This window comes from Cnephaeus nilssonii, assembly GCF_951640355.1.
Source record: "Cnephaeus nilssonii genome assembly, chromosome: 7".
Lineage (NCBI taxonomy): Eukaryota > Metazoa > Chordata > Mammalia > Chiroptera > Vespertilionidae > Cnephaeus > Cnephaeus nilssonii.
The window spans coordinates 4466-76554 of NC_137078.1; positions in this window are offsets into that span (position 1 = coordinate 4466).

The following is a 72089-nucleotide window of genomic DNA, read 5'->3' on the forward strand; positions in this document are numbered from 1 at the left end:
CTTTCAACTGTTTTACAGTTGAATACTACTTTTCAGTGAATTCTGGTGGTTTCAAACACTAGTTTCATGTGAACTATCTCTATTTCAAGGATTTCTGCAGTGTACAACATCCTTTCTAGACTAGACACTGTCATTTTGATGTCTTTTAAAATTGTTCTCTCACTTTTCTGTGATATTCATTAGTATTTGCTCTGAATTAGTAATGGTTTCTTGCAGTGTCCTATAATGGGCCTTCTGGTATACTTGTGGGACTTCACCACATGTAGAAACAACTTTATACACTCTTCCCTGGACTTGTGAAGCTATATAAACTTGTCTTTCAACTGTTTCCAGTTGAATAGTACTTTTCAGTGAATTCTGGTGGTTTCAAACACTGGTTTCATGTGAACTAACTCTATTTCAAGGATTTGTGCAGTGTACAACATCCTTTCTAGATTAGAGACTTACATTTTCATGTCTTTTACACTTGTTCTCTCTCTATTATGTGATATTCATTAGTATTTGCTCTGAAAGACTACTGATTTCTAGCTGTTTCCTATAATGGGCCTTCTGCTCTACTTGTGGGACTTCTACACAAGTACAAACAACATTACAGACTCTTCTCTAAACTTGAGAAGCTATATACACTTGTCCTTCAACTGTTTTACAGTTGAATACTACTTTTCAGTGAATTCTGGAGGTTTCAAACACTGGTTTCATGTGAACTAGCTCTATTTCAAGGATTCTGCAGTGAACAACATCCTTCCTAGACTAGGCACTTACATTTTCATGGTTTTCCACTTGTTCTCAAACAATTCTATGATATTCATTAGTATTTGCTCTGAATTACTAGTGATTTCTAGCTGTGTCCTATAATGGGCTTTCTGCTCTCCTTGTAGTACGTCAACACATGTAAAAACAACTTCATACACGCTTCTCTGAACTGGAGAAGCTATATACACTTGTCTTTCAACTGTATTACAGTTGAGTGCTACTTTTCAGTGAATTCTGGAGGTTTCACACACTGGTTTCATGTGAAATAACTCTATTTCAAGTATTTATGCAGTGTACAACATCCTTTCTAGACTAGAGACTTACATTTTGATGTCTTTTACACTTGTTCTCTCACTATTCTGTGATATTCATTAGTATTTGCTCTGAATTACTACTGCTTTCTTACAGTGTCGTATAATGGGCCTTCTGGTGTACTTGTGGGAATTCACCACTTGTAGAAACATCTTTATACACTCTTCTCTGAACTTGCGAAGCTATATAAAATTGTGTTTCAACTGTTTTACAATTGAATACTACTTTTCAGTGAATTCTGATGGTTTCTAAAGCTGCTAAATGTGCTCCTTGTTCTATTCCAGGATTTCCCTCATTGTATGAAACATTTTCATTACTATATCCTAACATTGTGATGTATTTTCCCCGTATTCTCTAACTATTCTGATAAATTTACTGCCATTTTGCCCTTAGTTCCTAGTCTTTCTTACAATATCTTACAATTGGCTTTCTGTTGCAGTTACCGGACTTACCTGCATTGTATAAACAGCTTTCTACAATCTTCTCTGAAGTGTAGAAGCAATAAACACTTGTCATCTAAGTATGTTTTACAGTTTAATGATACTTTTCAGTGCATTCTAGTGATTTCAAACACTGGTTTAATGTTCACTTGCTCTATTTCAAGGATTTCTGCAGTGAACAACATCCTTCCTAGACTAGGCACTTACATTTTCATGGTTTTCCACTTGTTCTCACACAATTCTATGATATTCATTAGTATTTGCTCTGAATTACTACTGATTTCTAGCTGTGTCCTATAATGGGCTTTCTGCTCTCCTTGTAGTATGTCAACACATGTAAAAACAACTTCATACACGCTTCTCTGAACTGGAGAAGCTATATACACTTGTCTTTCAACTGTATTACAGTTGAGTGCTACTTTTCAGTGAATTCTGGAGGTTTCACACACTGGTTTCATGTGAAGTAACTCTATTTCAAGTATTTATGCAGTGTACAACATCATTTCCAGACTAGAGACTTACATTTTGATGTCTTTTACACTTGTTCTCTCACTATTCTGTGATATTCTTTAGTATTTGCTCTGAATTACTACTGCTTTCTTGCAGTGTCCTATAATGGGCCTTCTGGTCTACTTGTGGGACTTCACCACTTGTAGAAACATCTTTATACACTCTTCTCTGAACATGAGAAGCTATATAAACTTGTGTTTCAACTGTTTTACAATTGAATACTACTTTTCAGTGAATTCTATTGGTTTCTAAAGCCGCTTAAATGTGCTCCTTGTTCTATTCCAGGATTTCCCTCATTGTATGAAACACTTTCATTACTATATCCTAACATTGTGATGTATTTTCCCTGTATTCTCTAACTATTCTGTTCAATTTACTGCCATTTTGCCCTTAGTTCCTGGTCTTTCTTACAATGTCTTACGATTGGCTTTCTGTTGTAGTTACCGGACTTACCTGCATTGTACAAACAGCTTTCTACACTCTTCTTGAAGTGGAGAAGCAATAAACACTTGTCATCTAAGTATGTTTTACAGTTTAATGGTACTTTTCAGTGCATTCTAGTGATTTCAAACACTGGTTTAATGTTCACTTGCTCTATTTCAAGGATTTCTGCTGTGTACAACATCCTTTCTATGCTATACACTTACATTTTGATGTCTTTAACACTTTATCTCTCACAATTCTGTTGTATTCATTATTATTAGCTCTAGATTACTACTGGTTACTTGAAATGTGCTATAATTGGCCTTTTGGTCTAGTTATGGGGCTTTCCTACCTGTACAAACAACTTTGTACTGTCTTCTGTGAACTTGAGAAGCTATATACACTTGGTTCTCTACTTTTTATAGTTTAATGCTACTGTTCAGTGAATTCTAGTGGTTTCCAACACTGGTTTAATGTGCACTTGCTCTATTTCAAGGATTTCTGCTGTGTACAACATCTTTTCTATACTATACACTTACATTTTGATGTCTTTTCCACTTTTTCTCTCACAATTCTGTTGTATTCATTATTATTAGCTCTGGATTACTACTGGTTACTTGAAATGTGCTATAATTGGCCTTTTGGTCTAGTTATGAGGCTTCCCAACCTGTACAAACAACTTTGTACTGTCTTCTGTGAACTTGAGAAGCTATATACACTTGTCCTTTAACTGTTTTACAGTTGAATGCTACTTTTCTGTGGATTCTAGTGGTTTAAAACAGTGGTTTCATTTGAACTAACTCTATTTCCAGGATTTCTGCAGTGTACAACATCCTTTCTAGACTAGAGACTTACATTTTGATGTCTTTTACATTTGTTCTCTCATAATTCTGTGATATTCATTAGTATTTCCTCTGAATTACTACTGCTTTCTTGCAGTGTCCTATAATGGGCCTTCTGCTCTACTTGTGGGACTTCACAACATGTAGAAACATCTTTATACAGTCTTCTCTGAACTTGAGAAGCTATATACACTTGTCTTTAAACTGTTTTACAGTTGAATACTACTTTTCAGTGAATTCTGGAGGTTTCAAACACTGGTTTCATGTGAACTAACTCTATTTCAAGGATTTCTGCAGTGAACAACATCCTTCCTAGACTAGGCACTTACATTTTCATGGTTTTCCACTTGTTCTCACACAATTCTATGATATTCATTAGTATTTGCTCTGAATTACTACTGATTTCTAGTTGTGTCCTATATTGGGCTTTCTGCTCTACTTGTGGTACGTCAACACATGTAAAAACAACTTCATACACGTTTATCTGAACTGCAGAAGCTTTATACACTTGTCTTTCAACTGTTTGACAGTTGAATGCTACTTTTCAGTGGATTTTAGTGGTTTAAAACACTGGTTTCATGTGAACTAACTCTATTTCCAGGATTTCTGCAGTGTACAACATCCTTTCTAGACTAGAGACTTACATTTTGATGTCTTTTCCACTTTTTCTCTCACAATTCTGTTGTATTCATTATTATTAGCTCTGGATTACTACTGGTTACTTGAAATGTGCTATAATTGACCTTTTGGTCTAGTTATGGGGCTTCCCAACCTGTACAAACAACTTTGTACTGTCTTCTGTGAACTTGAGAAGCTATATACACTTGGTTCTCTACTGTTTTACAGTTTAATGCTACTTTTCAGTGAATTCTAGTGGTTTCCAACACTGGTTTAATGTGCACTTGCTCTATTTCAAGGGTTTCTGCTGTGTACAACATCCTTCCTAGACTAGGCACTTACATTTTGATGGTTTTCCCCTTGTTCTCACACAATTCTATAATATTCATTAGTATTTGCTCTGAATTACTACTGATTTCTAGCTGAGTCCTATAATGGGCCTTCTGCTCTACTTGTGGGACTTCTACACAAGTACAAACAACATTACAGACTCTTCTCTAAACTTGAGAAGCAATATACACTTGTCTTTCAACTGTTTTACAGTTGAATGCTACTTTTTAGTGGATTCTAGCGGTTTAAAACACTGGTTTCATGTGAACTAACTCTATTTCCAGGATTTCTGCAGTATAAAACATCCTTTCTAGACTAGAGACTTACATTTTGATGTCTTTTACACTTGTTCTCTCATAATTCTGTGATATTCATTAGTATTTGCTCTGAATTACTACTGCTTTCTTGCAGTGTCCTATAATGGGCCTTCTGCTCTACTTGTTGTACTTCACCACATGTAGAAACATCTTTATAAAGTCTTCTCTGAACTTGAGAAGCTATATACATTTGTCTTTCAACTGTTTTGCAGTTGAATACAACTTTTCTGTGAATTCTGGTGGTTTCAAACACTGGTTTCATGTGAACTAACTCTATTTCCAGGATTTCTGCAGTGAACATCATCCTTTCTAGACTAGAGACTTACATTTTGATGTCTTTTCCACTTTTTCTCTCACAATTCTGTTGTATTCATTATTATTAGCTCTGGATTACTACTGGTTACTTGAAATGTGCTATAATTGGCCTTTTGGTCTAGTTATGAGGCTTCCCAACCTGTACAAACAACTTTGTACTGTCTTCTGTGAACTTGAGAAGCTATATACACTTGGTTCTCTACTGCTTTACAGTTTAATGCTAATTTTTAGTGAATTCTAGTGGTTTCAAACACTGGTTTAATGTGAACTAACTCTATTTCAAGTATTTCTGCTGTGAACAACATCCTTCCTACACTACGCACTTACATTTTGATGTTTTTTCCCTTGTTCTCACGCAATTCTAGGATATTCATTAGTATTTGCTCTGAATTACTACTGATTTCTAGCTGAGTCCTATAATGGGCCTTGTGCTCTACTTGTGGTACTTCTCCACAAGTACAAACAACATTGTACACTCTTCTCTGAACTTGAGAAGGTATATACACTTGTCTTTCAACTGTTTTACAGTTGAATGCTACTTTTCAACTGTTTTACAGTTGAATGCTACTTTTCAGTGGATTCGAGTGGTTTAAAACACTGGTTTCATGTGAACTAACTCTATTTCCAGGATTTCTGCAGTGTACAACATCCTTACTAGACTAGAGACTTACATTTTGATGTCTTTTACGCTTGTTCTCTCATAATTCTGTGATATTCATTAGTAGTTGCTCTGAATTACTACTGCTTTCTTGCAGTGTCCTATAATGTGCCTTCTGATCTACTTGTGGGACTTCACCAATTGTAGAAACATCTTTACACACTCTTCTCTGAACTTGAGAAGCTATATAAACTTGTGTTTCAACTATTTTACAATTGAATACTACTTTTCAGTGAATTCTAGTGGTTTCTAATGCTGCTTTAATGTGCTCTTTGCTCTATTCCAGGATTTCTCTCATAGTATGAAACACTTTCATTACTATATTCTAACATTGTGATGTATTTTCCTTGTATTCTCTAACTATTCTGTTCAGTTTACTGCCATTTCAACCTTAGTTCCTAGGCTTTCTTACAATGTCTTACAATTGGCTTTCTGCTGCAGTTACCTGACTTACCTGCATTGTACAAACAGCTTTCTACACTCTTCTCTGAAGTGGAGAAGCAATAACCACTTGCTTCTAAGTATGTTTTACAGTTTAATGGTACTTTTCAGTGAATTGTAGTGATTTCAAACACTGGTTTAATGTTCACTTGCTCTATTTCAAGGATTTCTGCTGTGTACAACATCCTTTCTATAGTATACACTTACATTTTGATGTCTTTTCCACTTTATCCCTCACAATTCTGTTGTATTCATTATTATTAGCACTGGATTACTACTGTTTACTTGAAATGTGCTATAATTGGCCTTTTGGTCTAATTATGTGGCTTCCCAACCTGTACAAACAACTTTGTACTGTCTTCTGTGAACTTGAGAAGCTATATACACTTGTCCTTTAACTGTTTGACACTTGAGTGCTACTTTTCCGTGGATGCTAGTGGTTTAAAACACTGGTTTCATGTGAACTAACTCTATTTACAGGATTTCTGCAGTGTACAACGTCCTTTCTAGACTTACATTTTGATGTCTTTTCCACTTTTTCTTTCACAATTCTGTTGTATTCATTATTATTAGCTCTGGATTACTACTGGTTACTTGAAATGTGCTATAATTGGCCTTTTGGTCTAGTTATGTGGCTTCCCAACCTGTACAAACAACTTTGTACTGTCTTCTGTGAACTTGAGAAGCTATATATACTTGGTTCTCTACTGTTTTACAGTATAATGCTACTTTTCAGTGTATTCTAGACGTTTCAAACACTCGTTTAATGTGCACTTGCTCTATTTCAAGTATTTCTACTGTGTACAACATCTTTTCTATACTATAAACTTACATTTTGAAGTCTTTTACACATGTTGTCTCATAATTCTGTGATATTCATTAGTATTTGCTCTGAATTGCTACTGATTTCTAGCTGTGTCCTATAATGGGCCGTCTGCTCTACTTGTGGGACTTCTCCACAAGTACAAACAACATTATACACTCTTCTCTGAACTTGAAAAGCTATATACACTTGTCTTTCAACTGTTTTACAGTTGCATGCTACTTTTAAGTGGATTCTCGTGGTTTAAAACACTGGTTTCTTGTGAACTAACTCTATTTCCAGGATTTCTGCAGTGTACAACATCCTTTCTAGACTAGAGACTTACATTTTGATGTCTTTTACGCTTGTCTCTCATAATTCTGTGATATTCATTAGTAGTTGCTCTGAATTACTACTGCTTTCTTGCAGTGTCCTATAATGTGCCTTCTGATCTACTTGTGGGACTTCACCAATTGTAGAAACATCTTTATGCACTCTTCTCTGAACTTGAGAAGCTATATAAACTTGTGTTTCAACTGTTTTACAATTGAATACTACTTTTCAGTGAATTCTAGTGGTTTCTAAAGCTGCTTAAATGTGCTGTTTGCTCTATTCCAGGATTTCCCTCATTGTATGAAACACTTTTATTACTATATCCTAACATTGTGATGTATTTTCTCTGTATTCTCTAACTATTCTGTTCAATTTACTGCCATTTTGCCCTTAGTTCCTAGACTTTCTTACAATGTCTTACAATTGGCTTTCTGCTGCAGTTACCGGACTTACCTGCATTTTACAAACAGCTTTCTACACTCTTCTCGGAAGTGGAGAAGCAATAAACACTTGTCTTCTAAGTATGTTTTACAGTTTAATGGTACTTTTCAGTGAATTGTAGTGATTTCAAACACTGGTTTAATGTTCACTTGCTCTATTTCAAGGATTTCTGCTGTATACAACATCCTTTCTATACTATACACTTCCATTGTGATGTCTTTTCCACTTTATCTCTCACAATTCTGTTGTATTCATTATTATTAGGTCTGAATTACTACTGGTTACTTGACATGTGTTATAATTGGCCTTTTGCTCTAGTTATGGGGCTTCCCAACCTGTACAAACAGCTTTGTACTGTCTTCTGTGAACTTGAGAAGCCAAATACACTTGTCCTTTAACTGATTTACAGTTGAATGCTACTTTTCACTGGATTCTAGTGGTTTAAAACACTGGTTTCATGTAAACTAATTCTATTTCCAGAATTTCTGAAGTGTACAACATCCTTTCTAGACTAGAGACTTACATTTTGATGTCTTTTACGCTTGTTCTCTCATAATTCCGTGATATTCATTAGTATTTGCTCTGAATTACTACTGCTTTCTTGCAGTGTCCTATAATGGGCCTTCTGCTCTACTTGTGGGACTTCACCACAAGTAGAAACAACTTTAACACTCTTCACTGAACTTGAGAAGCTATACATACTTGTCTTTCAACAGTTTTACAGTTGAATGCTACTTTTCAGTGGATTCTAGTGGTTTAAAACACTGGTTTCATGTGAACTAACTCTATTTCCAGGATTTCTGCAGTGTACAACATCCTTTCTAGACTAGAGACTTACATTTTGATGTCTTTTCCACTTTTTCTCTCACAATTCTGTTGTATTCATTATTATTAGCTCTGGATTACTACTGGTTACTTGAAATGTGCTATAATTGACCTTTTGGTCTAGTTATGGGGCTTCCCAACCTGTACAAACAACTTTGTACTGTCTTCTGTGAACTTGAGAAGCTATATACACTTGGTTCTCTACTGTTTTACAGTTTAATGCTACTTTTCAGTGTATTCTAGACGTTTCAAACACTCGTTTAATGTGAACTTGCTCTATTTCAAGGATTTCTACTGTGTACAACAACTTTTCTATACTATAAACTTACATTTTGAAGTCTTTTACACTTGTTCTCTCATAATTCTGTGATATTCATTAGTATTTGCTCTGAATTGCTACTGATTTCTAGCTGTGTCCTATAATGGGCCATGTGCTCTACTTGTGGGACTTCTCCACAAGTACAAACAACATTATACACTCTTCTCTGAACTTGAAAAGCTATATACACTTGTCTTTCAACTGTTTTACAGTTGCATGCTACTTTTCAGTGGATTCTAGTGGTTTAAAACACTGGTTTCTTGTGAACTAACTCTATTTCCAGGATTTCTGCAGTGTACAACATCCTTTCTAGACTAGAGACTTACATTTTGATGTCTTTTACGCTTGTCTCTCATAATTCTGTGATATTCATTAGTAGTTGCTATGAATTACTACTGCTTTCTTGCAGTGTCCTATAATGTGCCTTCTGATCTACTTGTGGGACTTCACCAATTGTAGAAACATCTTTATGCACTCTTCTCTGAACTTGAGAAGCTATATAAACTTGTGTTTCAACTGTTTTACAATTGAATACTACTTTTCAGTGAATTCTAGTGGTTTCTAAAGCTGCTTAAATGTGCTGTTTGCTCTATTCCAGGATTTCCCTCATTGTATGAAACACTTTCATTACTATATCCTAACATTGTGATGTATTTTCCCTGTATTCTCTAACTATTCTGTTCAATTTACTGCCATTTTGCCCTTAGTTCCTAGACTTTCTTACAATGTCTTACAATTGGCTTTCTGCTGCAGTTACCGGACTTACCTGCATTTTACAAACAGCTTTCTACACTCTTCTCGGAAGTGGAGAAGCAATAAACACTTGTCTTCTAAGTATGTTTTACAGTTTAATGGTACTTTTCAGTGAATTGTAGTGATTTCAAACACTGGTTTAATGTTCACTTGCTTTATTTCAAGGATTTCTGCTATATACAACATCCTTTCTATACTATACACTTCCATTGTGATGTCTTTTCCACTTTATCTCTCACAATTCTGTTGTATTCATTATTATTAGGTCTGAATTACTACTGGTTACTTGACATGTGTTATAATTGGCCTTTTGCTCTAGTTATGGGGCTTCCCAACCTGTACAAACAGCTTTGTACTGTCTTCTGTGAACTTGAGAAGCCAAATACACTTGTCCTTTAACTGATTTACAGTTGAATGCTACTTTTCACTGGATTCTAGTGGTTTAAAACACTGGTTTCATGTAAACTAACTCTATTTCCAGAATTTCTGAAGTGTACAACATCCTTTCTAGACTAGAGACTTACATTTTGATGTCTTTTACGCTTGTTCTCTCATAATTCCGTGATATTCATTAGTATTTGCTCTGAATTACTACTGCTTTCTTGCAGTGTCCTATAATGGGCCTTCTGCTCTACTTGTGGGACTTCACCACAAGTAGAAACAACTTTAACACTCTTCACTGAACTTGAGAAGCTATACATACTTGTCTTTCAACAGTTTTACAGTTGAATGCTACTTTTCAGTGGATTCTAGTGGTTTAAAACACTGGTTTCATGTGAACTAACTCTATTTCCAGGATTTCTGCAGTGTACAACATCCTTTCTAGACTAGAGACTTACATTTTGATGTCTTTTCCACTTTTTCTCTCACAATTCTGTTGTATTCATTATTATTAGCTCTGGATTACTACTGGTTACTTGAAATGTGCTATAATTGACCTTTTGGTCTAGTTATGGGGCTTCCCAACCTGTACAAACAACTTTGTACTGTCTTCTGTGAACTTGAGAAGCTATATACACTTGGTTCTCTACTGTTTTACAGTTTAATGCTACTTTTCAGTGTATTCTAGACGTTTCAAACACTCGTTTAATGTGCACTTGCTCTATTTCAAGGATTTCTACTGTGTACAACAACTTTTCTATACTATAAACTTACATTTTGAAGTCTTCTACACTTGTTCTCTCATAATTCTGTGATATTCATTAGTATTTGCTCTGAATTGCTACTGATTTCTAGCTGTGTCCTATAATGGGCCTTCTGCTCTACTTGTGGGACTTCTCCACAAGTACAAACAACATTATACACTCTTCTCTGAACTTGAGAAGCTATATACACTTGTCTTTCAACTGTTTTACAGTTGCATGCTACTTTTCAGTGGATTCTAGTGGTTTAAAACACTGGTTTCTTGTGAACTAACTCTATTTCCAGGATTTCTGCAGTGTACAACATCCTTTCTAGACTAGAGACTTACATTTTTATGTCTTTTACACTTGTTCTCTCATAATTCTGTGATATTCATTAGTAGTTGCTCTGAATTACTACTGCTTTCTTGCAGTGTCCTATATTGGGCCTTCTGATCTACTTGTGGGACTTCACCAATTGTAGAAACATCTTTATACAGTCTTCTCTGAACTTGAGAAGCTATATGCACTTGTCTTTCAACAGGTTTACAGTTGAATGCTACTTTTCAGTGGATTCTAGTGGTTTAAAACACTGGTTTCATGTGAACTAACTCTATTTCCAGGATTTCTGCAGTGTACAACATCCTTTCTAGACTAGAGACTTACATTTTGATGTCTTTTCCACTTTTTCTCTCACAATTCTGTTGTATTCATTATTATTAGCTCTGGATTACTACTGGTTACTTGAAATGTGCTATAATTGACCTTTTGGTCTAGTTATGGGGCTTCCCAACCTGTACAAACAACTTTGTACTGTCTTCTGTGAACTTGAGAAGCTATATACACTTGGTTCTCTATTGTTTTAAAGTTTAATGCTACTTTTCAGTGTATTCTAGTGGTTTCCAACACTGGTTTAATGTGCACTTGCTCTATTTCAAGGATTTCTGCTGTGTACAACATCTTTTCTATACTATACACTTACATTTTGATGTCTTTTCCACTTTTTCTCTCACAATTCTGTTGTATTCATTATTATTAGCTCTGGATTACTACTGGTTACGTGAAATGTGCTATAATTGGCCTTTTGGTCTAGATATGTGGCTTCCCAACCTGTACAAACAACTTTGTACTGTCTTCTGTGAACTTGAGAAGCTATATACACTTGTCCTTTAACTGTGTATAACTTGTCCTTTAACTGTTTTACAATTGAATGCTACTTTTCACTGGATTCTAGTGGTTTAAAACACTGGTTTCATGTGAACTAACTCTATTTCCAGGATTTCTGCAGTGTACAACATCCTTTCTAGACTAGAGACTTACATTTTGTTGTCTTTTACACTTGTTCTCTCATAATTCTGTGATATTCATTAGTATTTGCTCTGAATTGCTACTGATTTCTAGCTGTGTCCTATAATGGGCCTTCTGCTCTACTTGTGGGACTTCTCCACAAGTACAAACAACATTATACACTCTTCTCTGAACTTGAGAAGCTATATACACTTGTCTTTCAACTGTTTTACAGTTGCATGCTACTTTTCAGTGGATTCTAGTGGTTTAAAACACTGGTTTCTTGTGAACTAACTCTATTTCCAGGATTTCTGCAGTGTACAACATCCTTTCTAGACTAGAGACTTACATTTTTATGTCTTTTACACTTGTTCTCTCATAATTCTGTGATATTCATTAGTAGTTGCTCTGAATTACTACTGCTTTCTTGCAGTGTCCTATATTGGGCCTTCTGATCTACTTGTGGGACTTCACCAATTGTAGAAACATCTTTATACAGTCTTCTCTGAACTTGAGAAGCTATATGCACTTGTCTTTCAACAGGTTTACAGTTGAATGCTACTTTTCAGTGGATTCTAGTGGTTTAAAACACTGGTTTCATGTGAACTAACTCTATTTCCAGGATTTCTGCAGTGTACAACATCCTTTCTAGACTAGAGACTTACATTTTGATGTCTTTTCCACTTTTTCTCTCACAATTCTGTTGTATTCATTATTATTAGCTCTGGATTACTACTGGTTACTTGAAATGTGCTATAATTGACCTTTTGGTCTAGTTATGGGGCTTCCCAACCTGTACAAACAACTTTGTACTGTCTTCTGTGAACTTGAGAAGCTATATACACTTGGTTCTCTATTGTTTTAAAGTTTAATGCTACTTTTCAGTGTATTCTAGTGGTTTCCAACACTGGTTTAATGTGCACTTGCTCTATTTCAAGGATTTCTGCTGTGTACAACATCTTTTCTATACTATACACTTACATTTTGATGTCTTTTCCACTTTTTCTCTCACAATTCTGTTGTATTCATTATTATTAGCTCTGGATTACTACTGGTTACGTGAAATGTGCTATAATTGGCCTTTTGGTCTAGATATGTGGCTTCCCAACCTGTACAAACAACTTTGTACTGTCTTCTGTGAACTTGAGAAGCTATATACACTTGTCCTTTAACTGTGTATAACTTGTCCTTTAACTGTTTTACAATTGAATGCTACTTTTCACTGGATTCTAGTGGTTTAAAACACTGGTTTCATGTGAACTAACTCTATTTCCAGGATTTCTGCAGTGTACAACATCCTTTCTAGACTAGAGACTTACATTTTGTTGTCTTTTACACTTGTTCTCTCATAATTCTGTGATATTCATTAGTATTTGCTCTGAATTGCTACTGATTTCTAGCTGTGTCCTATAATGGGCCTTCTGCTCTACTTGTGGGACTTCTCCACAAGTACAAACAACATTATACACTCTTCTCTGAACTTGAGAAGCTATATACACTTGTCTTTCAACTGTTTTACAGTTGAATACTACTTTTCAGTGGATTCTAGTGGTTTAAAACACTGGTTTCATGTGAACTAACTCTATTTCCAGGATTTCTGCAGTGTACAACATCCTTTCTAGACTAGAGACTTACATTTTGATGTCTTTTACGCTTGTTCTCTCATAATTCTGTGATATTCGTTAGTATTTGCTCTGAATTACTACTGCTTTCTTGCAGTGTCCTATAATGGGCCTTCTGATGTACTTGTGGGACTTCACCAATTGTAGAAACATCTTTATACACTCTTCTCTGAACTTGAGAAGCTATATAAACTTGTGTTTCAACTGTTTTACAATTGAATACCACTTTTCAGTGAATTCTAGTGGTTTCTAAAGCTGCTTAAATGTGCTCTTTGCTCTATTCCAGGATTTCCCTCATTGTATGAAACACTTTCATTACTATATCCTAACATTGTGATGTATTTTCCCTGTATTCTCTAACTATTCTGTTCAATTTACTGCCATTTTGCCCTTAGTTCCTAGACTTTCTTACAATGTCTTACAATTGGCTTTCTGCTGCAGGTACTGGACTTACCTGCATTGTACAAACAGCTTTACACACACTCTTCTCGGAAGTGGAGAAGCAATAAACACTTGTCTTCTAAGTATGTTTTACAGTTTAATGGTACTTTTCAGTGAATTCTAGAGATTTCAAACACTGGTTTAATGTTCACTTGCTCTATTTCAAGGATTTCTGCTGTGTACAACATCCTTTCCATACTATGCACTTCCATTGTGATGTCTTTTCCACTTTATCTCTCACAATTCTGTTGTATTCATTATTATTAGCTCTGAATTACTACTGGTTACTTGACATGTGCTATAATTGGCCTTTTGGTCTAGTTATGGGGCTTCCCAACATGTACAAACAACGTTGTACTGTCGTCTGTGAACTTTAGAAGCTATATACACTTGGTTCTCTCCTGTTTTACAGTTTAATGGTACTTTTCAGTGAATTCTAGTGGTTTCAAACACTGGTTTAATGTGCACTTGCTGTATTTCAAGGATTTCTGCTGTGTACAACAGCCTTTCTATACTATACACTTACGTTTTGATGTCTTTACCACTTTTTCTGTTACAACTCTATTAAATTCATTTTTTTTTCAATTTTTTTATTAAGGTATTATATGTGTACATATCTTACCATTGCCCTCCCCACACCCCACTCCCATATATGCCCCCACCCCCCAGAGTTTTGCATCCATTGGTTATGCTTATATGCATGCATACAAGTCCTTTGATTGATCTCTTATCTCCCCCACCTCTCCCTAACCTTCCCCTTGTAATTTGACAGTCTGTTTGATGCTTTACTGTCTCTGTATCTATCTTTTTGTTCAAGTTTATAATGTTCTTTATTATCCATAAATGAGTGAGATCATGTGGTATTTTTCTTTCATTGACTGACTTATTTCACTTAACATAATGTTCTCTAATTCCTCCCAGGTTGCTGCAAATGATGAGAATTCCTTCTTTTTTATGGCAGCATAGTATTCCATTGTGTAGATGTACCACAGTTTTCTGATCCAGTCATCTGCTGACGGGCACCTAGGCTGTTTCCAAATCTTAGCTATGGTGAATTGCGCTGCTATGAACATAGGGGTGCATATATCCTTTCTAATTGGTGTTTCTAGTTTCTTCGGATATATTCCTAGGAGTGGGATTACTGGGTCAAATGGGAGTTCCATTTTCAGTTTTTTTAGGAAACTCCATACTGTTCTCCACAGTGGCTGCACCAGTCTGCAATCCCACCAGCAGTGCACGAGGGTTCCTTTTTCTCCGCATCCTTGCCAACACTTGTCGTTTGTTGATTTGTTGATGATAGCCATTCTGACAGGTGTGAGATGGTACCGCATTGTTGTTTTGATTTGCATCTCTCGGATAATTAGTGACGTTGAGCATGTTTTCATGTGTCTCTTGGCCTTCCTTCTGTCTTCTTTTGAAAAGATTCTATTTAGGTCTGTTGCCCATTTTTTTATTGGATCATTTATCTTCCTTTTATTAAGTTGTATAAGCTGCCTGTAGATGTTGGAGATTAAACCTTTATCAGTGATGCCATTTGCAAATATGTTCTCCCATGCAGTGGGCCTTCTTGTTGTTTTGTTGATGGTTTCTTTTGCTGTGAAAAAGCTTTTTATTTTGATGTAGTCCCATTTGTTAATTTTCTCTTTAGCTTCCATTGCCCTAGGGGCAGTGTCAGTGAAGAATTTTTTTTGGCATATGTCTGACATTTTGCTGCCTGTGGATTGCTCTAGTATTTTTATGGTTTCCCGTCTTATGTTTAAGTCCTGTATCCATTTTGAGTTTATTTTTGTGTATGGCGTAAGTTGGTGATCAAGCTTCATTTTTTTGCATGTATCTGTCCAATTTTCCCAACACCATTTATTGAAGAGACTGTCTTTATTCCATTGTATGTTCATGCCTCCTTTGTCAAATATTAATTGAGCATAGTGGTTTGGGTCAATATCTGGATTCTCTATTCTGTTCCATTGATCTATATGTCTGTTCTTGTGCCAGTACCAGGCTGTTTTGAGAACAGTGGCTTTGTAATACAGCTTGAAATCTGGTATTGAGATCCCTCCTACTTTATTCTTCTTTCTCAGGATTGCTGTGGCTATTCGGGGTCTTTTTTTATTCCAGATGAATTTTTGGAGAGTTCTTTCAAGGTCTGTGAAATATGCCGTTGGTATTTTAATGGGGAGCGCATTGAATCTATAGATTGCTTTGGGTAGTATGGACATTTTAATGATGTTGATTCTACCAATCCATGAACATGGTATGTTCTTCCATCTGTTTACGTCTTCCTCTATCTCTTTTTTCAGTGTCCTGTAGTTTTCCGTGTATAAGTCTTTTACCTCCTTAGTTAAGTTTATTCCTAGGTATCTTAATTTTTTTGGTGCGATGGTAAATGGGATTGCCTTTTTAGTCTCTCTGTCTGTAAGTTCACTATTGGTGTATAGAAAGGCCATAGATTTCTTGGCGTTAATTTTGTATCCTGCTACATTGCCGAATTCATTTATTAAGTCCATTAGTTTTTTGACGGAGTCTTTCGGATTTTTTATGTACAATATCATGTCGTCTGCAAATAAAGACAGCTTTACTTGTTCTTTTCCAATCTGGATGCCTTTTATTTCTTCTTCTTGTCTAATTGCAATGGCTAATACTTCCAGTACTATGTCAAACAGGAGTGGTGAGAGTGGGCATCCCTGTCTTGTTCCTGTTCTTAGGGGAAATGACTTTAGTTTTTGTCCATTGAGTATGATGTTTGCTGTGGGTTTATCATATATAGCTTTTATTATGTTGAGGTATGAGCCATCTATTCCCACCTTGTTGAGAGCTTTTATCAAGAAAGGGTGTTGGATTTTGTCAAATGCTTTTTCTGCATCAATTGATATGACTATGTGATTTTTATCTTTCAATTTGTTTATGTGATGTATCACGTTTATTGATTTGCGGATATTGTACCATCCTTGCATTCCTGGGATAAATCCTACTTGGTCATGGTGTATGATCTTTCTGATGTACTGCTGGAGCCGATTTGCTAGAATTTTGTTGAGGATTTTGGCATCTATGTTCATGAGGGATATTGGTCTGTAATTCTCTTTCATTGTGTTGTCTTTATCTGGTTTTGGTATTAGGGTGATGCTGGCTTCATAGAAGGAGCTTGGAAGTGTTCCTTCCACTTGAATTTTTTGGAATAGTCTGAGGAGGATAGGTTTTAGTTCTTCCTTGAATGTTTGGTAAAACTCTCCTGTGAAGCCATCAGGCCCCGGGCTTTTGTTTGCCGGAAGCTTTTTGATGACTGCTTCAATTTCGTCCATAGTTATTGTCCTATTGAGCTGTTTAGATTCTTCTTGATTGATTTTTGGAAGGTTATATTTTTCTAGGAATATGTCCATTTCCTCCAGATTGTCCAGTTTGTTGGAATAGAGTTGTTCGTAGTATTTTGTAACAATCCTTTGTATCTCAGCAGGGTCTGTTGTTATTTCACCTCTTTCATTTCTGATTTTGTTTATTTGGGTCCTCTCTCTTTGCTTCTTGGTGAGCCTGGCTAGAGGTCCATCAATCTTGTTTATCCTTTCAAAGAACCAGCTCTTGGTTTTGTTGATCTTATGTATTGTTTCTTTGGTCTCTATGTCATTTATCTCCGCTCTAATCTTTGTTATTTCCTTCCTTCTGGTTACACTGGGCTTTTCTTGCTGCTCTTTTTCTAGCTCTTTGAGTTGTAGGGTTAAGTAATTTATTACCATTGTTTCTTGTTTTTTGCAATAGGCCTGTAGAGCTATGAACTTCCCTCTCAAAACTGCTTTCGCTGTGTCCCATAGATTTTGGATTGTTGTGTTTTCATTGTCATTTGTTGCCATGATGTTTTTTATTTCTTCCTTGATCTCTCTGGTGACCCAGTCCTTGTTTAATAGCATGCTGTTTAGTCTCCATGTGTTTGATTTCTTTGGATTGTATTTATTGTAGTTGATTTCCAGTTTTATGCCACTGTGATCTGAGAAGATGCTTGATATAATTTCTATCTTCTTGAATTTGAAGAGACTTTGCCTGTGACCCAGCATATGGTCTATCTTTGAAAATGACCCATGTGCACTTGAGAAGAATGTATATTCTGTGGCTTTGGGGTGAAATGTTCTGAAGATGTCAATTAATTCCATCTGGTCTAGTGAGTCATTTAGGATTGCTGTTTCTTTGCTGATTTTTTGTTTAGAGGATTTGTCCAGTGGTGATAGTGGGGTATTAAAGTCTCCTACTATGATTGTGTTGCTATTAATCTCTCCCTTGATATCCTCCAGGAGTTTTTTTATGTATTTGGGTGCTCCTATATTGGGAGCGTATATGTTTACCAGAATTATTTCTTCTTGTTGGATTTCTCCCTTTAGTATTATGAAGTGGCCTTCCTTATCTCTTGTTATGGCATTTACTTTGAGGTCTATTTTGTCAGATATAAGTATTGCTACCCCAGCTTTTTTTTCATTTCCATTTGCCTGAAAGATATTTTTCCATCCCTTCACTTTCAATCTGTGTGAGTCTCTTGTTCTGAGGTGGGTCTCTTGTAGACAGCATATATATGGGTCGTGTTTTTTTATCCATTCAGCTACTCGATGTCTTTTGATTGGAGCATTTAGTCCGTTTACATTTAAAGTTATTACTGAAAGGTATTTGTTTGCAGTCATATCTATTTTTGTGTCTGTATTCCTTCTTACCTGTTTATTTCTTCTTTTTACAGTATTCCCTTTAGCAATTCTTGCATTGCTGGTTTGGTGGTGATAAACTCCCTGAGGCTTTTTTTGTCTGCAAAGCTCCTGATTTCCCCTTCAATTTTGATTGATAGTCTTGCTGGATATAGTATTCTTGGATTCAGTCCTTTGCTTTGCAACACTTTGTATACCTCCTTCCATTCACTTCTAGCTTGTTGTGTTTCTGATGAGTAATCATTTGACAATCTGATGGGTGTTCCTTTGTAGGTAACTCTCTGTCTCTCTCTTGCCGCCTTTAGGATTCTCTCTTTATCATTTATATTTGCCATTGAAATTATGACATGTCTTGGTGTGGGTCTTTTGGGGTTGATCCTGCTTGGGACTCTCTTTACTTGCGTAACTTTTATCTTTCCCATATCCGGGAAGTTTTCTGTCATTATTTCTTCAAATAGATTTTCTAATCCCTGCTGCTCTTCTTGTCCTTCTGGCAGCCCTATTATACGCATGTTACTTCGTTTCATGTTGTCCCGAAGCTCCCTTAGGCTTTCCTCCTGCTTTTTAATTTTTTTCTCCAATTGCTGTTCAGCTTGAGCTTGTTTCTGTACCTGATCTTCTAACTCACTAATTCGGTCCTCTGCTTCTTGTAATCTACTGTTGAAACTTTCCATGGTGTTTTTGATTGTAGCTATATCACTTTTCATTTCTTCCTGATTCTTGCATAAGTTGTTGATTTTCTCATCCATCCGATGTATAAATTCCATGACCATTACTCTGAACTCCTTTTCGGTCATGTTGCAAGCTTCATTTTCACTAATTTCCTTTCTTGGCGACTCCACATTTTCTTTCCTCTGTGAGTTATTTCGTTTCCCCATTCTGGCTATTACCAGAAAGCTCAAGCTTCTGTTTGCGTGGACCTGGGCCGTGTGCTGTGGGGACTTCGCTCCACCCTAGTTTCACTGAAGTGCACTGACACTAGGACGTGTGGCTGTCTTTGGTTGGTGGGAACCAGACTTGCCCAGGATCAGTGTCCCCAGTGTTCCGTGTGGTCTCGTGTGCACATTTAGAATCAGAGGCCCTGTCTGCACCACACTGTTGGTATGTGCCAAGAATGAGATCCTTAGCATGTGCCAGGAGTCAGAGTTTCCCTGTGTCTGCACCAAGACTCGAGTGTCAAAGTCTCTGTTGCCTTGTGCGGTTTCTCGTTGAGAATCAGGGTCCCTGTGTGTGCACGCACCAACAATTGGGGTCGCTGGCTCTTAGTGTGCATGCGCTGAGTCAGGGATCCCAGGCAGCTGTGTCCGGCATGCCAAATTCCCTGAAGTGGGGCTGCGTCCTGTGTGTGCTCTCTCTACTGAGCCAAACCGGCTAGAGCGCACATTCTTAAAAACCTGAAGGTGAGCCGGCTCAGTGCACTCTCCCAAAGTCCCAGAAGGGGGGCGGAGTCCGTCCTGCGCGCCAAATTCCCCAAAGGGAAGCCTCTCTTAAGAATCTCCGAAGGGGGAGCTGTGACCCGCAAGCCAAATTCCCCCAAATTCCCCGAAGGGGAGCCCTCTGTGCACACTGACAGATTTCCCCAACGGGGAGCTGCTTCTGTCCTGTGCGCGAGCGCGCGCCAAATTCCCTAAGAGGGAGCGCGTCCCTGCGCAAAGCTCGGCAGCTTGGGCCAGGGGCGGGTCTATCAGTTACTATGGCGCTGTCTGTGCGCGCGCCAGTGAGCAGCTTGGGCGAGGGGCGTGTCTATCAGTTACTATGGCGCTTTCCGCACGCCTGTGGGCGCTCAGCAGCTTGGGGGAGGGGCGGGTCTATCAGTTACTATGGCACTATCAGCGCCTGCGAGGAGGGGGATAGGCTCTTTGACTCACGGAAATTTGCCGGGAAGTCTGGATTCTTGTTGTTTGTCTGAAGCTGTGATAGCAGTTCTCTGTCCCCAGTGGCTGCAGGGTCCTGGTTTGTGTTAGAAGCCAGGATCCGAGTCTCAGGCAGCTCTGTTTCCCAAGATGGCGTGGTCTCTGCGTCCGCACCAACCGCCGAGAAGTGTCCGCTTTGTGCGCGGGGCTCCGCCATCTAGGGCTGCCCTGTTCGGGAGCCCCTTGGAAGACCTGCAGAATCTAACTGACCCTATCTCATACACACACACACACACCACACACATCTACACTCTCCTCTATGGGTTCCTCACTCACACTCTCTCTCTCCCTACCTTCCTGCCGGTCGCCATCTTTTTCCACCGCTCTAAATTCATTATTATTTGCACTGAATTACTAGTGGTTCCTTGCAGTGTCTTAGAATGGGCTTTCTACTCTACTTATGGGACTTTTCCACAAGTATAAACAACGTTGGACACTCTTCTCTGAAGTAAAGAAGCTATATACAATTTTCTCTCAACTGTTTCACAGTTTAAAGCTACTTTGTATTGAATTCTAGTGGTTTCTAAAGCTGCTTAAATGTGCTCTTTGCTCCATTCCAGGATTTCCCTCATTGTATGAAACACTTTCATTACTATATCCTAACATTGTGATGTATTTTCCCTGTATTCTCTAACTATTCTGTTCAATTTACTGCCATTTTGTCCTTAGTTCCTAGGCTTTCTTACAATGTCTTACAATTGGCTTTCTGCTGCAGTTACCGGACTTACCTGCATTGTACAAACAGCTTTCTACACTCTTCTCTGAAGTGGAGAAGCAATAAACACTTGTCTTCTAAGTATATTTTACAGTTCAATGGTACTTTTCAGTGAATTCTAGTGGTTTCAAACACTGGTTTAATGTGCACTTGCTCTATTTCAAGGATTTCTGCTGTGTACTACATCCTTCCTATACTATACACTTACATTTTGATCTCTTTTCCACTTTTTCTCTCACAATTCTGTTGTATTCATTATTATTAGCTCTGGATTACTACTGGTTACTTGAAATGTGCTATAATTGGCGTTTTGGTCTAGTTATGGGGCTTCCCAACATGTACAAAGAACTTTGTACTGTCTTCTGTGAACTTGAGGAGCTATATGAACTTGGTTCTCTACTGTTTTACAGTTTGAAGGTACTTTTCAGTGGATTCTAGTGGTTTCAAACACTGGTTTAATGTGCACTTGCTCTATTTGAAGGATTTCTGCTGTGTACTACATCCTTCCTATACTATAAACTTACATTTTGATGTCTTTTCCACTTTTTCTCTCACAATTCTCTTGTATTCATTATTATTAGCTGTGGATTACTACTGGTTACTTGAAATGTGCTATAATTGGCCTTTTGGTCTAGTTATGGAGCTTCCCAACATGTACAAACAACGTTGTACTGTCGTCTGTGAACTTGAGAAGCTATATACACTTGGTTGTCTACTGTTTTACAGTTTAATGGTACTTTTCAGTGAATTCTAGTGGTTTCAAATACTGGTTTAATGTGCACTTGCTCTATTTCAAGGATTTCTGCTGTGTACAACATCCTTTTTATACTAAACACTTACATTTTGATGTCTTTACCACCTTTTCTCTTACAATTCTATTAAATTCATTATTATTTGCACTGAATTACTAGTGGTTCCTTGCAGTGTCCTAGAATGGGCTTTCTACTCTACTTGTGGGACTTCCCCACATGTATAAACAACTTTATACACTCTTCTCTGAAGTAGAGAAACTATATGCACTTGTCACTCAACTGTTTCACAGTTTAAAGCTACTTTGTAGTGAATTCTAGTGGTTTCTAAAGCTGCTTAAATGTGCTCTTTGCTCTATTGCAGGATTTCCATCATTGTATGAAACACTTTCATTGCTATATCCTAACACTGTGATGTATTTTCCCTGTATTCTCTAACTATTCTGTTCGATTTACTGCCATTTTTCCCTTATTTCCTAGTCTTTCATACAATGTCTTACAATTGGCTTTCTGCTGCAGTTACCGGACTTACCTGCATTGTACAAACAGCTTTCTACACTGTTCTCTGAAGTGGAGAAGCAATAAACACTTGTCTTCTAATTATGTTTTACAGTTTAATGGTACTTTTCAGTTAATTCTAGTGGTTTCAAACACTGGTTTAATGTGCACTTGCTCTATTTCAAGGATTTCTGCTGTGTACTACATCCTTCCTATACTATACACTTACATTGTGATGTCTTTTTCACTTTTTCTCTCACAATTCTGTTGTATTCATTATTATTAGCTCTGGATTACTACTGGTTACTTGAAATGTGCTATAATTGGCCTTTTGGTCTAGTTATGGGGCTTCCCAACATGTACAAACAACTTTGTACTGTCTTCTGTGAACTTGAGAAGCTATATACACTTGGTTCTCTACTCTTTTACAGTTTAATGATACTTTTCAGTGAATTCTAGTGGTTTCAAACACTTGTTTAATGTGCACTTGCTGTATTTCAAGGATTTATGCTGTGTACAACATCCTTTCTATACTATACATTTACACTTTGATGTCTTTTCCACTTTTTCTCTCACAGTTCTGTTGTATTCATTATTATTAGCTCTGGATTACTACTGGTTACTTGAAATGTGCTATAATTGGCCTTTTCATCTACTTATGGGGCTTATCCTCATGTCCAAACATCTTTGTACTGTCTTCTGTGAACTTGAGAAGCTATATATACTTGTTCTCTACTATTTTACAGTTTAATGCTACTTTTCAGTGAATTCTAGTGGTTTCAAACACTGGTTTAATGTGCACTTGCTCTATTTCAAGGATTTCTGCTGTGTACCACATGCTTTCTATACTATACACTTACATTTTGATGTCTCTACCACTTTTCCTCTCACAATTCTGTTAAATTCATTATTATTTGCACTGAATTACTAGTGGTTCCTTGCAGTGTCCTAGAATCCGCTTTCTACTCTACTTATGGGACTTCCCCACATGTATAAACAACGTTGGACACTCTTCTCTGAACTAGAGAAGCTATATACACTTGTCTCTCAACTGTTTCACAGTGTAAAGCTACTTTGTAGTGAATTCTAGTGGTTTCTAAAGCTGCTTAAATGTGCTCTTTGCTCCACTCCAGGATTTCCCTAATTGTATGAAACACTTTCATTACTATATCCTAACATTGTGATGTATTTTCCCTGTATTCTCTAACTATTGTGTTCTATTTACTGCTTTTGTGCCCTTAGTTCCTAGTCTTTGTTACAATGTCTTACAATTGGCTTTCTGCTGCAGTTACCAGACGTACATGCATTATACAAACACCTTTCTACACTGTTCAATGAAGAGGAGAAGCAATACACACTTGTCTCTCAAGTATGATTTACAGTTGAATGCTACTTTTTAATGAATTCAAGAGGTTTCAAAGAGCTGTTTAATGTGCATTTGCTCTATTTCAAGGATTTCTGCCATGAACAACATCCTTTCTAGACTTTAGACTTACATTTTGATGTCTTTTCCACTAATTCTCTCACAATTCTGTTATATTCATTATTATTTTCTCTAAATTACTACTGGTTTCTTGCAGTGTCTTATAATTGGCCTTCTCCTCTACTTATGAGACTTCACCACATGTACAAACAACATTATACACCTTCTCTGAACTTGAGAAACTATATACACTTGTCTCTCAACTGTTTTACAGTTTAATGCTACTTTGCAGTGAATTTTAGTGGTTTCTAAAGCTGCCTAAATGTGCTATTTGCTCTATTCTAGGATTTCCCGCATTGTTTGAAACACTTTCATTACTATATCCAAACTTTGTGATGTATTTTCCCTTTATTCTCTAACTATTTTGTTCAATTTACTGCTATTTTTCCTTTAGTTCCTAGTCTTCTTACATTGTCTTACAATTGGCTTTCTGCTGCAGTTACCGGACTTACCTACATTCTACAAACACCTTTCTACAGTGCTCTCTGAAGTGGAGAAGCAATATACACCTGTCTCCCAAGTATGATTTATAGTTTAATGCAACTTTTCAGTGAATTCTAGTGGTTTCAAAGACCTGTTTAATGTGCACTTGCTCTATTTAAAGAGTTTTCTGCAGTGTACAAAGACCTTCCTATACTACAGACGTATATTTTGTTGTCTTTTCCACTTGTATTCTCACATTTCTGTTCTATTTACTATTATTTGCTCTGAATTACTAGTGGTTCCTTGCAGTGTCTTATAATTTGTCTACTGCTCTAATTATGGGACTTCCCGACATGTACAAACAACTTTGTACACTCTTCTATGAACTTTAGAAGCTATATACACTTTTCTCTCAACTGTTGTACAGTTGAATGCTACTTTGCAATGAATTCTATTGGTTTCAAAGACTCGTTTAGTGTGCTCTTGCTCTATTTCAAGGATTTCTGCAGTGTGCAACATCCTTTCTAGACTATAGACTTACCTTTTGATGTTTTTTCCACCTGCTCTCTCACAATTTTGTTATATTCATTATACATGAATAAGTATTCTAAGAAAGTTACTGAAGGCTTCCCATAATCCCTCTGTGTATGCAAATAAGGCAAAGAGGATACTTTAAAAATCCTATCTAATAAAAGAGTAATATGCAAATTACCCATCACTCCACTACACAAGCCACGCCCACAAAGCCACACCCACCAGCCAATCAGAGCAAGTATGCAAATTAACCCAACAAAGATGGCAGTTAATTTGCATACGTGGAGGAAGAGAGAGGGAAAGTGTAAAGCAAGGCGGCTGCAGCTGCTGGAGGAAAAGCACTGACAGTGCGTGCTGGGCGGGGTGAGGTGCGCAGTGGTGGTCATGGAGGTGGCGGCGGGAGGCGGCGGTGGGAGGCAGCGGGTCAGGTGGGTGCGGCGAAGTGCGCAGCGGCGGCTCGCGCGGCCGTGGAGGCAGCAGCGGCGGGAGGCAGTGGGGGCAGCGGGCGCAGTGGGTCACCCTGTGGTGGTAGCAGCGTGTGCCGCTTCGGATGCCACGGTGGCCGTGGCTGCGTTGGGTGGGCGGGACGGGCGGGGGGTATTTTGCCTGCCCCACCCGCCACAGTGGGAGAGGTGGTGGGGCGGGACAGGTGGCCATGGCGGGAGGGAAGCCCACTGGAAGTCTTGCAGGAATATTCCTGCAACGGGTCGCTAGTATAATTATCATACCTAATAAAATGGTAATATGCTAATTACCATCACTCCGCTATGATTGGGCCGGCTGGAGGCACGGGGGCGGGACTCAGGGTGGCCGATTGGCAGGTGGTAGGAGCAGGGGTCGGGGACTCGCGAACGGCCAGCGCTGCTTAGGCCGGTGCTGCGGAAGACGCTGGTGGTGGAACTCGGGGTGGCTGATTGCATGGCTGCTGGCACTAGTTTTCCGCCAGCAGCAGTTTTCCTCTGGCCACCCGCCCGATCGCAGCGCCTCCCGATCGGAGTTCCTTTCGAGGTGGCTGATCGTGCTGGCGGGAGGCGCTCTGATCGGTGGGTGGCCAGAGGAAAACTGCTGCTGGCGGAAAACTGGTGCCGGTAGCCAGGTGAAGGAAAAGTCTATTGCACGAAACTTCGTGCAACGGGCTCCTAGTAATTTTAATAAAAAGGAGAAATTTTAAAATTTTGAATTCTCTTTCACTAATATTTACAGTGTAAACTAAGATTGTTGTTAAAATATTAAATCTGAAAGTAAATTAGTAGTCAATCTTACTGTAAAAGTGCTTGTAATATAGCTAGCTACTTGGCTGTCGGCTTGACCTCCAAACTGCAGCCATACAGGTTGTATGTTGTAAAAAGAAAGACAAAGATTCTTAAATGATACCCTTAGCCTGAAAATTATTCTGGAAGGAAATATAGAGGTTTCCTTCAAATGCGGTAAGGATTGTAATTGAAAGCCTGTATATTTGGCCTCTTAAACTGAAGTAAATAATTTGTGTTTTTTCCTCTTTGATAAGTTTTATGTAAAATTAAAGATTAATAGCAGAAACTTAATGTCATTTATTGTCCACAATCTAGGACAAGTGAAGTTAAAAAATAAGCTTTATTTCAGATTAATTTAAATTGGCTAATTGAAATAAGTGAATATTCAAGAAAAATTCATTGTACTGGACAAAAAGCTGTTCCTAAAGTATTAACTAAAATTTCTATTGGTAGTTCATCTCATGGTAAAATTTCATAACATGCAATGAACCTAAAGCAGTCATATTTTTGTGCAAAAATTAAAATTTAAAGTTATCTAGACTGCATTATAAAAACTTTTGAAAAGCCTCCTAATAATTAAATCAAAAAAGGGGGGATAGTGGAAAAATATCCTGTAAGTAAATTATATCTAGAAAAAAATTTTTACTTTGAAAATTCATTTTCATTTGTAATGCTAACAGCAAAACACCCATGAAAAACACACTTCGTGTCAAAATAAGCCAAAGGAAAATCGTTTGGACAAAAATCAAAAGGATCCCAAGTCTAATTTATCGAAAAGATTTCTTTACTAACCTTTGGTCGAGAATATTTTTATATTTCCAGAAAAGCCCATATGGATTCCTACAACACCGAATCACAGAGAGGACCTGATAAGACTGTTCCAGCCAGAGAATAAGCAGTGGCCCACAAGAACAGAGGTGAAACAGTCCATAAATAAAGATAGTGAAGATGCCTTGCCATGTTAGCAGTCAGCACCTATGCATTGCTGCAGGTTGCCCAGGACCAAGGGCAAGGAAGGTCAGTGTGCATGCTTCCAGACCATGGGTGCACACCCTTCTGCATAGAAGTCAATGTTTGATGTTTTGTGTTCTACCAGGACCTCTGACTTGGGGGGCTTGCCTTATTTTTAACACAGGGAATGGTATTAACTGCCACATTAAAAGAAATGCCATACCTCAGGCATTAACCATTTTTACAGATGTATCCAGTTCTGGAAAGGCTGGATCTACACTGCAGCAGGGGAGCAAAGGTCCTTCAAACTCTTTATATTTCAGTAGAAATACAAGCTCTTATTTATGCCTTAACAGATTTTGCTATGGAGCCCATTAACTTATAGTAATAGTGCTTATGTGGTAAGTATGGCCAAAATTATTGAAACAGCTACATAGGGTACACTAATTCAGAGGAACTTTTCATTTAATTTTCAGCCTTTAAAATGTTATTAGAGAATGACAATTTCTATGTTTTATTGGAAACAATGTCCTCAGTGTGTTATCCACCTCTCTGTGCCTACTTTAGGGGTAAATCCCCCGAGGACTTAAACCTAATCTGACAAAATGAATGTCACTCAATAGTGGAAAGAGCCAATCGTACTCTTACAATCATTTACTAAAACAAAAAGGGGGGGATGGATGTTATGTGTCACCTCAAAACAAACTCAGTCATGCTTTTTATACTTTAAATTTTTGAATTGTGATGCAGAGGATTGTACAGCAGGTAAAGGCATCAGGCCTCCTGTACAATAGCCTACACTGAGTTAGCTAGGTGGAAGGAAGCACAAACCAGACAAGAGTTTTATCAGATTCAGTAATAATGTGGAAAAGAGGTTGTGTTTTATATCTTTCCAGAAGGAGCAATGCAGCCAATTAGGGTGCCAGAACGTTACGTCCATCACAACAATGGACCCAGAGAAGCTTCTGTGTCCCTTCACTCAAAAGGACTGAGAGTTGCCCAATGACAGCAAGGCAGAAGAAGAAAACTGAAAGCTACGCAAGGGACTGAGGTGCCAATATGGAGTCATCTGAAGAAGTTAACGACTGAAGTGCAGCAGATTGTGAAAAAGCAAGAAGCTGAAGCTACTTCTTCAACCATGTACCTGCTCATGCTAGCATCTGTTAGCTGCCAGTCTTCTGCAAAGTCTTGCGCAGCCAAGTCCAAAGACTCTGAGTAAATATACACCAGCAGCAAAAGAGACTTTCTTTCATTTAGTAGCTAAAAATGTTAACATGTCCATTGTTTTGATTTCCCTCTTATTGTTGTTTTGCTTTGGCATTGTTTTGTTATTATTTAACTAGTGGCCCATTGTAGGAAGATTCCTGCAATAGGGCTTCCTGCTTTTCTCTCCCCCGCCCTGCCTGCTTCCCTTCCTTCTCCCCCGCCCCGCCTGCTTCCCTTCCTTCTCCCCGCCACCCCGCTTGCTTGCTTCTCCGCAGCTTTGCATTCTTCTGCAGTGCTTGGCTTCTTTCTACACTGTCTTGATATGCAAATTAACCACCATCTTTGTTGGGTTAATTTGCATACTTGCCCTGATTGGCTGGTGGGCGTGGCTTGGGCATAGCGAAGGTACAGTCAATTTGCATATTATTTTTTTATTAGGTAGGATAGCTAGAGTTTTGCTCTTGATGTTCAAGTTTTGAAAATGATAACATGGGGAGAAGGAGAAAGATGGCGACCGGCAGGTAGGTAGGGAGGGTGAGCGTGTGATCGAGTGAAGGAGTGACAGAGGTGTGTGTGGACCTGTGTGGGTGTGTGTGTGAATGAAATAGGGACAGTTAGACCCTGCAGTTCTTCCAGGGGGCATCCAATCCAGGCAGTCTTGGTTGGCAAAACCCCGCGGTCGCTGCAAACACTCCAGGGAGGACACCAGTGGCACAGAGACCCCGCCATCTTTAAGAACGGAACTGCTAGAGACTAGAATCCTAACCTTACCACCACCTAGTCTGGTCTTGGAAGCAAACCTGGTCACTACAGCCACTCTGGTAGAAGACCTGCCACCCCAGCTGCAGAAGCGCGAACCCTGAGACCTCCATCTCCAAAAGTGCGCCGCTGAAAGCAGTAAGTGCAACCTCCCCCTCCCCAGCGCCGGAACTCAGGACTCACTGCATCCCCAGCCCATAGGCACCCGGGCACTCCACTACCCAGGCAGTGCTTGGGAACCACTGAGAGCCCCTGAGGGGGTTATTCTGCAAAGTCAAGGGTGGACGGCCCTAAGTAGAATCTCTGAACTGCCTCTTCCTAAATAACTGCCCAGGGACACCCCTGTGGTGCAACTTCAGTGCCAGGGGGCTTCAGAGCTTTGCGCCGGCGGGCTCGCCACCAGTTCGCGCACACTCAAGGGCTGGCAAACTCACGGCCACAGCAAGGGAAGGCACCCTGAGCCCATATATCCACAGGGTTCTCTGGAAAGCTGCTCTGAGCCCCTGCTGGGCGTGATCCTGTACGGGCAAGGGCGCGCTGCCCCACAGCAGAAAATCTGAACTCCTTTCTCCCAAATACCTTCCCACATACACCCTCGCTGTTTAACTTCAGTGCCAGAGTCTCTCAAATTGCGTCAGAGGTGTGCGCCAGCGGGTGCGCCACCAGTTCGCGCACACTCCAGGGCTGGCAAACTCACAGCCACAGCAAGGGAAGGCGCCCCAAGCCCATATATCCACAGTGTCCTCTGGGGAACTGCTGTGAGCCCCTGCTGGGAGTGATTCTGTACATCCAAGGACTCGCTGCCCCACAGCAAAAACTCTGAACTCCTTTCTCCTGAATACCTTCCCACATACACCCTAGCTGTTTAACTTCAGTGCCAGAGTCTCTCAAATTGCATCAGAGGTGTGCACCGGCGGGTGCGCCACCAGTTCGCGCACACTCCAGAGCTGGCAAACTCACAGCCACAGCAAGGGAAGGCGCCCCAAGCCCATATATCCACAGTGTTCTCTGGGGAGCTGCTGTGAGCCTCTGCTGGGAGTTATTCTGTACAGCCAAGGACGCGCTGCACCACAGCAAAAACTCTGAACTCCTTTCTCCTGAATAACTTCCCACATACACCCTAGCTGTTTAACTTCAGTGCCAGAGTCTCTCAAATTGCGTCAGAGGTGTACGCCGGCGGGTGCGCCACCAGTTCGCGCACACTCCAGAGCTGGCAAACTCACAGCCACAGCAAGGGAAGGCGCCCTGAGCCCATATATCCACAGGGTTCTCTGGGGAGCTGCTTTGAGCCCCTGCTGGGAGTGATTCTGTACAGCCAAGGACGCGCTACCCCACAGCAAAAACTCTGAACTCCTTTCTCCTGAATAACTTCCCACATACACCCTACCTGTTTAACCTCAGTGCCAGAGTCCCTCAAAGTGCGTCAGAGCTGTGCACCTGCAAACACACCTTCACAGAAGGGAATTTACAACAGGCAGGCACCCTGAGCCCATCTACACACAGGGTGCTAGTGGGAGCCACTGGGAGCTCTCCCAACAGACGGTTCCTGGGTGCCACTGTGAGTTCCCACTGGACACACGTGATTTCAACTAAGGGTGCAAGACAGCAAAAACTGGGACACCCCACTCCATAGCTGCTGACTTTTAGACACCATAGTTGTGCCTACATCAAGAGAACCCAAGTAGCTCAAGTAGGGAGCTACACTAGATTGCCAAGCGCAGGAGAACTGAGAGATTATACCAGTAGCACCATCACCAAAAGATCCTGGGTAGCAAAGCAATTGGAACTACAATTAAAACATTACAGGGAAACAAGGGAAGACAGAAAGGAAATTCTCAAAGGAAGGAACAGGAAGAATCACCAGAAAGGGAGTTAAATGAACTTGAGGCTAGCAGCTTAACAGAGAAAGAATTCAGAGTATTCGTTATAAGGATGTTTAAATGGATGGATGACAAATACACACAACTCAATGAGAGCTATAAGGAGCTGAATGAAAATGTCACCAACATGAAAAGAAACCAAGAGGAGATGAAGAACGACATAGCTGAAATAAAGAACACAATGGAAGGCTTAAAGAGTAGAGTAGAAGAGGCTGAGGACCGCATCAGCGAATTAGAAGACAAGGTAGGAAAAAACACACAAACACAGCAGCAACTGGAAAGAAGACTTAAAAAGCAAGAGGAGAGCCTAAGGGAGCTTCGGGACAACGCAAAACGAAACAACCTTCGAATAATAGGGATAAAAGAAGGAGAGGAAGAGAAGCAAGGAATAGAAAACCTGTTAGAAGAAATAATGACAGAAAACTTCCCTGATATTGGCAAGAAAAAAACTATCCAAGTCCAAGAAGTACACAGAGTCCCAAACAAGTTGAACCCCAAAAGACCGACACCAAGACACATCATAATTAAATTGACGAACACCAACGACAAAGCGAGAATCTTAAAGGCTGCCAGAGAGAAACAGAAAGTTACCTACAAGGGATCTCCTATCAGAATATCAACTGATTTCTCAACAGAAACACACCAGGCCAGAAGGGAATGGAATGAAATATACAAAGTGATGCAAAACAAGGGACTGAATCCAAGAATACTATACCCAGCAAGGCTATCATTCAAAATTGAAGGTGGAATCAGAAGCTTCACAGACAAAAAAGGGCTAAGAGAGTTCATCACTACCAAACCAGCAATGCAAGAAATGCTAAAGGGGCTGCTGTAAAAAGAAGAAAGAGAAAGGCAAGAAGAAACACAAACACTAAGGAAAAATATGTCAACAAACAGATACTTATCAATAATAACAGTAAACGTAAATGGATTAAATGCACCAATCAAAAGACATAGGGTAGCTGAATGGATAAGAAAACATGACCCATATATTTGCTGTCTACAAGAGACCCACCTTAGAGCAAAAGACTCACACAGACTGAGAGTTAAGAGATGGAAAAACATTCTTCAGGCAAATGGAAATGAGAAAAAAGCTGGGGTTGCAATACTTATATCAGATAAAATAGACCTCAAAGTAAAGGCTTTAATAAGAGATAAGGAAGGCCACTACATAATACTAAAGGGAGCAATCCAGCAAGAAGATATAACTCTGGTAAACGTATATGCACCCAACGCAGGAGCACCCAAATACATAAAAAATCTGCTGGAAGATATCAAGGGAGAGATCGACATCAATACAATCATAGTAGGGGACTTTAATACACCACTGACATCAATGGATAAATCCCCTGGACAAAAAACCAGCAAAGAAACAGCAATTATAAATGACACACTAGATCAGATGGACCTAATTGACATCTTCAGAGTATTTCACCCCAAAGCCATGGAATATACGTTTTTCTCAAGTGCACATGGGACATTCTCAAAAATAGACCACGTATTGGGTAACAAGCAAAGTCTCCCCAAATTCAAAAAGATTGAAATCATATCAAGCATTTTCTCAGACCACAATGGCATAATATTAGAAATAAACTACAATAAAAACATTCCAAAAAACTCAAACACTTGGAAACTGAATAGCATGCTACTAAACAATGATTGGGTTATCAATGAGATCAAAGAAGAAATTAAAAACATCCTGGAGACTAATGACAATAAAAACACAACACTGCAAATCCTATGGGACACAATGAAAGCAGTCCTGAGAGGCAAATGTATAGCACTACAGGCCTACCTCAAAAAACAAGAAAAAATGGTAATAGATCATCTATCTCAACAACTCAAAGAATTAGAAAGGGAGCAACAAGAAAAGCCCACAGTGAGCAGAAGAAAGGAAATAATAAAGATCAGAGCAGAAATAAATGACATAGAGACCAAAAAAACAATACACAAGATCAATAAAACCAAGAGCTGGTTCTTTGAAAGGATAAACAAGATTGATGAACCTCTAGCCAGGCTCACCAAGAAACAAAGAGAGAGGACCCAAATAAACAAAATCAGAAATGAAAGAGATGAAATAACAACAGACCCCACAGAAATACAAAGGATTGTCAAAAAATACTATGAACAACTCTACTCCAACAAACTAGACAACCTGGAGGAAATGGACTCATTCCTAGAAAAACACAACCTTCCAAAACTTACTCAGGAAGAGACTAAAAATCTCAGTAGGCTGATAACTATGGAAGAAATTGAAGAAGTTATCAAAAAGCTTCCAGCAAACAAAAGCCCGGGGCCAGACGGCTTCACAGGGGAGTTTTATAAAACATTCAAGGAAGAGCTAAAAACTATCCTCCTCAGACTATTCCAGAAAATTCAAGAAGAAGGAACACTTCCAAGCTCCTTCTATGAAGCCAGCATCACCCTAATACCAAAAACAGGTAAAGATAACACAATGAAGGAGAATTACAGGCCAATATCCCTCATGAACATAGATGCCAAAATCCTCAACAAAATTCTAGCAAATAGAATCCAGCAATACATCAGAAAGATCATACACCACGACCAAGTAGGATTTATCCCTGGGATGCAAGGATGGTACAATATTCGCAAATCAATAAACGTGATACATCACATAAACAAAATGAGAGATAAAAACCATATAGTCATATCAATTGATGCAGAAAAAGCATTCGACAAAATCCAACACCCTTTCTTGATAAAAACTCTCAGCAAGCTGGGAATAGAAGGATCATACCTCAACATAATAAAAGCCATATATGACAAACCCACAGCCAACATCATACTCAATGGGCAAAAACTAAAACCATTTCCCCTAAGAACAGGAACAAGACAGGGATGCCCACTCTCACCACTCCTGTTCAACATAGTGTTGGAAATACTAGCCATTGCAATCAGACAAGAAGAAGAAATAAAAGGCATCCAAATTGGAAAAGAAGAAGTAAAACTGTCCTTATTTGCAGATGACATGATACTGTACATAGAAAACCCTAAAGACTCCATCAAAAAACTATTAGACTTAATAAATGAATTTGGCAGAGTAGCAGGATACAAAATAAATGCTAATAAATCTATGGCATTTCTATACACCAATAATGAACTTACAGAAAGAGAGACTAAAAAAGCAATCCCATTTACCATCGCACCAAAAAAATTAAGATACCTAGGAATAAACTTAACTAAGGAGGTAAAAGACCTATATGCGGAAAACTACACAACACTGAAAAAAGAGAGAGAGGAAGACATAAACAGATGGAAGAACATACCATATTCATGGATTGGTAGAATCAACATCATCAAAATGTCCATATTACCCAAAGCAATCTATAATTTCAATGCACTTCCCATTAAAATACCAACGGCATACTTCACAGACCTAGAACGAACTATCCAAAAATTCATCTGGAATAAAGAAAGACCCCGAATAGCCACAGCAATCCTGAGAAAGAAGAACAAAGTAGGTGGGATCTCCATACCAGATTTCAAGCTGTATTACAAAGCCACTGTTCTCAAAACTGCCTGGCATTGGCACAAGAACAGACAAATAGATCAATGGAATAGAATAGAGAACCCAGAAATCGATCCAAATCACTATACTCAATTAATATTTGACAAAGGAGGCATGAACATACAATGGAGTCAAGACAGTCTCTTCAACAAATGGTGTTGGGAAAATTGGACAGATACATGCAAAAAAATGAAACTAGACCACCATTTTACACCATACACAAAAATAAACTCAAAATGGATCAAGGACTTAAACATAAGACAGGAAACCATAAAAATACTAGAGGAATCTACAGGCAAAAAAATCTCTGACATATGCCAAAAGAACTTCTTTGCTGATACTGCTCCTAGGGCAATGGAAGCTAAAGAGAAAATAAACAAATGGGACTACATCAAAATAAAAAGCTTTTGCACAGCAAAGGAAACCATCAATAAAACAACAAGAAAGCCCACTACATGGGAGAACATATTTGCCAATGATATCAACGATAAGGGTTTAATCTCCAACATTTACAGGGAACTCATGCAGCTTAACAAAAAGAAGATAAACAACCCAATCAAAAAATGGGCAACTGATCTAAATAGACACTTTTCGAAAGAAGACAGAAGGAAGGCCAAGAGACATATGAAAACCTGCTCTAAATCACTAATCATTAGAGAGATGCAAATCAAAACAACAATGCGGTACCATCTCACACCTGTCAGAATGGCCATTATCAACAAGTCAACAAATGACAAGTGCTGGAGAGGATGTGGAGAAAAAGGAACCCTCGTGCACTGCTGGTGGGAATGCAGACTGGTGCAGCCACTGTGGAGAACAGTATGGAGTTTCCTTAAAAAACTAAAAATAGAACTCCCATTTGACCCAGTGATCCCACTTCTAGGAATATATCCCAAGAAACTGGAAACATCAATCAGAAAAGATATATGCACCCGTATGTTCATAGCAGCACAATTCACCATAGCTAAGATTTGGAAACAGCCTAAGTGCCCATCAGCAGATGAGTGGATTAAAAAACTGTGGTACATCTACACAATGGAATACTACGCTGCGGTAAAAAAGAAGGAGCTCCTACCATTTGCAACAATATGGATGGAGATGGAGAACATTATGCTTAGTGAAATAAGCCAGGCAGAGAAAGATAAATATCACATGATCTCACTCATTTGTGGAATATAATGAACAACATAAACTGATGGGGGGAAAAATAGATCCAGAAACAGAGAAACATCAATCAGAACGTCAAACCGCAGGGAAGAAATTGTGAGGTAACCAGAAACCCAAAAATGCCTGAGAACGCCTCTCTAGCCACGCTAGCAATCATCAGATGTACGGTAATTTTACCGGGGACAAGAGGGTAAGTATTTTGATCTTATGCTCCTGACCCTTCATGGGTAAGACCCCTTACGTGGGCTGATCCTCTGACTAATGTAGGTACCAATAATACCAAACACGCTGGACATCTAGGAGGTCCATGGGTGGGGCAAGAAAGTATAAATACATAGGGGTCCCCACCCAGCTTCCCTTTTGTATGATACGAAATCAAAACAATGCCCCTTTGTGTGTACAATTAAAGAGAGGTTTCTGGCTTGTGTGGACACCAAAGAAAGGGTGTCACTACTATCACTACGTGCCCCCGGTGGAGGTGCAGAAAATGTAACTAAGACCTTGTCTATATAAAAAGAAATGGACAGCCAGTCTGAAAGGGAATTCCCATGGACTAGAACAAAGAATATCCTTACATGATATTATCCTACACTGTCATTAAAAATTATTCCCAGATTTGGATCACCCCCTGTACTTATAATAGTTCCTCGCACCCTTGGGGATAAAAAATAAATAAAATAAAAAAAGTCATCTGTTTGGTGCTTGGAGACAAACTTAACACATCTCTTGATACTTTAGAATTACAACAGCATAATATACAATTATCCCAAGCAAACATACAAACTAATTCTTTGAATGTCTGGCAGCAATTTAAAAGGGACATGTAAGGATTTAACCCTTTTCATTGGGTAGAGGGCCTCCTGGGAGGGCACCTGAGCATTCTATATGGGTCCCTCTTACCCTTTAGGCCAAGAGAGACCCTCTTCTCACAATTCAATTGCTCACAGCTGTTGCATGAGCTATCTGTTCATGTCGAGGTTGAAGTCTCGTGATGACTGGTGCCATGGATCTGTCTCTCACCCAGTAGGGCGAACTGAGCCCTCCCTGGAGAAGAAACCCGGGTTCCAAAAGATATGTGATCAGTGCTGAGGTCCTGCCAGCAGGCGAGGGGATCCCAAGGCAGGTATTGGGCATGGAGGCCACGGGGGCATAGGCTACCAAGGAGACAAAACTGAACCTCACGTCACCCTGCGTGGCCCCGGAGGATGGCTGGTTAGCCAGAGACGGGTAAGATTCCTCAAGGAAGGAACAACCTAAGACAGGCACAGTCGCAGAGGGGCCATCAGGAGAGAATTTGGGGATCAACAGAGGTGGGGCACAGACCCTCACCCCCCCAACATTGCAGGGGCCTGAATCCTAGCCCCTTCTGAGGGAGGTCTCCTGCCCCCATGGCTGCTTTGTGCTTCCCATGCCCAGCTCAGATCAGGACCCAGGTGACCGACAGAGACTTGGCCGACAGCAGCTGCCCTCTCACTCCAACAAGAATTGTTTGAGTTGCCTTGTACCCATGGTGTGGGGAAGGGGGTTTACGATATCTAAATCCAGCCTACCACCAGGAATGCTCAGGACCTACTCAAGAAGGCAAATAATCCCTTCCACCAATATTTACAGGGTAAAACAAGATTAGAGTAATAAATTTGACAGTAAAATAGTAGTCAAGTTTTCAGACAAATTTAAATTGGCTAGTTGAAACAAGTGAATATTCTAGAAAAATTAATTGTACCAGACAAAAAGGTGTTCCTAAAGAGTCAACTAAATTTTTTATTGGTACTTCATCTCATGATAAAAGTGTGCACCATATAATGAACCTAAAACAGTAATATTATAGTGCAAAAAATTAAAATTTAAAAGCCATCAAGAATACATTATAAAATTTTCAAAAGCCTCCTAACATTTAAATCAAAAAAGGAGGGGATAGTAGAGGAATATCATGTAAGGAAAAATATCCTGTAAGTAAATTACATCTAGAAAATTAATACTTTAGAAAATTAATTGTAAGGCTAAAAGCAAGACACCCATGAAAAACACACAAGGTGACAAAACAAGCCAGAGGAAAATCATTTGGGCAAAAATTGAAAAAGGATCCCCAGTCAAATTTATAGAAAATATTCCATTATTAACCTTTGGTCGAGAATATGTTTGTATATTTTTCAGAAAACAACTCCGAGACCATGTGGATTCCAGCAAGAGAGGAATCGACAGGACTACTCCAGCCATGAAGACAGAAGAGAAGCAGTCCAGAGACGGAAGACGCTGATGTGGCCTTCCCATACTAGCAGTTAGCAGCTGTGCACCACTGCAGATTGCCCAGGACCAAACCGGACAGAGTCGGACCTGCATTACCACCATTTGTCCACCATTCAGAATTGAAATGTCAGTGCTGACATGTACACATAAGGAACTGTTGGACATTGAAATTGGGTCACAAAAGAACTGTTGGCCCAGAAAGAAACTCACTACACACTGATTCATTTGCCTGTCACCATAACCATTATTGCTTGTCTCATTTTCGGTTCTTATAAGTGTATTTCTAATAGCACATGATCTCACTCATCTAGGGGAAATAATGAACAACATAGACTGATGAACAAGAACAGAACCAGAAACAAGGAGGCATGGATCAGACTGTCGGGCCTCAGGGGGAGGGTAGGGAAGGGTGGGGGTAAAGGGGGAGATCAACCAAAGGATTTGCGTGCAGGCATATGAGCCTAACCAGCGGTTAAGGACAACAGGGGGGTGGGGGCATGTGTGGGGAGGGGTGTGGGATGGGAATGGGGGGACGAGGACAAATATGTGATACCTTAACCAATAAAGAAATTTAAAAAATAATAATAATAAAAAGAAAATGATAACATGTATGTAGTTTAGTTTTTGCATTGGCATTGTCTGCAATTGTTTTAATATTAGAGCTTTATTCTTAATGTTTAAATTTTACTTTTATTATAGTAGCTTAAAAACAAAACAAAAAAAAAGGGTGAGATGTAGAGGACTGCCTGGGAAGGCACATGGGCATTTCTTTAAATTGTTGTCAGCTGAGTCCGAGATGACTGGCAGAGCCACATCTTGGATACACATTTCCCCAAGATGGTGGAGAGTGTTGTCAGCTTGGCCTTCATATCAGCCCCCTACCCATATCAGGTGTCAGCATGGGCGGGTCTAGATATGTAAATCCTATCAAGCACTAGGAATGCTAGGGCCTACTGAAGAATGCAAATAAGCTCCTTTGATCCTAAGTTTTGGTGATACTTCCTGGTATTGGTGGTATAAAATAAATGTGCTGTGTGGGCTGAGTCGTCGCTGCCTCTCCATCAGAGAGAATGGCGTCCCACCTGGCTCCCACCTTGCTTCTATTTCTGCATCTTCCTCTCTTTCTTTTATTTCTTAATCCCCAGCTCCTCCACTCAGCAACCGGACCCGATCCTTTTCCGTGCTGGATGCGGAAAAGAGAAACACCTCCACACCCACAGTCCATTTTGCCTGGGTCTAAGGCCATTCCAGGGTGAGATGCCCCCATGTTGGGGACAGTGCAGAGTCCTGAGGCAGATGGACCCCCATGGCTTTCTTGAAAGAGGGCTGGTGGCCCCCTGCTTGCTGCCCTCTTGTTGGGATAGGAGACAGCCTATGAGAAGATGGTGATCTGGGGCTGTGGATTTTAGGCCTTTAACCCAACTTCCATCGATTTGGGAAGTCCAGCCTCCACCTGAGGGGCCAAGAAGCCCGGGGAGTGAGGCTCATTGCTCCGGCAAACAAGGAGCAGTGTCTCCAAAACAAGGGGGAGGGCCCAGGTGGCCAACTGGATGTTGTTCAGGGGTGCCAGGGCCTGGGAAATACCCAGAAGTGTCCTGTGATCCCTGGGTGGTCAAGCTGGGGGGTAAGGTCCGGTGGGCGGCCAGACCTCTTTATGTCATCAGGGGAGGGGCAAGGTCCCAGCTAGGGCTGGGGCAGGGGCAGGGGCTGGGGCAGGGGGCAAGGGGCAATGGGCAAGGGGCAGGGGACAGGGGGTAGGGGCAGGGGGATGGGGGCTGGAGTTGGGGCAGGGTTAGAGGCAGGGGCTGGGGGCTGGTGGAGGAGCTGGGGGAGGGGCTGGGGCAAGGTCATGGGGAGGGGCAGGGGGCTGTAGGAGGGGGTAGGGGAGGGGCAGGGGCAAGGGCAGGGGCAGAGGGATGAGCAAGGACAGGGGCAGGAGGAGGGGCAAGGGCAGGGGCAAGGGTAGGGGCAGGGTAAGGGGCAAGGAGAGAAAGAGGGGAAGGGGCAGGTGAGGGGCAGGGGCAGGGTGAGGGGAGAGAAGAGCAGGGGAGAGGGGCTGGGGCTGGGGTTGAGGCTGGGGCTGGGGCTAGGGTGGGGGAGGGGCTGGGGGCTGGAGGAGGGGCTGGGGGAGGGGCAGGGGCAAGGGCAGCAGGTGGGGCAGGAGGAGAGGCAAGGGCAGGGGCAGGGATGGGGCAGGGGTAAGGGCAAGGGAAGGGTTGGGGAGGGGTAGGAGAGGGGGAGGGGGAGGAGTAAGGGTAGGGGGAGAGGCTGGGGCTGGGGCTAGGCCTAGGGCTAGGGCTAGGGCTAGGGCTTGGACTAGGGCTTGGGCTAGGTCTTGGGCTCAAGGCTGGGGAACACAGTGGCCGTTGCAGGAGACTCTCTCGCCTCCATGGCAGTGCCAAGTATGTCTGACTGCCATCCATTGGACATTCTCTTGGAACTCCAGGACTGCGAGAGGGCATAGGCTGAGCTGAGCGACTACCCCCACACACCTCCAGCCCACAAATTTCATGCACTGGGCCTCTAGTTTAATTATAATGTTCCTCGGTGTCAGTCTTTGGGGTTCATTTTGATTAGGACTCTGTGAGCTTCTTGGATTTGTGTGAGTTTTTTCTTCCCTATATCAGGGAAGTTTTCTATCATTATTTCTTCAAACAGGTTTTCTATTTCTTGCTCACTTTCCTCTCCTTCTGTCACCCCTATCATGTGGAAGTTGTTTTGTTTCATGTTGTCCCAAAGTTCCCTTAGGCTCTCCTCATGTTTTTTAAGTGTTTTTTTTTTGTGTTTTTTTTTTTATGGATTCTGCTGTGCATGGGAATTTTTTTCTACCTTGTCTTCTAGCTCACAGATGTGGTCTTCTGCTTCTTCTAGTCTACTCTTAATGCTTTCTTTATAGCAGCGATGTCATTTTTCTTTTTTTTAAATATTTTTTATTGATTTTTTACAGAGAGGAAGGGAGAGGGATAGAGAGTTAGAAACATCGATGAGAGAGAAACATCAACCAGCTGCCTCCTGCACAACCCCTACTGAGGATGTGTCCGCAACCAAGGTACATGCCCTCGACTGGAATCGAACCTGGGACTTTTCAGTCTGCAGGTCGATGCTCTATCCACTGAGTCAAACCAGTTTCGGCTCATTTTTCATTTCTTCTTGGTTTTTCTTCATTTCCTTATGGTTCTTACACATATAGTTGAATTTGTCTTCCATTCTTTTCAGCGACCTTATGACCATTTCTCTGAATTCTTTTCTGACATATTGCCTGCTTCCATTTCAATTACTTCCTTTTGTGGTGATGCCTCCTTTTCTTTCACATGCGGGCTCTTTCTTTGACTCCCTATGATCTCTCTTCTCCGGGTGTCTGGTTATGTAGCTCTCTCTCTCTCTGCTTTTCCTAGGCAAAATCTGACCTCCCAAGAGTACACTTTGCATATTGCCTTTTACATATATAGATAGTAATCGGGGTATAATATAAAAATTATAGTAACTTTTTATAGTAGGTGACAACTAAGTTTCCTTGTATAGCCACGTGGGGAGGGGGAAAGGGTCCCACCAACTTCTTGTATCCGTGGTTTATAAAGGCTGTAGTTCCTGTGTCCTGATATCCCCTCTGATTGGTCAATATTCCCTTTAGAATTGGTTACTATAGTGACTCCTGAGGCCCTCCTCCCTCATTGTGCTCTTATTCCTTCTGGGCTTTCTTACTTCTTCTTTATTTTGTAAATATAGACCTTTTTTGGCTATTCCTAGTTACATTGTCCTATGGAAATATACCTGTTGCTGCTCCCTTGTCTTATGGAAATGTTTCTGCACCTGGCTTCCTTGTGTTATGGAAATGTACCTTCTCCCTGCTATAGCCCTGGTTGTGTTTTTTTGTGTTTTTTTTTTTTTTTTCACATGGACCCCAATTCTAAAAATTCCCTAAACCTGCCAACATTCCCCTAAAATTCCTATTTCAACTGCCTTTGGGGATAGGGTGTGCCACATCTTTCTGGCTGCTTCCTGCTGGCAAAGGGATCATAGATTGGGGCAGCAGTCAGGGTCCTATTGGAAGTGGGTGGCATAAGGGTCCATGGAAGATGGATGTAGCGACCATCATTTGCTGTTCCATGCGGAGGATCAGGAGTAGTTTAAGGGCTTCTGAATGGAAGGATATGAAACATACCAAAGATTAAACAGGCAATGGTTTAAGGTAATTTATTAAAAAAACACACAGTAAAAACCAAAGTCTGCGAAAGGGAGTTAGCTAATACATCTTTAATTGGTGCCCAGACTTCTGGGTCAAGAAGCTATGAGGCATTTTTTAGCTAAGCTGTTTGCAGCAAGGAGTGTTATTCATGGCACAGGATTTGCCCTGCTGAATCATGGGCTTCTCTGTGAATAAAAATCTTGGTGGATTGAGAAGTGATTCTGGCATGGTTGGTGGTAGTGGCAGTATAAGTTGTTCTATAGACTAATATTTAACACATTTTACTCTAAAAGAGATGTGGGAGATATATATCTAATTGAGATTATTCAACCCTGAATTGGGCTGCTTATAATATACTTAGTAGTTAGGGATTTGGGGAGCCAGTGTGGCTGAAAAATTTGCTACATTAGGTGTTGTATTGCGAATCAGCGGGCTGCACAAGACACCTTAATGAGCCAGTTAGTTAGGAGTCATCTTTATTGTGTGCAGGTTCAGAGCTGATTACCTCTATCAAATTCTGAACAAACATAGGAGGGAGAATTTACTTTGTATATTGTTCTAGTTCTTTGTATAAGTTATTTTTGTATATAGCTTATAACCTTGAGTACATATCATATCTAGCAAACACCTGTCATATCTATACAGACAACTTGTAACCTTGAGTATCTTATCATATCTATACAGACAACTGTGACCTTGAGTATCATGTAATATCTATACAGGCACCTGGCATCAATATCAGCAAATCAGTCAGATGTCCAGCTTGCAAGGGCAGACAATGAAGTTTATCTTTTCTATTCAAGCAAAAAACAAAGTTATTTTACAGTCTAAAAATAACAGAGTTGACCTACAGAATAACAAACTAAGAATAACAGAGTAGTTCAAAGACAGCTTTAAACAGTAGTTTTTTTTTCCAAAAAAGGGATCACTATGCTTCATAGAGATACAAAAAAGGGAGCTATATTTGGGAGCATCTCATGGGGTCCCAGCAAGGTCAGAGGTCTCCTCCAGGTACCAGCCTAGGGTTTAGATGACACTTATAAAAAGAGAGAATAAGAATTATTTAAAAAATGAAAACATTGTTTATCTAGAAATACCAGAGTGTGTTATTATCTGCCACTATTGACATCCCAGGATCCCTTTGAAGGAGAAGTTTCAGGTCCTTCAGAGGCTCAATGAGTAGATATTTGGTGATGTAGTTGATGGCAATACAGCTTTGTCTGATGGGGAAAATAAGACATTTGGGGGGCTAGCAATATGAATCTGTGCCAGTAACCTAGTGTACATTCTTGATAGCCTATAATTAAGTCACTGCCCCTTTCTCCACAATCTGGTCTGGCAAGACTTGTCTTCCTAATTACTCCCAATTTACCAAGGGGTCATAAACAAAGAATGTAACAGCTTAGCTACAGCTGACACCACCCAGACCAGGCATTTAGATACACTCTAACTTACCCTTCTAACTGACTCAGGAGGGGCTATGGAAGCCCACCACAAAAGCCTGGTAGTTAGGAAACGATAGAAAATAAAGAAACCGAAGGGTCTAAAGAGAAAGCTTCCTCCATATTGGCTTACTCAGGATTTGGAGAACTGACCCCCTGAGTCACTGTACTAGTACATGTGAAACATCTGAAAATAAATGGGGTTATCCTGGACCTCCAAGTGCTCCTGTGTATTTTTTGGTCATCTGGTAAATTCTGTAACATGTCCTCCTCCTGTGCTGGTGTTCAAGGCTTACTGGAGACAGATGGATCTAGGAGTCATTGTTGCCGACCTGTTGGGAGACTTAAAGATGGTGCCTGTTAAAGGGTTTTTTGTCTAGTTTAAAGGCCTGCCCAAATAAATGAGGGTTATTCCAAAAAGCTCTGGGGCAGTGTTGTCCATGTTAGCTGATGGCTTTGATTATTGGGATCTTTGAAAGGCAAAAAGGGTCTGTGAGTTAGGAGACAGGAATAGAAAAGGCATCCTTGGTATTTAGTACTATAAACCACTTTGCGTTTTCCAGAATTTGGGCAAGTAAATCATAAGGGTTAGGGACAATTGGCTGGATAGGAATCACTGCCTTATTTACTAGTTATAATTCCTGAACTAGTCCTCCCCCTCTATTAGGCTCTTGTACCCCTAAGATGGGGGTATAGTAAGGATTATGACAAGGTTTCAATAAACCTTGGGCTTCTATAACAGATGACTTATTAGGATATTGAGTCCTTCTAGAGCCTGAGTTGAGAGGACATTGTTTCTGATGTGAATATGAGGCTTTTCAGGAAGGCAACGGGAAAGGGACAGCTTACCCCAGCTATGACCTAAAGGCTGAGAAAAATATCTTTCTTGGCTTCCCAGACATACCTATAACAGCTACAGCCTCTGAAGATGATTTACCAGGGCTTGGGAGGAGTACAGAGAAAGTGGCTTCATCATTTTGGAGGAAATTAATTTCCTTGCCCTCTACTATCAGGATTACCTGGGGCTCCTGGGGTAAATTACAAAAAAGGGAGCTATAAGTGGGAGCAGCTTCTAAGGCAGTCCTCTGAGGAGCTGGATTGGGATACCCCGGGCCTTGTAAATCCTATTGGGCAAGCTAGGTTGCCATAGGTACCTTGCTCTTCCATTTCCTGGGAGATTTACTATGTCCTCATCCATGCCTTCCACTTCTGCCCCACTCCTCTACCCAAAGTTTTCTTGTGACTGCCTGTGCCAGCTAATGGTCTTTCCTTATATGGACCATAAGCTGTTCTTGTAAGACCCTCCTTCAATTATTATTTGTAATATTCTTTCATTGAATACTATTGCATGCCATGTTGATCTGAGCCAGTGCTTGTTGCTCACCTCTGTGGTCCTTCATTAATACTCTGGAGATTCAGGTTTTATATACTTGTACAATACATGGCACAAAGATAACCCTGTGTATTGCGTTGTGTTTTTTTCTTCACATGATGAACATGCAAGATGATCTCAGTTAAGGCTTGGCACTTCTTAGTGGCAACTGGGGGAAGTTATGACATAAGTGCTGTGTTGAGTCTGCACATGACCAACAGTGTTTAGCTGCAGGAGCCCCCGGCCACAGCTCATTTGTACATCTTTTTCCCCATACTTGATTATTTGATGACTTGTCGTTTAACCTGTCTGTTGGCTACCTTCTCCTTTGGGGCCTTTTTATATCACCTGTCCCTCTGCACTGCTCTCTCTGCAATATTCTATAACATTGTTATGAGGTGCACATACACGTGTAAAGAGTCCTCAAACACCAGAGACTCTTTTATTGTTTTTACATAGAATAAGACATAACCAACCTTCTGAACAGCTTGCTGGTTTTACCAACAGAGAAACTGCTGGACACACTTAGCAGAAGAATGAGCTTTACACCCTGATTTTCTTCCGTGTGGTACTTGCCATATCTGGGTCATATTTCTGGTGATGTCTTTTCCAGTTTTTTATCTTCAGATGCCCAGAATTTGAGAGCAACCTCTTATTACTATTTCCTGCAGATGTCTTGTTTTTGGACAACTGCATGGAACCAATGTATTATGTGGAATACACTTTTGTATTAGAACTTCCCTCACACCACAGTCAACATTCATTTCCTTTCCATTCTCTGTTATTATGCTGTTATCATAAAATGGAAGATATGGTGGAACCTCTTGAATAGAGTGTATCTGTAGAAGAAGAGTCACAGGTCAGGGCTTCTAAGACAGCTCCACAAACACAGCAGTCCCTTCTGTGTACTTGATGTTTCTCAGTGTTAAAAGATATTCTCCATCTGACTAAGTTATTCTTTTTGCAGAAAGACTTCTTCAGTGATGCATGTGTGAGAGACATCTCTATGAGTGCAAATCCTCACCAGCAACAGTGGGATGCTAGTGAAGAGGAACCCTGGGGGAAAAGATGTGGACAGGTCTTCATTTGAGTTCAAGATCATCTTATATTTATCTTGAGTGTCTTCAACTGGTAGGGAGGTGGGGGAAGATTTCCCAGGCACCTCATATCATGTTCAGCACCAGGCAACTTTTAACAATGAGGATCCACACGATGGCAATGAGATTTCACAGGAATTTATTGGTTGAAATTGTTTGCACCAGAGTGGGAAATGTGAAAATGGTGCCAGGCACAAAGACAAAGTTGTTTAACATCAGAGTGTCTGCTCTAGAGAAGTGAATTATGAGTGTAACAAAAGTGGGAAATCTTTTAGACAAATCTTTAACCTCAGTGAGAATTCATACTGGAGAAATGCCCTATGCGTGGACTGATTGTGGGAATTTCTTTAGTGAAGTCACTGCACTCATTAAACACCAGATAATTCAACTGGAGAAGAGCCATATGAGTATAGTGATGTAGGGAAGGCCTCTTCTGAACATTATCCAGAAATGATCAAAGGGCCATGGGTTGTGATATATTTGTGTACAGACATTCTTGAAACCTCCATAGCTACTTCCTCTGGCTGAAGTCATTGACCAAAAAAATCATCTAACAGTTTACTGGATTCCCCTGGCCCATTTAGGGTGTTCACCTCAATGTTTCCTCAACAGGCAAGACCTCAAAGCTAGAGGGAGGAGTACCCTGTAATCAGTATCAGATGTGTGTTTTGGAACCAGTCTGCATTCCTATTGATTGTTACATGTCAATTATAAATCTACCTTAATAAAGCCTTAAAAAGTACTTCCAAATAAAAACGTAGATAATCCCCTCTTGTTAGTAAATTAAAATGATCACCTCTCTCCTAATTTCTTTGGATGATCAGCCTTGCTGCATTCCTGTTGATTCTGATGGCAATAGTCTTCACTTCCTTCCACTATTTTCTGCCCCCGAGCAAGGCTGATCATCCAAAGAAATTAGGAGAGAGATGGTAGAACCCGTATCAGGTCACCATTTTAATTTACTAACAAGAGGGGATTATCTAGGTTTTTATTTGGAAGTACTTTTTAAGGCTTTATTAAGGTAGATTTATAATTGACATGTAACAAAATCCATTCTTCTAATGTGTATTATTTGTTGAGCTTGGACATACAGATAAAGCTGTAAAACAGTCTCCTGTAAAATAAGCTTATCTCTCACCCACATACAAGTTAGGGTAGCAGTTGGTTTACAGATGTGAGTATGCAACACACTGAGTTTATTCTCTTTTTTAAAAAATAAATACTTTATATATTTTTAAGTTTTTAAAATATTTTATTGACTTTTTAGGAAGAGAGGAAGGGAGAGAGAGAGAAATGGTGATATGAGAAAGAAACATTGAACTGCTACCTCATGCACGCCCCCTCCAAAGAATCCAGGCAGGCATATGGCCTGACCTAGAAAGAAACCATTGACCTTTCAGAGCAGGGGATGTTGCTCAACCAACTGAGGCACACTGGCCAGAGAAGAGTTTATGCTTGTATTTTTATTTTTAATTATTGAATTAATATCCATACAACAATTCTAAACCTTCTTTTGCCACACCCTATATTTATCTCCTGCTCTTTCATAATCTCTCTTTCTGCCCTCACCTGCCCTAAATGCAGTTATTGATTTCCCTTCTTTTACAAGATTAGTATATATATATATATATATATATATATATATATATATATATATATATGGCCTTGTGCACAAAATTCGAGCACGAGAGGGGGTCTCTCAGCCTGGCCTGCACTCTCTCCATCCTGGTCCGCACAGGGGATGTCCTACTGCCAGTTTAGTACAGCTGGCTCCTAACTGCTTGCCTGCCTGTTGGCCTGATCGCCCCCTAACTGCTCCCCTGCCAGCCTGTGGGCCCTCTACTGCCCTCCCCTGCTGGCCTGATGGCCCCCAACTGCCTTCCCCTACTGGCCTGATGGCCCCCAACTGCCCTCCCCTGCTGTCCTGATTGCCTCTAACCACCTCTGCCTCAGCTCCCACCACTGTGGCTTTGTCCAGAAGGAAGCCTGGAAGTGCAGTGTGGCAATGGAGGGAGGTCTGACATAAGAATGGTGTTCAGATGTACCAGGAACCTGCTCCTGTCTAACAGTGTAGGTTCCAATGGCCATACCTCATTTATACATTTCCTTTTCCATACTTGACACTTTGCTGACTCGTCATTTTATCAGTGACTTCCTAGCTTTGGCTATCTTCGCCTTTGTGTCCTTTTTACATCACCTATTCCTCTGCATATCTCTGAAGTATACTACCACATGGACCTATGCAAGTGTTATGAGGAGCACACACATGCTTAAATACCTCTCAAACACCAGGTACTTGTGTATTGAATTTTACTTGAAATGAGATGTAACCAACCTTTTGCACAGCTTGCCCATGTCACCAGCAGAAAATATCTACTGAATGCTATTAGCAGCACAATGAGCTGGACATTACGCTTCTCTTCCATGTGGTGCTTGCCATATTTTTGCTCTATTTCTATTGAAGTCTCCCTTGTTTTGTGATCTTCAGTGGTCAAGAACTTCACAGTGGCCTCTTATTAATCCATCTTTCAGGTCTTTCATTTTTAGCCAATTGCATGAAATCAATGTAGTATGTGCAAAAACACTTTTATAATGGACTTCCCCGTCACCAGAGTAAACATTCATTTCCTCATCATTTCTCTGTTTTTAGGTTGTTGGCATAAAATGGATGATGTGCAAGCCTATTCTGAGCACAGTGTATATATAGGAGATTCTCAGGTCAGGGCTTCCAAGACAGCTCCAGTCACCTAGGGGACCCATCTGCATAAGCCATGTTTCTCAGTGTTAAAAGATATTTTGCACCTGACTGAGTTACAAGTGGTATACTCTGAGAAGAATGTGTTCTTAAGTGATGCATGTGTGAGAGACTTGTTTCAGTGCAATCCCTTAACTGCAACAGAAGGATGCCAGTGGTGAGAAGCCCTGGAATGAAGATATGAAGAGTGACTCACTTGTGACCAGCTGTTGCTTCTACTTATCCAGGGTGTCTGCAGCTAGTAAGGAAGTTGGGGAAGACTCCCCAGCCATCTCAGGGCTTCTCCAGTACCAGGCCACTCTTAATACTGAGGATCCACACAGTAACAATGAGATTTCACAGGAATTTCTCAGTGGAAAAAGACATCACCAGTGGTTTGAATGTGAAACAGCTGCCAGCCAGAAACAAAAAGTTGTTTATCAGAAAGGTCTCTGCTCTGGAGATATGATTTATGAGTATAATAAATGTGGGAAAGTGTTTAGACAAATCTTTAACCACCTTCAACATGGGAGAGTTCACAATGGAGATGCATGTACACTATGAGTGTACTGATTGTGGGAAGGTCTTCAGTGAAAGCACTGCTTTCATTAAACATAATAGAGTTCACATTAGAGAAATGTGGTATGAGTGTGGTGACTGTGGAATGTCCTTCAGTCCCAGGTTTGACTTCATTAGACACCACAGAGTTCACACTGGAGAAAATCCATATGAGTGTAGTGATTGTCGGAAGTCCTTCAGATACATGTCTAACCTCATTAAACACCAGTGAGTTCACACTGGAGAAAAGCCCTGTGAGTATACAGAATGTGGAAAATCCTTCAGTGAAAGCAGAACTGTTATTAAACACCAGAGAGTTCACACTGGAGAAAAACGTTATGAGTGTAGTGAATGTGCGAATTCTTTTAGGCAAAAGAGTCACCTTCTTATACACAAAAGAGTTCACACAGGAGAAAATCCATATGAGGGGAATGACTATAGAACAAGCATGTCAAACTCAAAGGCTAACATGGGCCAAATAAAAAAGGTTTAAGTGTATGTGGGCCGCAAAGAAACAAAAGCTTCAATTTTCATAGAAACGTAGGTTTATTTCTATAGAGACATGCTGAATACAAAGGGCTGAAATAAATGAGTAATTGTTAACATAAAATAATAGAACATTTTAATAAAAATTTAATATTTTTTCTTGAACATTAACTTACCAGACACTGAATAACTGCACAAATTAATAAGTGTAGTGCAAATAAACTTATGTTTTTCTTGTTCTCTGAAAGCAAAATATTTCCTGTTGTGCACACCAAACAAGTCATTCTATGACTAATGGCATGGCAATTGGCTGCTAAAATATTCACTGCTAGTATTAATGGAGAGAAATGGTGTGCCTGCCCGTAAGGGAAATGAATGTAACACAATTATAGTCATCAGTCCTTAGCGAACATTGTAGTTTGTTATTAATAATTATATATAACAGGATATTGTAAAAATTAAGTTATGAACTTTTTATTAAAACATTTCTTATATACCGTTATATTGGCTGGACCACAAAAATATTCGTTGTGGGCTGCGAGTTTGACATGCTTGCTATAGAAAGTCATTCTGGCATATCTATGCACTCATTCAACATCAGAGAGTGCACACTGGGATAAAGCCTTCTGAATGTACTGATTGTAAGAAATCTTTTAGCCGAAAATATAACCTTACTAGACACCTGAGAGTTCACACTGGAGAAGAGCCTTAAATGTGCAGGGAATTTTATTTGTCTTACTGAGAATAACAACAATGAAGGAGAATCTGTGACACACATTTACCTTAATATAAAACCCTTTTATCAGGACATACACCCTGCTAGATTCCTCATAACTTTCAGGTACAAGTGAGACTTTAAGGAGGTGCTTGCACTTGTGATCCTGACCAGGCCATTGATGTCACTGTGAGTGCTGTGGCTGGAGTGATTTCACCTCCACCACCTGGCTCACCTGAACAGTGTGAATCAGTCACAAACCCTGCATGCTCACTTGTGCTTGAGAAAATTCTGAATATTCTGAACTCTTGGCAGCATCTTCATTCCTTTCTCTCTGACTAGAAAATGGGCCTGACCCAGGGTTTGCCCAGAACACCCATAGTCAGCTAAGAAGTGGTACCTCTTTCAGAGACATTGTGGTTCTCATATTATGCTATGATGATTGGCTTAGGTTCTATTTCACCAATGTGAATTGGCTTGATGTACATGGCTCTGGTTTATGATATTTTTGTAAAAGTGTTTTTCTTTTGTATCTTTAATTGTGTTTGCTCTATTCACTGCCTGTGATGATTTGAAAGCAGAGTTGTAATCTGTCAGCATGTAGATGTGAACAGATATTATGGGGCCATCAAACTTTCTGTGCTTCTGAAGGAAGAACATGCTGGTAGAAAATCACACTTTGTCCAAAATGGGCTTATTTTTCATTGCTGCCCAAGGCCTTGAAAGAAAGGCTGCATGACTTTGTGGTTTTAATTTGGAGCCTGGTACCTTGTTTATGAGGTCAATGGTCACCCTGAAGGGAAGGCCTTTTACTGTGCCTCTGTGAACAATATGAATTACGTTCTCTGTTCACAGTATGTATTACATAAGTCTCAGCAATGATGAGGGGAACTCCTCCCCACATACTGCAAAGGAGCCATGTACCATGAAGTACAAAATTACATGGGTTGCTGGCATTTGTTGTAAGACTCTGAGGTTAAACTACTATTGAGACAGAAACTCTTTTCATAGTGATAGGAGAGACTGCAGTAAATTAGATGAAAAATGCCTCATCTGAATGTAAATCCAAAATGTTCCAGGGTGTGTGGCTTGTGTGATCTTTGTGAATAGACATTCTCAGGACCTCCATAACTATTTCCTGTGGCTGAAGTCATTGGCAGAGAAAATAATTTAATGGTTTTTGTGGGTTCCCGTGGCCTCTGTAGCATGTTCACCTCATTTCTCATTTTGTAAGAACTCAAAGCTAGAGGAAGGATAATCCTGTAATCAGTCCTAGGATGTGTCTTTTGTAACCGGTCAGCATTCCTGTGGATTCCTATGGCATAATCTTCACTGCTTGCCAATATTTGTTGCCACTGAGGTAATGATGTTCCTCCCAGGATATAAGAACTAACATGCAAGAAAGTGCATTAAAGCTGTGAAGCCATCACAGGTGAAATAATCTTATCTGTCACTATATACAAGGTGTGGCAAAAGTAGGCTTTCAGTTATGTGTACACAAAACACATCTCTTGTTCTTTTTAAAAAAATATTTTTTAAAATAGCCCTAACCGGTTTGGCTCAGTGGATAGAGTGTCCGCCTGCAGACTGAAAGGTCCCAAGTTCGATTCCGGTCAAGGGCATGTACCTTGGTTGCGGGCACATCCCCAGTAGGGGGTGTGCAGGAGGCAGCTGATCGATGTTTCTCTCTCATCGATGTTTCTAACTCTCTATCCCTTTCTCTTCCTCTCTGTAAAAAATCAATAAAATACATTTTAAAATATTTTTAAAAATACCTTTATTTTATTTTACTTAGGAAGAGAGGAAGGAGATAAGCATCCATAAGCTCCATCCCACACATTCCTTACTGGGAACCCAGGCAGGTCTGTGCACTGACCTGGAATTCACCAGGTACCATTTAGTTCACTGGATGACACCCACCCAACTGAGGCACAAGGTGAAAGCAGAGTTTATTCCTGTATTTTTATTTGTTAGTTATTATTCTCCATACCAACAACTCTAAACCTACATTTCCCACATTGTTCATTTTCCTCCTGTCATTTTATAATCTCTCTTTCTGACTTTCCAGTCTTCCATGCAATCATTCATTTTCCATCCTTTACATTAGATTAGTTCATATTCTTCATAATTTAATAAGTGCTATAAGGTGTGTACTTTTTAAGAAACACTGGTTTTCATAATGCTACACAGATACATTTTTAAAATATATTTTATTGGTTTTCATAGAGGAAGGGAGAGGAGAGAGAGAGAGAGAGAGAGAGAGAGAGAGAGAGAGAGAGAGAGAAAGAGGGCGAGAGAGATAGAAACATCAATGATGAGAGAGAATCATTGATCAGTTGCCTCGTACATGCCCCCTACTGCGGATCAAGCCTTCAACCTGGGCATGTGCCCTTGACTGGAATTGGACCCAGGACCCTTCAGTCTGCAGGGCAACACTCTATCCACTGAGCCAAACCAGTCAGGGCTACATTTTGAGATTCAACACAAATGCTTATGTGAATATTGAATTTGTTTTATTGCTAAGTAGTATTGCATTCTATGGATAACAACTTCATCCATTGATCTGCCTATTAAATTAGTTATTTCCAGGTTTGGGGTATCTACATATATATATAAAAGGCTAAGCAACCATTGCATCCAAAACAACTGAACAGACGACCGAACGACTTAGCAGCAAGCTGCATGGGGCGACCAGGCCAGCAGAGGGGTTAGTGAGGGGCTACCAAACGACCAAACAGCAGGCTGCGTGGGTCAACCAGGTCCGCAGGGGGAGGGGCAGTTGGGGGCAACCAGGCTGGCAAGGGGGGACAGTGAGGGGCGAGCAGGCCAGCAGGGGGGCAGTTAGGGGTGATCAGGCAGGCAGGCAGATGAGTAGTTAGGAGCCAGTAGTCCCAGATTGTGAGAGGGATGTTTGATTGCCGGTTTAGGCCCAATCTGAGGGGTCCTGGATTGGAGAGGGTGCAGGCTGGGTTGAGGGGACACACACACACACACACACACACACACACACACACACCGTGCATGAATTTCATGCACCAGTCCTCTAGTCCTATATAATAAGAGAGGAATATGCTCATTATTTGTTACACCCTGAGTCATAATGACCTACCGCGCATAATGATCGGATCACGGATCTGCAGGAGGGTGGGGGAGCAGAGGGAAACAGGAGGGGGCAGGGAAGCAAGCTATGAGAGGTGGAGAAAGGAGGGAGGAGGGGGGCAGGGGAGCTACAGGAGTGTGGCAGAGATCCACTGGCACATGGATTTGTGCACAGGGCTACTAGTTATAAATAAATCTGTTTGGAATATTTGCGTTCAGTTATCTTCATAGATATGTATTTTACTAATCAAACTGTTGCAGTGTAGGTGAATGTTTCACATTTTAACTTATGCAGAACTGTGTTTTAAAATTGTCATGCACTTTGCCTTCCCACACATGCCCAGCATATAAAAAAATCCAGTTTTTGTTCAACCCTGCAAGGACATGCAGTGGCTAATCTTTTAAAATAGTAGATCTAGAATGTCTATATATGAACTTGCTTTAGTTTTAACTTCATTTTGTAATAATTTTTGATGGTGAACATTTTTCACACATTGATTTACATTGTCTTTATCTTTTTTATTAAGATGTTGGCTCAGAAATTTTGCTTATTTTTAAAATAATTTATTTTAACCAATATGAGGACAGTTCACAATCTAAGATATATTTGAATTTCACTCATTCCTCAATAACTAAATGACTTCTTGCTGCATGAAGAAGTCATTTGAACACTGTAAGGAAAATTGTTTTTCTCAATTTTTAACCTATGTACAATTTAAATCCACGTGTACCATATATTTACAGGTTTTATATGCATTGTTAACATTCTCCACCACTCTTTTCTAAGTCTAAGCATTCAATAATACATAAAGTGATGTCTAGGTTTGCAATCTTTGTGAACTTCCTCATGTAAATACCCTCATTGTGGTTAGTTTCAAACTGTCAAAATGATGGCACCGAACAAGGATATGATAAGATATTTCAGTAGCAAATCATTATATTTCCAACATATTAATAAGGTAGCAATCAGTATTCTCAAGAACATATATATGTTATATATACATATATATATAAAAAAACATAACATGCAAATTGTCCCCACGGGAGTTTGCCTGGGAGACTGATTGCTTGCTATGAAGTGCGCTGACCACCGGTGGGGCGGCATGGAATGAAGGAAGGCCCCTGCTGGCAGCTGGAAGGCCCCGATCAGTCCTGATCGCTGGCCAGGTCTAGGGACCCTATCCATGCATGCATTTTGTGCACCAGGCCTCTGGTTTATAATAAAATCCTATATAATAAAACCCTAATATGCAAATCTACCAAACAGCTGAAGGACCGATCACTATGATGTGCTCTGACCACCAGGGGACAGACACTCAACGCAGTAGCTGCCCCCTGGTGGTCAGTGCGCTTTCACAGGGGGAGCACTGCTCAACCAGAAGCTGGGCTCACTGCTGACGAGTGCAGCAGTGATGGTGGGAGCCTCTCCTACCTCCACAGCAGCACTAAGAGGGCATCCCCTGAGGGATCCCAGACTAGAGAAGGTGCAGGCCAGGCTGAAGGACCCCTCTCCCCGCAAGTGCATGAATGCCGTGTACTGGGCCTCTAGTAGTACAATAATTGGGAAATGGCAAGTTTTAAATATTTCTTTAAAGTTTTGTTTACCTATTATTGATTTTTAAAATATATTTCAAAATGTTTGTATTGATTTCAGAAAGGTTAGAGAGAGGGAGAGAGAGATAGAAACATCAATGATAAGAGAGAATCATTGATAGGCTGTCTCATACAGGCCACCTACTGGGGTGGAACCCACAGTTTAGCATGTTCTTTGACCAGGAAGCTGAAGATAGTCACTGTGGTTGGTTTGGACAACCAGGATCAGAAAGTGGGGTCATGGCTGAATTGTGGGCCCTGTGGACAGAGTTGACCTTCTTTGCAGGAGGCCTCACAGTTTGCCTTGAGCCCCAGGCTGCCTTCCAATTGGTACCTCTGTACCAGAGGGAACTTTCCAGAACTGAATGCAAATAAAAAGTCCAGTGGCTGACACTTTTGCTTAAAAGTGTATCTGTAAGGTACTTTATTTTATTTTATTTTAATTGTCTTAAATTTTACATATGTCTCTTTTTCCCCCCAATTGACCCCCTCCCCCATCCATTCCCAGCCCTGGCAAGTCCCCACTGCCCTAGTGTCTGTGTCCATTGGTTATGCTAATATGCATGCATATAAGTCCTTTGGTTGCTCTCTAACCTCCCCTCCCCTACCATTTGTCTCTAGATTGATCTATTCTTGTTCATCAAATTATATTGATCATTATATGCCACATATGAGTGAGATCATGTGATATTAATCTTTCTCTGATTGGCTTATTTCACTTAGCCTAATGTTCTCCAGTTCCATCCATGCTGTTGCAAATGGTAAAAGTTGCTTCTTTTTAATAGTGGCATAGTATTCCAATGTGTAGATGTACCAAAGTTTTTTTAATCCACTCATCTGCTGATGGACACTTAGGCTGTTTCCAAATTTTAGCTATTGTAAATTGTGCTTCTATGAACATAGGAGTGCATATATCCTTTGTGTTTGGTGTTTCTGTTTCCTTGGGATATAGTCCTAGAAGTGGGATTACTGGGTCAAATGGGAGTTCCATTTTCAGTTTTTTGAGGAAATTCAATACTGTTTTCCACAGTGGCTGCACCAGTTTGCATTCCCATCAGCAGTGCAGGAGGGTTCCTTTTTCTCCACATCCTTTCCAGCACTTGTCATTTGTTGATTTGTTGATGATAGCCATTCTGACAGGTGTGAGATGGTATCTCATTGTTGTTTTGATTTGCATCTCATGGATGATTAGTGACTTTGAGCATGTTTTCATATGTCTTTGGGCCTTCTGTATGTCCTCTTTCGAAAAGTGTCTATTTAGATCAGTGATGGGCAACCTTTTGAGCTTGGTGTGTCAAACTTCGCCAAAAAACTGAGCATAACTCGGGTAGTGTGTCACTTTGAGGAAAAAACATTATTTTGCAAATGTTTCATCCTCAGGAGCAGCAAATGTTTCATCCTCGGCATGCGGCCGCCTTAGTGGCCGCGTGTCATCAAAAATGGCTACGCGTGTCAGTGCTGACATGCGTGTCATAGGTTCGCCATCACTGATTTAGATCCTTTGACCATTTTTTTTTATTGGATTGTTTATCTTCCTTTTGTTAAGTTGCATGAGTTCTCTGTAAATTTTGGAGATTAAAACCTTATCAGAAATATCATTGGCAAATATGTTCTACCATGCGGTGGGCTTTCTTGTTTTGTTGGTTTCTTTTGCTGTGCAGAAGCTTTTTATTTTGATGTAGTCTCATTTGTTTATTTTCTCCTTAGTCTCCTTTGCCCTAGGGGCTGTGTTTGATATTGTTATGACATATGTCTGCTATTTTGCTGCCTATGACATTTTGTAGGATTTTTATGTTTTCCCATGTAAGGTACTTTAGTATACACACCGCAAGGATAGTACTCCAGAGAAAAATGATATACACTGAGGCAGTACTGATGATAAGCATCCACAGAATTTCAGATTATCTGGCCAAAATTCACAATAATGGGACAGGATATGGAATAAAAGAAGTAATATTTGAGATAATGACATTTACAATAAATCTAGCTTAAAAATCATTTTTAGAAAGCCAACATCAGCCTATAGAGGTCTCCATTGGATTCCCGTGTTTTAAGAAAGACTGTACTGTCCAGTTAACTCAGTGGTTAGAGCTTTGGCTCCAGGAGCGAATGGTCTCTGGTTCCATTATGGTCAAGGGCAAAGACCTCAGTTGCAGGTTTAACCCTTTGCACTCGCTTGCTTTTTTCTCGATTCCTTTATTCTACTCGGGATTTAATTTTTTAAATACCCCAGATTTTACAAAGTGTGGCAGTAGAATAAAAAACTGGAGTTTCTTTTCATACAAACTTATTTATTTGGATTTTTTTTATATTTTAAATTATTGATACATTCAAAGAGTAATTTTAATCTCTATAATTTTTCATGGTGTGATATTTTTTGAAACATTCACCCACATGAAGACCTGGTTTACATTCACATGTTTCGCAAATATAAATCGTCTCTCTTCTTCCTCCTTTGATTTTTCTGTTAGAACAAACAACACAATCTTTGTGTTGTTTGTTAGGGTGAGGTGTGATTATATGGAGCTTTCCATCTAAACATTGCTCTAAGTTAGTGGATAATAATCTACCCCTGGAAGTTAGTGTACCATCTCTGAATTCTCCAACAAGATCATGTACTAGTTTCCTAATAAATTTCACATGCATTATCGGTTTTTCATTTTTTCTTTTTTGGCATCAGTTGAGACAGCATTTACATTTTACTTTCATGCTAATGAAAACAAGAAAAGATACTGGAAAAATAGACAAAAATCCCCCTTCCCCCCGCAGTGAAACTACGTGTCGAGTGTGGCTCGACATACGAGCTGCTACCGATGCTAACTGTGTCAAGTCATACTCGACATCCGAGTGCAAAAGGTTAATCCTAAGGCCATGTCCGGGCACACAAAGGAGGCAACCCATAGATGTGTCTCTCTCTTCTGGATCTCTCTCTCTCTCTCTCTCTCTCTCTCTCTCTCTCTCTCTCGTCTCTTTCTTTCCACATCCTCCCATCATTCCACTCTCTAGAAGTAAATGGAAAAAGAATCATAGGGTGAGGGGAAAAAAAAGAAAAAGAAAGACTACACGTTGACAGAATTGTGCTTCCTACTTAGTGTTTTTAGACATTAGAAACTGGTTTCTCTAGAGAAAGCAGTTTCTAGTTCACCATGAGCTCTACACTCTCCAGTTTCCAAAGCTATGTTGCAATCCTTCAGAATCACCTTCTCTCACGGGTAAGTTAATTTTTATCACTCAAAGACTAACCTAAGTTAAAAAATAAAGATTATTTTATTCAAAAAGCATTGGGGATTTTTGTACTTAAATAAAAGCAGTGAGGGTATCATGACTATGACACAAATTATGTGGAATTATTCTGAGACTTGTGGTCTTGATTCTATTAGCCTCTTATGTGAAAGAAGGCAGAATTCCACTGAGATCAGATGATTCTGGTAAAGGTTCTTTATAGAGACGTGCGTTTTACTTTTCAAACTGGAAAAGTAAAATGTACATCTTACTTTTCAAAAGGAAATAGGCCCCAATGCACTTGTCCTGGCCCTGCCACCCCTCTCAGACTTTCTCAGGGAGGTCCCAGTGACCACCCTGGCTTCATGTTTCTGTCTTATCACCTGTTGTAGCTATCCTGCCCCATTGTTTTTGGGATATCCTCCACTAGAATGCCAGCAACCAAAGACAGAACACTTGATACTTCTCAAGTCTGGAAGAGTCAACAGTGTCCACAGCCTCAGTCCTTACAGGCCATAGCTGTGTCTGCCTGAGACAGCTGCCCTCCATGCAGCCTAATTTGCTTTCTGATGCATGTGGATGTATATGGGCAATGCTGAGGGGAACAACTCTTAGGCCCATAATTATCCCCTAGAAATAAGAAACTGGATATTGCTGGAGAGGGCAGGGACAGTCCTGTGAGACTCCTGGTCTCTGGTCTCTCTCACACCCTTGCCCACGTGAAAGCTAGGCTGAAACATAATAGAGCAGCGGTTCTCAACCTGTGGGTCACGACCCCTTTAGGGGTCGAACGACCCTTTCACAGGGGTCGCCTAAGACATTCTGCATATCAGATATTTACATTACGATTCATAACAGTAGCAAAATTACAGTTATGAGGTAGCAACAAAAGTAATTTTATTGTTGTGTGTCACCACAACATGAGGAACTGTATTAAAGGGTCACAGCATTAGGAAAGTTGAGAACCACTGTAATAGAGGAAGGTACCTAGGGATGCTCAGAGCATCACTCCCAACCTTCTGTATCCTGATAATATAGTGGAAGTGCACGGCCATCCGGGAGCACTGTGAACAGCAGGAGGACGTAGCCCCAGTGCTCTCTCCAATGGGGATGGGGAGAACTGTGGAGAAACCACATTTAGCACATGTTCATGCACAGAATGAGTGGAAACCTCAGAATCACCATTGATGTAAATGTCAGCATATTTTACCATGATTCCCAATGGAAGTGCAGACCAGGGCAATTGAAATGATAACATGCTTAGAGGCAGGGTAGTGACTGATGTTAATGTAAAAGAACATGGATTCTGGAATGCTTGCAGTCCTGTGTCCTTCCCAATCACCACAGTGTGTGAGCTGAGGCAGCCAGAGACTTAAACTTCACACTCAGAAGTGGTTCTGAGTTTACTACCAGTGAACACTGACCAAACTCCTTTTTGTTTGATGTTCATTCCTTTGAATCTTGCCCGTGATGGCTTAGGGAAGCTCAGGGACAAAGTGCACACAGATGAAGAGAAAGCAATCCATGCTGACTGACTCCTGTGGTTATTTCCTACCAATGCCCATTCCTCTCCTTCACACCTGAAAAGTCCCCCAGATTGCTTTCACCATGTGGTGTCCTTCATAGGGCCCACCAAGTATATCAGGTTCCCCTCTTGACCCCCTGAATTTGGCTGCAGCCCTGTGATGTGCTTTGACCAATGAAATGTGTTGGGAGTGAAGTCTGTCACTACTAACACAAGAGTCAGGAACCAGAGACTGGCATTCTCTCTGTTCATTGCTACTAACAGCTACATGGTAACTGCACCTTTATCCTGGTCCCTGGAGAACCAGGGAGGGCATGTGGCATGAACAAGAAAGACACCTTCTTTACTCTAAGCCACTAAAGCTTTGGGGGTATTTGTTACTATTACATCTAGCCTGTCTAATGGGTGTGCATTAACAATTTTGCCCTCCAGGAGGCAGCAGAGCCTAACATTAGAAGTAGAGCTATGTTATTAGAAGCACAAGGGTTTGCCTTCCAGTCCTGCCTTTATTTAACTCTACAATCAGGCAATTTACATTAAGCCTATGAGCATCAATTTCCTCTTCATAAAATATCAGGTTGCAGAAAGACTAAATGACATAATGCATGTAAAGCATTGAATTCAAGGCCTGGCACCTGTAGAAAACATTCGGTAGCTATTAGCTCCATAGCTTCACAATGTGAATTGACTATCAACATTCTAACAATGTATGTAATGTCAACTTTTTGTTCTTTGTAGCATTTCAAATTTTGTTTTTAAACAAATAAAATTGGATTTTATATATATATATATATATATATATATATATATATTCTCTAATAGCCTTATTTGTCTCTTAATAATGTGATATTTTTATTTTATTTCATTTTTAAAATATATTTTATTGATTTGTTTACAGAGAGGAAGGGAGAAGGATAGAGAGTTAGAAACATCGATGAGAGAGAAACATTGATCAGCTGGAACAGAACCTGGGACCATTTAGTCTGCAGGCTGATGCTCTATCCACTTTAATAGAGGTATCATACCAGCTCTTTAAAGGTACATTATTACTACTTTGAACACTAGCCAGCTATCATTTTGATTTCTTAGTGTTTTAAATACTTTCATACTGCTATATAGTTCTATGTAAATGAATTTTTAAGTGTTTCACCAACTTTCTTCCAAAAACGCCAACTCATTTTGACAGGAATAATAAGTGTAAACAGTATCGCACTCATTTCTCAGCTCTTTGAACATGATTTCCCACTGACAAAATTGTGTCGTTCAAATATTAAATCTATTTGAACATGTATTTCTAGTGTATGAAGCACATTCCTAAATACTTCCCTAGCCTATCGTTGTGAATTCTCAGTGTTACATTCACATTTGTTCAGTGATTGAAGCCCATAAATTGTGAATTCCAAATGTTAATACACCATAACCCTAACCTGAACCCTAACCCTAACCCTAATCCTAGCCCTACCCTAACCCTAACCTGAGCCTGAACCCTAGCCCTAACCCTAATCATAACCATAACCATAACCATAACCATAACCATAACCATAACCATAACCCTAACACTAATCCTAAACCTAACCCTAAACATTACTTTAACCCTAACCCTAACCCTAACCCTAATTCTAACCCTATCCCTAACCCTAACCCTAACCCTAGTCCTAACCTTGATGATGTCAGCACTCCCGGCAGGTCCCCTGGCTCCAAACCATTAACCACCTCAGCACTTCTGGCTGTCCACGTGGCCCTTTTCCCTTGATGACATCAGCACTCCTAGCAGGTCCCCTGGCCCAAACCATTACCACCTGAGCACTTGAGCCTGTCCACGTGGCCCCTCCCCCTTGATGACATCAGCACTTCTGGTTTAAATGCTTAGAGTGTTTCAAGCTCATTCATTGTGAATTCCAAGTGTTTAAACACCGTTTTTACATATATACCAGCACTTTAACCTTTTGCACTCAGATGTCTAGTGTGACTCGACATGGTTAGCATCGGTAGCAGCTCGTATGTTGAGCCATACTCGACACGTAGTTTCACCGCGGGGGGGAAGGGGGATTTTTGTCTATTTTTCCAGTATCTTTTCTTGTTTTCATTAGCATGAAAGGACAAATAAAATGTAAATGCCGTCTCAACTGATGCCACCACCTAAGCTTATCTTTTGCATAGGCAGGAATCTTGAGTAGGAGGGTCCAAGGCATGAGTCGTTGCATCATGCCTTTTTGAGCTTGCATCATCTTACCTTGGTAAAGAACCTTCCTTATCTTTTCATCTCCTAGGTTTGTTTAGGTTTCTATTACCATACCACAGATGTTGTCATGACACAGGGTTTAGTTGGATGATTGGTTTGCCCCCTAGCAGTCGCACGTTCTGAGTGAATTTAAACATGTGAATGTAAACCAGGTCTTCATGTGGGTGAATGTTACAAAAAATATCACACCATGAAAAATTATAGAGACTAAAATTACTCTTTGAATGTATCAATAATTTGAAATATAAGAAAATCCAAACAAATAAGTTTGTATGAAAAGAAACTCCAGTTTTTTATTCTACTGCCACACTTTGTAAAATCTGGGGTATTTAAAAAATTTAATCCCGAGTAGAATAAAGGAATCGAGAAAAAAGCAAGTGAATGCAAAGGGTTATATATGAATTGTTACCATTTGAAAGACTATCCTACCTTTCACAGCCCTTTGAATACAAATTCTCAGTTATTTCAACATTCATTAGAGATGTTAAGGTTCTAAAACATATTCCAAGTGTTTTAGAAACACTCTTACACATCCCCTGGTCTGTTATTTTGACCTCTGAGAATTTTAACATTTTAATACAGGTATCATACCTGCTCTTTAAAGGTATATTATAACTACTTTGAACCCTAGCCAGTTATCATTTTAAATTCTTAGTGTTTTAAATACTTTCAAACTGTTATATAGCTCTATGAAAGTGAATTTTTAAGTGTTTCACCAACATTCTTCCAAAAACACCAACTCATTTTGATGGGAATAATAAATGTAAACAGTATCGCACTCACTTCTCAGCTCTTTGAACACGATTTCCCAGTGACAAAATTGTGTCATTAAGATATTAAATCTATTTGAACATGTATTTTAGTATAGGAAGCACATTCCTAAATATTTCCCTAGTCTATCATTGTGAATTCTCAGTGCTACATTTATATTTGTCCAGTGATTGAAGCTCATACATTGTGAATTCCAAATGTTAATACGCCATAACCCTAACCTGAACCCTAACCCTAACCCTAACCCTACCTAACTCTAGCCCTACCCTAATCCTAAACTGAACCTTAACCCTAGGCTTAACCCTAATCCTAATCCTAACCCTAACCCTAAAACTAACCCTAACCCTAACCCTAACTTTAACCCTAACCCTAATTCTAACCCTACCCCAAGCCCAAACCCTAACCTTAACTGTAAACCTAGCCCTACCTAACCCTAACCTGAGCCTGAACCCTAGCCCTAACTAATTCTAATCCTAACCCTAAACCTAACGATAGCCCTAACCCTAACCCTAAACCTAACCATAACCCTAAACCTAACCCAAACCTTAACCCTAACTCTAAACCTAGCCCTACCCTAAACCAAACCGGAGCCTGAAACGTAATGCTAGCCCTAACACTAACCCTAACCCTAAACCAAGCCCTAGCCCTAGTCCTAACCCTAACACCTAGCCCTTAGCCCTAACCCTAACCCTAGACATAAACCTTGCCCTAGCCCAGTGATGGCTAACCTATGACACACGTGTCAGTACTGACACGCGTAGCCATTTCTGATGACACGAGGCCGCTGAGGTTTATTAAATACAATTATATATAACAATTATACATTTATGTTATTTAAACTATAAATATCGGGAAATAATGTTTTTTCCTCAAAGTGACACACTACCCGAGTTATACTCAGTGTTTTGGCGAAGTTTGACAAACCAAGCTCAAAAGGTTGCCCATCACTGCCCTAGCCCAAACCCTAACCCTAACCCTAACCCTAGCCCTAGTGCTAACCCTAACTTTAAAACTAACCCTAAGCCTTCCCCTAACCCTAGGACTATCCCTAGCCCTAGCCCTAAGCCTAATCCTAACCCTAACCCTAGACCTAACCCTAATCCTAACCCTAACCCTTACCATAACCCTAACCCTAGCCCTAGCCCTAACCCTAACCCTAACCCTAGCCCTAACCCTAAGCCAAACCCTAGCCCTAACACTTACCTTAAACCTAACCCTAGCCCTTGCCCTAGCCCAAACACTAACCCCAACCTGAGCCTTAAACCTAGCCCTAACCCTAATGCTAACCCTTACCCTAACCCTAAAACTAAGCCTAGCCATTGCCCTAGGCCTAGCCCTAACCCTAACCCAAACTCTAACCTGAGCTTGAAATCTAGCCCTAACCCTAATCCTAATCCTTACCCTAAACCTAACCCTTACCTTAACAGTAACTTTAACCCTAACCCTAATTCTAACCCTATCCCGAGCCTAAACCCTAACCCTAACCCTAAACCTAGCCCCACCCTAACCCTAACCCTAACCTGAGCCTGAACTGTAGCCCTAACACGAATCCTAATCCTAACCTGAACCCTAACCATAACCCTAACCCTAAACCTAGCCCTAACCCTAACCCTCACCCTAAACCTAACCCTCACCCTAACCCTAGCCCTAGCTATAGCCCTAGCCCTAGCCCTAACACTAAACCTAACCCTGGCCCTAGCCCTAATACTAGCCCTAGCCCTAACCCTAGCCCTAACCCTAACCCTAACCCAAGCCCTAACCCTAACCCAAGCCCTAGCCCTAAACCTAACCCTTGCTCTAGCCCTAGCCCTAACCCTAACACCACCCTACGCCCCTAAGCCCCTAATCCTAACCCGTTATCCAGTAACCGGTAACCAGCTAACTAGTAACCGGCAAACTGGTAACCATTGACCGGTTAACTGGTAAGCGGTAAACAGTAAACTGGTAACCAGTAACCAGTTAACTGGTAACTGGTAAACCGGTAAATGGTTACCTGGTAACTGGTAACCATTTAACTAGTAACCTGGTAACCAGTTATAGTTACCTGGTTACCAGTTAACCAGTAACCGGTAACCAGGTACCTAGCAACATCTGAACCTGTTAACTATCAACCTGGTAACTGTGCTGATATAGTCAGGAAACACAGGTGGCAACCTGAACTAATAATCCTCAGAGCTAAATTGCCAGACAGCCACCAAAACTTAGAAAGCCTATCCTGCAGCAACCTACCCCCGCGTGCCTTCCTCCCTCCCTCCCTCCCTCCCTCCCTCCCTCCCTCCCTCCCTCCCTTCCTTCCTTCCTTCTTTCCTTCCTTCCTTCCTTCCTTCCTTCCTTCCTTCCCCTTTTCGGTCCTCCCTCTCCTCTGTGAGTAAAATGGAACTAACCTGAATGGGAATCAAAAATGTTAGCAGACAATGCAGCACAAAGGAAAGCCCAGCAAACATCACTTGGAAACAGGACCCCTCGTCCTGGATGACAAAAATGATCAGCACGAGACAAATGACACACACAGAAAGGAAATCAAATGCAGGCAACAGCACTGTCACCCTGCATTCATCACTGGAGAAACATGCCAGTGATGTAAGGAAATTGCAACACATAATGAAGCTTTTAAGCCACACAACCATGAAACACCAAGCAATGAGAAGGCAAAGATTAATGGGAATGAGGGAGACACCCAACAAAAGGGCAAATCAGAACAACACTCACATAAGGAAGGAGATTTTCGAATAATTGCCAAACACAATGTCCATGAAAATGAGGGCCTGAGCAGCGTCACACAGGCACATATGCTAGATTCACAGGTTTGTAGGACACAGCACGAGTGTGCCAGGCAATCATAACTCCAGACATAGGTGACTCTGGAAGACTGACGCAATGGAAATAAGCCTCCGGAACTGAGGGAAATCAACCGGGAAGCAAATCACATGTCCAAGAAGGCCTCATTACACTGGAGAACAACTGCGGCCCCAGCTTTCTGCGCTGCACCTGGCATGCATACCAAACAAAGACAAACTATCAGTGTCTGGAAAGTGCATGCAGGGATATGTTTCCAGAGACGTACTTGGGGGGAGGAGAACACTGGCAGAGTGAAGGGCCAGGTGCATTCGCTGATCACTGCATGGGCACCTATATGGGCTAGCAAACAAGCACGCAAGCATCCATAAGGTCATGGATGTCAAATGACCCAGGCATCCAGGCATACACCGCATAAAAAATCATTATGGGAAACATCAGTGTGTGCACATTAGACGCCACCCACAAATTGGAGACAATGTGAGGTGGGATGGATGCAGTGTTTGCTGGAAGGAAGCACAGTGAAATAAAATGCCCTCAAAACAACTACAAGTAAATGTTTCAGGAGGAACAACATGGAAAACTGCAATGAAAAGCAAGGGAAGGAGCACTTCAACAAACAGCACTGACAGTCAGGAAATGCAGTTGCAAGCAACTGCTTTGGTCTCAAAAAACAGTCTTCTGGAAACATACCCACACAGAAATGTGTCTGACAGAAGTAGTTGAAAACCCTGACAATGCAGCGAGCGGAAAACAAGAACATAACGCAGAGAACAAAGGTCTGTTTTGCAAGCACTTCAAGTGTCAAAGAAGCATGCGGTGCTGACACGCCGATACAGAAACCGCGGCTGACCAAACCACAGCGTGTATGAACGTGACAGAGAACACGGGAAAAGTAAGCCTGAAAGTGTGACACATAAGGAATGTGGAGCAAACACTGAACGTCTCCAGACAATGCCAACAAAAACAGTTATGGGCAAAAGTAACCTGGAATAAATTAGCTGCAGAGCAAACTGTCATGTAAGCCAAAAGCCACCCAACAATAACAGTGGCAGCCATATAGCAGAAGGTAACTGAGGGTTCAAGAAGCCAATGGCACAAGAAGGCGGAAAGTGCCCCTGCATGCAGGAACACAGGAAAGCAATAAGAAACACTGCATCTGGCGAAGACCATGTGGCACAAGGAAAGAAAAATGAGCGCTAAACAGACGTCACAGTACTGCCAAACTGCACTCCTACACATTGTTTGCCTACAAAGTACCCGGCAAAGCCTCCAAATTGAAAGAAAGAAAACTGCTCTCCCATAATCACTCACCGGTCGGCAGCAGAGATCCATCACAGTAAAGGAGCTTCCCAAATCGCCGCACCTCGCATGACTTCTCCAAGGTCTGAAACATAGAGAGAAACGTCACTACAACCAGAAATAACACCTAGTCCTAGACCATGCAGGCACAAACCTTTAGTGAAATGGCATGCCATTCCAAGAATAGCCACAAGGTGGCAGCAGAGGATCACATGCGCACTATGCAAGGGAGAAAAGACAGGAGCATCAATTTTAACAGCAGCCAAAAGGTGGCAGCAGAGGATAAAAAAATCAAATGCACATGCTGCAAAGGAAAGAAAAGACAGGCTTTATCTCTGAAGGAAGGTGCATGTAAAGGGAAACCACAGGCGGAAAAGGACTACGCTGAGCATAAGGCACTCGGGACCCCAGAAGGGGCGGACGGCCGCGCAGGCTGACAAACAAGCTCGGCGAAATTGGGGGACAGACCCCGGCACGCAAAAGTCGCAGCAACAAAAGTAAGCACAGGCAAAGGCGCGCAAACTTTGTCCAAGGCACTCAACACGGGGCACACATTGCAAATCACACCCCACAATGGACCGTCCTACACAGGTTCCCTGTGCAACTCACCTCAGGAAGCAGGCAGGACCGTGGGCTTAAGGGAACATGGCAATCCCACAGGCAGGGCCCATCTCTTCAGGCGCTGTACCAAGAAGTCAGGCCAGTGACAGGGGGAGAACAGGTCACTGCTCCCGGAAGGAATGAAGAGGGGTGAAACGGTGCGGATCACATGCCTGTATTCAGGACAGGGGCCTGCCTTGTGACTTTTGCATCTGAACCTCAGGACTGAGCTGAGCAATTGTCTTCTGGCAGCAGAGTCTACCTAACTCAAAGATGTCTGGGCAAGTGGTGACTTCCCTCTTTCCGGAGCCCCGAGGGCAGAACCAAAGGCGTCAGGGCACTCGCCCTTTGTCATGACTATCAAGGTAATGGCCCAACATCAGGTAGGGCAAGCACTCAGCGCCCCTCCCTGCAAGATAAGGGAATGCCCATCATCCCACTGTTGACCCAACCTCTGCCCTTTCCTCGTGGAGCCCTGCCCCACACCCAGAATCTGGCATCCAATGAATTCCATGTGGGCCAGTGATGCAGTTTACTTTTGAGGAGAAAAGATAAGTAAGCAGTGCGAACTCCCCTTCCTCTCCCCTAGGCACAAATCAGTAATTCACCTTCCCTGCAGATGTTCAAAGAGCCACTGCAAAGCACTCACTCAGTAAACTACAGGAGGAGCAGCAGCAAAGACCTTACGTTCACCTCACTCATCACAGCAGCGGGAGGATTCCAAAGCAGCTCACCCGGGAGCACCATGCGGACTGGGTCTCGGTGCTCGGATCCAGCAAGAGGCCCATTGCGCCCCACCGTTTGCCCGGCGCCGCATGCGGTGAACCTGGGTGAGTTATCTCTTGGAGGCACCACATTCCTTTCTTTCTGTAGAATGCAGGAATTCAATTAAGTCAGCCTCACTATGAGATGATCGGACGGGGCGCAACTGACATCAAGGGGTAGGGGAACCCAGAGTGAGGCAATTCTGGAGGGGACAAGTGGGTGGCTGTGGCTGATTTTGGCTGATCAATGCACATGAAGTTCACAGAGTGAGGGCAGGGAATCAGGGACTAAGAAATTTGAGCTGAACAAGGTCGGCTCAGAGGAGAAGGGGGAGATGCTCCCTCCCGGGCGACTCCTGGGTGCCCTTAGGCGACTTACAAGCTCTGGTGAAGGAGTGAGGGGGCACAGCTGAGGAGGGACCTGCTTGCCCATAGGTAATTCAGTCAGGCGGCATAAGTGAGTTTGTCGACATGGGGAGTTCCCATAAGGCCTAGCAAGCCAGCTCCGCCAGACAGTGTGCCTCTTTCAGACAGTTGAGTGAGGAATCAATGCACGTAACAGAGCTGAATTCCAACATGAGGGGCGCTACCCTCACGGACCTCAGCCCTGAAGCACCACAATCTGGAAACGATACCATACATCCCTAGGAAATCAGGACGTACTCCAGTGACCCACTCCAAAAAGTAATAATAATAAGGAAATGTGAAACACATTTAACATTGCCTCGGCCTTGATGCCTGAGGACCCACAACCACAGCAGTCACCCGTAAAACCACAGCAGGGCAAAGCCAAAGCATCCATGACCCCACCTCAGCGTACAATGTGAAAAGTAGGGATTCTTTGAGGAACAGAAAATCATGTCTTGTGCACGCCAAAAGAAGCAAAGACGACAATAAACCTAAGGAAATGGAAACTCACGTTCAACCGAAAATAACTGAGTCCTGTGGAAGAACAAAAATATCCATGGGTGTGTAAAAACGACAGAAGGCTTCGGAAACAAGTAAGTTAAAAGACTCCACTTGGTGCTCCCCAAGTGCACTCTCTACTGTCCGAGATTGCTTCTGCTTTCTCCCACTCCACCTAAGCTCATACATCCTCTACGTCTGTTCTACTAACCCTAACGATGTGATGGGAAATGGGAAGACAAAATCTGGAAAATGTAAGACCGGGATCACAGCAGCTGCACATCGGGGAAAGGCTAGTGCAGATACTCATTACTCTGCTGCAAGTAGGTGGACCTGAAAAATCAATCATTGCCAATACGCATGGGTAATGGTGCCTTTTTTTTTTTCAAAAGTGGACATCACCGGAAAAAGAAAGACATTTCTGAGGTGGACAGCCGATGGCTTCCCTGGAAACCAATCTGCAGAGGAGGCTGAAGCACAGCACCCCCTGTAGCAAACAGGAGCTGCTGCGCTAAGAGGTGAGTGCCTGTGGAAAGAGGAGAGTGCCTGTGCGGGAGCACAAAGAGAACATGTGCCTAGCTCTCGCTTGGGGGTGGGGGTGGGGTGGGCAGAGAGCCTACTCTAAAGAGGGTGGTTGGTACAACTTTCCATGGTGGGTTGACGGGGGCGCGAGGCGTGGGAAGGAGACAGCTAGAGAGAGGTGCATTCCAGCAGACAAGTAGCCTGTCTCCCTGGGGCCAGAGCAGACTCGTGTGTACAGGGAAAGGCATAGTAACCGCTGGTCCTCAGGAATCCCAATCAATTTCCATATTTCCCGAAGGTGACTCAGGGCTTTTTGGAGATAGAATGTGGAGTCCTCCGTAATCACCTCACTGGGAAGCAAAAGAGAAATCAGCTGCATGAGCCACTGCCTCTGACACACTAAGAGAAGTATTTATAGCCCTGGATGGTTAGGTCAGTGGTTAGAGCATTGCACCACAGACCAAAGAGCCTCGGGTTCAATTCTCTTTTATTCCCAGTCAAGGACACTAGGTGTCATCATTAATAATGCGGATTTTTTTCAATAGATGGAATTACACATATGTTGATATATATGTGATTTGATATGTATGCTATTTTGTTGTATTGACAACAAGCTTCAAAGCTTCATATGTCACATTTTCTGAAGGTGTTAACATCATAGATATTTTTACACTTAAAAATCTCAAATTTTGTGCCAAAAATAAAGAGCATTTGCGGGAAGTTTTAATTCATTACTTTATTTTGAAGAAAAGTTCTGCTGAATATTTCCGGAAGCTTATGGTGAACATGCTCCATCTCAAGATACTTGTGAACGCTGGTTTAAACGCTTTAAAAATGATGATTTCAATGTGAAAAACAAAGAATGTCCAGGTCAACCGAAAAAGTTTGAAGACCAACCATTACAAGCATTATTGGATAAAGGTGCATGCCAAACTCCAAAAAAAATTGCAAAAAGATTAACCATTGCTCCACAAACAATTTCCGATCGTTTACAAGCAATGGGAAAGTTTTTAAAGGAAAGAAAATGGGTGCCACATCAACTGAACAAAAGACAAATGGAAAACCGAAAAGTCATCAGTAAAATGTTGCTTCAACAGCACGAAAGTCTATTTTGCATCAATTTGTGACTGGCAATGAAATGTGGATTTATTTTGAGAATCCCAAATGCACAAAATCATGGGTTGATCCAGGTCAACCATCAACATTGAATGCCAGGCCAAATCACTTTGGAAAGAAGACAATGCTCTGCGTTTGGTGGGATCAGGAAAGTGTGGTGTATTATGAGCTTCTAAAACCAGGTGAAACCGTTAATTCTGATCCCTCCAAACAACAAATAAATCAATTTGAACTATGTTTTGATCATAAAACAACCAGAATGGGCCAGAAGACATGGCATAGTAATTAAGCTTCATGGTGACACACCATCACACACTTCAACACTAGTTAAAGACACATGAAAAGATCTTGCCTGTGAAGTATTAACCAACTCACTATATTCACCAGACCTTGCTCCTTCAGATTACCACTTGTTCCAATCAATGGCAAATGCACTTTCTGAGAAGCACTTCAAAACATATGAAGAAGTGGAAAATTGGGTCTCTGAATGGCCTTCCTCAAAACAAGAAAAGTTCTATTGGAACGGTATCCACAAATTACGTGAAAGATGGGCGAAATGTGTAGCTAGCGATGGACATTACTTTGAATAAAGCACTTTTGATGTTTCTCTTGAAAATATCCTGTTTTCTTTGATTACAAAATCTGCATGATTAACCGGTACAGCTAGTATATACCTTGGTTGAAGACTGGATCCCTGGCCCTGGTCCGGGTGTGGCCTGTAATTCTCCTATCCTTCCAGTAAAAAACAAAAACACTGAAATGGGAAAGGATGGAGATTTGTACAGGATCCCGTACCTATCTGGGGAGGAGCAGGGGGTGGGAGTGGGCAAGGCTAGGTCCTTGTGAGTAGCGCCCCATGTGAGAAAAGGGGAAACTTGAGGCCTACAATGGAAGCAGGCAGGGTAGGGGGCTCAAACCCCTCCTACCTGCCTTCCTGTGCCCCTTACGGGGCTGCCCAGCCTAGTGCAAGGGCTAGGGAGGCAGGGAAGGAAGAAAAGAGGGTGTGAGCCGCACCTGGTGAGACACAGGTAGTTTGGGGCATCCTGGGGCCAAGCAGTCCATCCATTGGCCATACCTGCTGCTGCCGCAGGTCAGGTGTGGGCAATGGACGGGACTGCTCGTCAGAGCGAGATGGGGCTCTGGCCCCTTCAAGGCTAG